A 72089-nucleotide genomic window follows, 5' to 3' on the forward strand; every position below is an offset into this window, starting at 1 on the left:
AGGCTCAGTCCAAATTCTCCTCTTGTGATTGAGGGATCTCATTTGGGTATCCATACTTTGGTGGCGGATCACGGTACCCCATCATGACCACGTCGTAGTGGTTCCATGGGTTTGGATATGGCGATGATGTCACGTCGGATGGGTAATTGAGGAGAGCTTCGGCAGCCTCATTCTGCTCACGGATTTCATTGGCTTGGTCTTCAATTGATGGAATCTTGCCTTGGTATGGTGGGAAGCTTGATGATGCTTTGTTCTTGAGTTCCTCAAGATATTGCACATAAGGATCGACAGAGCCATAACTTGGATTTTGGGGAAACGGTTCTTCTATCGGTGTTGTCACCTCGTTGGGGTTTTCTGGTTACTCTTCTTCAGGGTCCTCTTCAGATTCTTCTTCCAGATCCTCCTCTTCCTCAGGGTCCTCTTCTTCCATAAGTTGGGCAGTATCCTTCACTATCGAGGGCATGCGGAAACTTTCGTATGGCATCATGACTCTTATTTTAGGCTTGTGGGATGATCATTCACCCTTGTTGGCCCGGGAGTCAACAGAGTCAAAAGCAGAGGTTCTGGTGTGCCATCTTCGTTGGTTATAATGGCATTGCATCCAATCCGACGAGTCGGACATAGGTTCCTCCTTGATCGGTCGGTTGGAGAAGAAAGCGTATGAGGGGTGAGGATTTGGTGGTAGGTATGTCGGAACACCAGATGGGTAGTATGGCGGAATCTCAGATGGTTGATATGTTGGAATCTTGGAAGGATGATATGTTGGGACTTCGGATGGGTGGTACATGGGTATGCTTGACGGGTGGTAGCTTGAATGTCTTGGAGGATCACTTCTTGGCATTAGTAGACTATCGGGTAGGTTGATTGGACAATGCTCGGTTCCAGGGAAATATATTGGCTTGGTTCGCTCATTGTATTGGTCTTGGTTAAAGAAAGCCTAATAGTGGTCCTCGCTCATGTTATCCTTGGGTAAGGGTTCGGGTATTCCAGCCTTCTTTGCTTTACGTACATAGCTATCCATCATCTTCTTGAACGACATCTAATATGTTGGGTGGTTTAGAGTGAGGAGGGAAAGAAAAGGTTACCAGCCTATATTATCCCTATTTAAAATAGAACGAGTAATAAAATATTTTCCTATACTTGGATCGAAGCTTAGGTATTATCTTGAAATAGCTAATTCGCTAAGATCGATGGCTCTGATACCAACCAGTCACACCCCTTCTTAGGCCTGGGCGTATGACCAACAGTTGGTACCACATTTTACGTGTTAAAGCGGAAGTCTTTTGAAACATGTGGATATGATATTTACATTATAAAAGACGGAATTATAAAATACCCGTTTTAAGTTATAACAAAATTATTAATTGTTTAATTACAAGCCACCATTTTTATATTTAAGTTTATACAAAAAGATCCGAGCCATCGGATATCTTGAGCACTTCGTCTTCCCAAGCACTAACTATGGTCACCTGCAAAATGTTAAGAAAATACGTCAGCAACGAATGCTGGTGAATATGTTGATGCTAAAATATTTTCTTTACTTGATTACCCCTCGAGACATAACTTAGGTCCGGCCCATTGCGGCTTAGGAATAATCAAGCTTTGAAAATAAACACAATTTATAAACTCAAGTCTCTACTCAAAGCACCCCAACAAACACCGCAACGTTCGACATTACTTAGGTACCATACATATACACATGGTCATTACTCCCCGCAGGCGAGCGTGACTATAACCAAGTGTGGTGCGATGTGCCCACCGCATTTTACCACATATGTAAGGATTCAGACAAACGTATACTACAGCCTGAGGGCTAGGTTTATACTCTTTTTTATAAATGTTTTTAGAGACACGTAGTCTCATGTAAACCTTTTCAATTAACACATTTGACTTGTTTGAAACAAGTTTGTAAAGTTTGGGGCGTATTCACCTTTTTTATTTGGATCAGCTTCAATACACCGTCCGAGGGTCTTTCTCGTTGCTATCTCGCACCTATAGTACAAGTATAACCTTTTGTTAGTCGGATATACAATCTGGCTTAAGACCTTTAGTCTTTTATAATCTTTTCCTCAATAAACCTTTAGTTCAAATATCTTTTCTTTACTTTAAAACCTTTAGTTAAAAATTATTCTTTTCTTTTATAAATTAAAAGTCTTTCTATTAACTTATAATATAAACCTTTAGTTTATTTCTTTTAAACCCTACGTTTCTTCTTTTTTAAGAAACGTATTCTTTTCTTTATTATTTAATAATAGTTATTATTACTTAAATAATATTTTATAACAAAGAATTATATATATAATCACACATATATATATTTATATAGATATACATATCTCTTTCTTTTCTTTCTTTTCTTTTCTTTGTTTATATATTTATTTTATTTTATCGAGGTATCGAGTATAACCTCGACTTAGGGTTTTAAGCCTTTTCAATATTTTATTATTATTTATTCGGGCATCAACCTTTTTCGGCTTATAAACACCCTAAAAGCTTGAGCAAAACTTCAACGCCACTTCACCTTCTTTTTCTTCTTGATCAAAACACATTTCCTTCAATACTCTTCTTTGGCACGCAAAATGATGCACACCAACACTTCCCCACTCATCGGCACACTTCAGGAGGCGGTCGTCGGGATGGCAGCACCTTCGTTGTTGGATCATTGATGGAATGTGGCACGATTATCGAGGGAACGTCGGTATATTAGCACGATTTACAAGGAATCAAGGGCACAAACTTCGAGGTAATCGAGGGTATGTATCTTGGGGATTAGAGTGATGTTAGAGAAAGAGAGAGAGAGGAGAGCCGATTTTGGTGTGAAGAATGAATGAACCCGAGTTGTTATTTATAGGCAAAACTAGAGGGGGCATCGCGATACGCGATGGCCTTAAGCTAGCTCGTCGCGTATCGCGACGTAGCCATGGCCAGTCACCATATAGGTCTGCCACGTGGCAGACGTTGTGCCACATGTTGACAAGTGGCGGGCGATGTGCCACGTGTGGCGGGACACGTGGCGGACAGTGTGCCACGTGTGGCCACGTGGCACGCTACGTGCCTCGCTTTCAGACAACCCATCGCGATACGCGATGGGTTTCCCTTCTGATCCATCGCGTATCGCGATTGGTCAGGAAATCAGATTTTTCATTTTAAACCCTAAGGTTTAAATTTTGACATTTTTGGTCTCTTGACTTTGGAAACTTGGTATTTTTTATCCGATATTTTCACGGTGTTACATAAAGAAACTTAATTTTGGTGGTGGTTGGTTTCGAGTTCATGCGGTGTCCTACACTGACTTTTGTTTGCTTATTTTTCTAGTTTTCGCGATTCGAACCTTCTAAAATTAAGTTTATATACTATCTCTAGTATTCTAATATAACTTTAAATTTTTCGAGGCCATTTAGATACGTTTAGGATTTTATCTGTTTCTAAGTTGTCGCCCGAGGTCATTTTGCGCAGTGTTCGCTATGCAACAAAATTGTCTTTTTCAAACTTAATTAAATATATCTCAAATATTTTTGGAGTTTTTGAACTAAAATAATATCACTTATTTATTATATTATTTTATTTACGTAAGTAGAGTTATGTTAGTCACAAAATTAGGCTACTTTTTAGCAGGGTATCACAGAATTCATCCCGTCTTCCCCTTTTTCGCAATGTTTTATAAACCGGTACGTACCGACCGGTTGAACTGGTTATACCGGATCTCGGTACGGCTGTTAGTATTTATAGCCCAATATATTTGGCGGTTCCTATCGCCGGTTTTTAAAAAATTACCGGTTTAAACCTGCAACCCGGTTTTAAAACCAAAAGATTTTTGATATTTTTTGCGGCCCGTAATTTTTGATAATGACTCTTAACCTAACGGATAAAATTAAAATGAGTAAACACAGTAAACAGCGATTTGTTAATCAACCAATTTTGTATCCTGCGAATCCAAGGTCAGTTTCTTTACATCTTTTGTAATTGATTAATTTCATTTACAAAGTACAAACTTCCCATTGGACTCGATCATTTTTATGTGTAATGTTTGGTTCACGTGTGACGTTTATTAATGTACTTTAGGGTTATTCTTAGTTAGAGTTGTATTTATATGGAATTATAGGAAAAACTATTTAACCTGGTTGAACCTTCCAATAAATCCCAGCTCAACCAGTTGTACGATCTTTGAACCAAATCCGATATGACTAAAATATCGGTTTTAAAACATTGTTTTTTCGTACACTTATGCCCCCATATGTTAAGTGGTGCTCCAAATCTTTGCGTAGACAGTGAGGCGGGTTTGTGACGGTTAAAGGAAAACTCACTCTCAAACCCGATTAGTAGACCATGTCTCATGTTGGATCTAAGTATGTTTTAAAAACCGGTGTTTTACTAGTACTGGATTGGGCTAAAAATGGTACAACCGGTTGAACCGGGTTATACCGGGAGGTTCAACCGGTTGAATAATTTACCTCATAATTTCCTATAAATGCATCTTCAACTCTAAAAATAATCCAAAAGTAAATGATTCTATAACAAAAAAAAATAATCCAAAAGTTACTCTATATTTAAAAAATAATACAAAAGCACTCAATTTTTATAAAATAGTCCTAAAGTTTACATGTTTGAATGTTAATTGTCGGGTTAAGTTTGATTTGTGTGGTTTGAGCTTAGTTTGTGTTTAGTTTGATTTGTTTTGGGCTTGGGATGTGGGCTGTGATGTGAGCCGAGAACAACTTTGTGTTCTTGGCGGGCTTTTGGTTGTTTGGGCCGGTTAGCTGGTTGGTGTCCCTTTATATAGTTATGTCATGTATAGGGTTAAGGTTGTTCATTCCTAGCTACTGTGATCAAGTATTGTAAGTGCTTAAGCACTTGACGTATTCTTAATATACGTGTGTTTTGAAGCAATCATGTGTTATTCTTTATTGTTAACTAGTGTTCTTGAATCACCAAGTATTGGAATTTCGCACCTTTACTTGTTATATTGATATCATAATTGTAGTGATCCAGATTCGGGACTTACAACTGGTATCAGAGCCTTAGACCTTATTCAGGCTCGTTATTGTGATATCAAAGATTCAAGAATATCAATTTTTTATGGGTGTTTCCGGCGAGAGTTAGATCGGAGAAGAAGGATAGTTACTGGTTTGATCAAGATCCACTTTGTTTGGAATTAACTTGAATCCCATAAAACCAGGGATTAGATTGTTACCAATATTACTTGGTCAAATCTGTTTCTGGGTGTTTTCGGCGATTTTCAGAGTTTTCGGCCTATAAACTGAGTTTTTGGCTGAAATACTTAGCTGTTCTCGGCTTCAGGTGGTTCTCGGTAACCATCAATTCTCGGCTAACGGTTGTTCTCGGTCAAGAATTGGTCAACAACTTAGTTTTCAGTCAACACTAACTGTTCTCGGTCAGAATTGGTTAAAGCTTTAGTTTTCGGTCAACCGGTCCGATTTTATTTTCAGCCCAGTTAGTTGGTTTGGGCCTTGTTCTTCTTGGACTTGGATTACTGGACAAAATTTTAGTTGGACTCAAAATTCTCAATGGGACTTAATTTAATTGGACAAAATTGAAATATCCCAGTTAACCAACACTAGTAACTCAACCAACTTGTCACTTATCAGGAACTTAACTCCATCATGGGAACTGCCACTCGTATACCCCGTTTATTGTCCCATGAGGGGTTCAATGAATGGAAATTTCGATTTGAACAATACTCCAAGATGAAAGATTCAAAAATTTGGAAAAGTATTGTAAGAGGACCTCAAAGGATCACCTATCAAAGGGCTGGTTCTGACGAGGTTCTTGTGAAACCAGTTGCTCAATATGATGATGATGACTTTGCTAAAGTTGAAGAAGATGAGAAAGCTCCTTCCACTCTAACCATGGCACTCTCACCGAAGATTGCCCTTCAGTTTAGAGAACTCCAGTCTGCTAAAGAGTTGTGGGCTACACTGATAGAAGTTTATGAGGGAAATGAAGATATGAAGAGAAGTCGCCAAGATCTGCTGTGGCAAAAATTTAATATGTTTAATCACGTTTTGGGAGAGACATTGGAATCCCAACTTCAAAGGTTCATATCTCTTGTGACTGAAATGCGAACTGCAGGGATTTATCTGCTAACCTCAGAAATTAACAATAAGTTGGTGAACTCCTTGCTAAAAAGTTGGGACATGAATGTTTCGGTTATCAAAAAGACTAAGGATCTAAACAGAATGAGTATGACTGAAATGATAGCCACTATTAAAGATTGTGATATGGATGATAAACAGCGGGCGATAAATCATGCTAGTTCTTACAGTGCTGCTGGATACAACGTTGCTTCCAACAGTGCTCTTATGTCTCAAGATGGTTTTTCACTGTTCAAACCTACTCAACAACCACCTCAGGGAAACTTCCAGATGTTCTCATCTACTCTAGGTCAATCATCATCATCCAATTCGCCCAAACCAGCTCCAGCGTTTTTTACCAAGTCTGGTCAGTCTTCTCATGACTCTGGTAAAACCACCCCAAGTCAGAACTTCAGCCAGATTCCCACCATACCAAAAGAGACTCAAGATAATATAGCTCTAATGGCGGGATTTATGAACTGTTATCATGCTTTTCTGGCCGGAGACTTGGTTCAACCTGTGGTTACTGCTGAACTAGATCAGATTCATCCCGATGATGTTGAAGAAATGGACATATCGTGGCAGATTGCCATGGCAGTCTTCCGTGCAAAGAAGTTACTAAAAGGACGGGTAGAAATAATTGGAACATGCCTAATAACCAAAAGGTAGGTTTTAACAAAGAGACTCTCAAGTGCTACAATTGTCACGAGCCGGGTCACTTTGCTCGTGAATGGAAATACGGAAAGGGCATTAGTTCCAGTTGGGAATTCTCGGGGTGAGGCTGGAGGCAGTTCGGGTAATGGTGAAAGAGGTATGGTTGCTCAAACGTTCTCTTGGGAAGGTCAGATGGCTGAGCTTAACATTGGAAATCAAACTGCAAATTTTGCAACCGTTGAAGACTCTAAAGAAGAAAACATTGCCGAGGAGAAGGTCAAGGAGCTCCAGTTTGCATACATGGCGTTCACTTCTCCGGATTCATCTGAGGTACGTTTTCAACCATTTTCTTTAAATTGTGGTGAGAAAATAGAAATGTATAAGCTCCATAATGACAGTTTAAGTAGAGATATGGAAAGAATAAAATCAGAAAATTTTAAACTTAAAAAAATGAAAAGGGTTTTATAGACAAAATAGAAGCTCAGAACAAGGATATTAAAAAACTTAAGTCTGATTTTAGCATAAAAAGTTGTCATTATCTAGATGCCACACAAGAAATTGCTGAATTAACTGCTAAACTAGAAGCTTCCAAGTTAGAAATTCTAAATTTAACTAGGAAGTTTGAAAGGGCTGAACTTGATTTTAAGAAATTCAATGTTTCCAGTAATGTAGTTAAATCAATGATTGAGAACCAACTGTGGTGGAAAGAAAATGAAGGTGAGGGAATAGGATACAGTCAAGTTCCCCCACCTTACAACAATAATTATGTCCCTACTCCTGTCACCAAGGAATATGAGGAAAAGATAAAGGACATGAAGTATGGTAAACAAGACAAAGGTAATGGGACCAGCTCTGCGAGTGCTGGTCCGTCTACTTTAAATATGAACGATTTTGATATATCTACTTCATGTGTAGAAAAAGTAATTGTGAATGAGTGGGCTGATGAGGATGACGACCCCTGTTTTGATTTTGATAATAATGCTATTTCTGATGTTTCTTTAAAACTTCCTGTTTTGAATTATGTTACTCCGACTGTTTGTGTGGGCTCTGATTTAAAGAGCAAGGATTCTTGTGTGGTTGATTCAGTTGAAACTTTTAACTCTATTAATGTGGTTTCTAATAAAATTAAAAATTCAAAAATTTCAAAAACATCAAACAAAAAATATGTTGCACCTAAATTTGTCAAAGAGGAATGCTCTAATGACAAACAAGGTGATAAGTTCAAAAGTGAGAACAGGAGCTCTCGCAAACTTAAGCAGACTGGTCCACACAACCAGTCCAGACAAGGAGTTGCCAAAAAAGATTTTTTCATAAAACGTCAAACTTGTTTTAACTGTTGCACTCCTGGTCATATTGCCAGAAATTGTCCACATCGTCCGTATGTTCCTTACTACGGATTTTATCAAAGGAATATGCCATACATGCCCCATAACGCGTACAGGCAAGGATTCAGGCATTATCAAGCTAGTTCCTTTGACGATGATTGGAATCGAAACAAATCCGGCAGGTTTAGTCCTCATCAGACCAAATCTAACATGTCCAACAGAAAAGTCAGAAACGGTGTTCCAAGTTCAAATTCTCACATGAACACTAAGGCTAAACCAAAACAGGAAAAGAAGGCTGATTCGTCTCCATCTACATCTAAAACACCGGAGATTACGACAAACATTCGTACCTATAATTCCAAATCATACAGACATAAATGGTTGCCTAAGTCTCCGGTGAAAGTGTCTACTCATTCCATTTTTGATGATCAAAAGGATATGTCATGGAAATCTATGACAACTGTAGATGAGTCGGGGTCACCCAGTATAAGTAAGGACTGGGTACCAAAAACTAACTAATCCCGCGCTTCGTGGAGGGACATCTATGGAGGAATCTCATCAGATCTTGGTATGTTGATAGTGGTTGTTCCAGGCACATGACAGGGGACATTGCCCAGCTGCACAACATTCAAACATTTAATCGTGGGTATGTGTCTTTTGCGGGAGGAGAGAAAGGAAAGATCACTCAGAAGGGTACTATAAGTAATAGTATTTTAAAGTTTGAAAATGTTAATTTTGTTCCAGAATTGAAGCATAGTCTTTTGAGCGTATCACAAATTTGTGACAAAGATTTTTCAACTCATTTTACTAAAAAGGAGTGCTTAATTCTGAAACCTGGTATAATTATACTAGAAGACTGGATTCTTGTTCGATCACAACGAAAGGATAATGCTTATGTGATCGACATGAACAAAAATGTTCCTGATGAAATAACCTGTTTGTTTTCAAAAGTGACAGAACATAATGCAATGCTTTGGCATCGTCGGCTTGGTCACGTTAATACTAAAAATCTAAATCGTCTTGCTAAAAATAATTTAGTGAGTGGTTTACCAATCAAGGATTTTGTGACTGTTGAAACATATGTGGCTTGTGCTTTGGGTAAACATCATACTCACAAGCCAAAATTGATTAATACCATCTCGTCTGTTTTTCAACTACTTCATATTGACCTTTTCGGGCCAGTTCATGTTTTGAGCCTGTCTCGTAGCTCTTATTGTCTCGTTATTACTGATGATTACTCACGTTTTACATGGGTATTTTTCTTGTCAAATAAGAGTGAAACTGCAGATCTAATCAAGAAGTTCATTGTGCTCATGGAAAATCAACTGAATTTAAAGCTGAAGGGAATCCGTTGTGACAATGGGACAGAGTTCAAGAATGCAACTTTGAATCATTTCTGCTCAGAAAAGGGGGTGCTCCGTCAATACAGTGCCCCACAGACGCCTCAACAAAATGGTGTAGCTGAAAGAAGAAACAGAACTCTTATCGAAGCTGCAAGAACAATGTTGTGTGACTCCAAACTGCCACTGTTCTTTAGGGCGGAAGCTGTTAACACGGCTTGTTATGTTCAGAATCGAGTGATAATAAACAAATCCAAGATGAAGACACCATATGAGATTGTTTACGGTCATCAACCCACTGTTGCACATTTCAGAGCCTTTGGTTGTCCGTGCACTTTACTGAACCTCGAAACCACTCCAAAGTTTGGGGCTGCAGCCGATGAGTGTTACTTTGTTGGGTATGCGGGAAATACAGCTTACAGGGTCTACAACAAGTCCACCAAACAAATTTTAGAGTCTTATGAGGTTCGTTGGCTGGAAGAAAATGAGATCGATGCTCGTGTTGGTCCCGATTGGTTATTTGACTACAATGAATTTTTCAAACCATTCAATGATTTTCCAGTCATCAGCACCGAACCTCTACGTGGTCTCACAGTGGAAGCTGCAAAGAAAAATCCACAGACTTTATCTCATATTTCTCCACTGATTGATGATGATGTTACAGAATTTAATAATGCTTCACCTGCCACTGACAATCAGTCCAACAAAACTCCAGAACCAGAATGCTCGCCAATCATGACTGAAAATGCAACTGATGTTGAGGGGGAAAGTTCTATTCGTCAGATCTTCGGGAGCACTTTGTTTCCCGATGACATTCCAAATGAATATGTCGCCAGTACTTCGTACTCTCACAGCACGGCGACATCTGGATGGAAAAACCTTCTTGTTGATGATATTGAGAACTTGTCAAATCTACAATCTACTGGTGATGTCTCTGATCAATTAATTCCATCAAAAATTCAAAAAGATCATCCGATTGAAAATGTCATAGGTCCATTTGAAGCGGGAGTGTCCACCAGAAGCCAAACAGGACACATAAACAGTTGCATGTTTTCTTATTTCATCTCTCAAATTGAGCCTAAAAATGTAGAAATGGCTCTTCAAGAACCAAGTTAGGTTGATGCAATGCATGAAGAATTGAATCAGTTTGATAAGTTAAAGGTCTGGAGATTGGTTAAACTGCCAGAAAGAAAGAAAGCTCTTGATACTAGATGGGTTTTCAGAAACAAGCAAGATGACACCGGGGTTATCGTTCGTAATAAGGCACGATTGGTAGTTCGGGGTTTTCGTCAGGTTGAGGGGTTAGATTATACTGAAGTCTATGCCCCAGTGGCTAGACTTGAGGCTATTAGAATCTTTCTGGCATATGCTTCATTCATGGGATTTACAGTATATCAGATGGATGTTAAGACCGCGTTTTTGTACGGTGAAGTAAAGGAGGAGATTTATGTTGATCAGCCACCGGGCTTCGTTGATTCTAAAAAGCCAAATCACGTCTACAAGTTAGACAAGGCATTGTATGGGTTACATCAGGCTCCTAGAGTGTGGTTTGCTACATTGACCGCGCATCTTCTTGATTATGGCTACAAGCGTGGAACCATCGATCAAACCTTGTTCCGGAAAACCATTGGAAAAGATTTGATTCTCGTCCAGATTTAAGTTGATGATATCATTTTTGGATCCACCAGCGCTGAGTTGTGCACTGAATTTGAGGGTGTCATGAAGAAGAGGTTTGAGATGAGTTCGTTGGGTGAAATGACAACGTTTTTGGGGCGATAGGTTCGTCAAAGCTCAGATGGAATTCTACTACATCAAGGGAAGTACGTTGAGGATATGCTGGTAAAGTTAGAGTTTCAAGATTCAAAGAGTGCCAATACTCCCCTGGCGGAAAGACCACTATTGTCATCTGATCCTGATGGTTGTTCTGTAGATCAAACATACTACAGATCGATGATCGAGTCCCTGATGTATCTGACAGCAGGTCGTCCTGACATCTTGTTTGCAGTCTGCCAGTGTGCTCTGTTCCAGGCTAATCCTAAACTCTCTCATTTAATTGTTTTTAAACATATTTTATAGATATCTTAAGGGACAACCAAAGTTAGGCCTTTGGTATCCCAAACAATCAAAATTTGATCTTTATGCTTTTGCTGATAGCAATTATGGTGGAGATGACATTGACAGGAAATCCACGTCAGCTGGTTGCCAGTTCCTAGGAGACCCTCTCATTTCATGGCAGTGCAAGAAACAACAGAAGGTATCTACTTCGACTGCCGAAGCGGAGTATGTTGCTGCATCTGCTTGCTGCTCTCAGGTTATCTGGATGCAAAACCAACTGCTGGATTACGGTTTGGAATTTCTTGACACTCCTATTTTTTGTGATAATAATGTGGCCATTGCCATTGTGAAAAATCCCATTCAACCCTCCAAAACCAAGCAAATTGACATCAAAATTCATTTTATTCGTGATTGTTTCGATCGAAAATTAATTCACCTTGAACAAGTCCACACTAACAACAATGTGGCGGACTTATTCACAAAACTGGTCGAAACAGCAAAATTTAATGTGCTTGTGGGTTTTCTTAAAATGCTTCATTTTGAGGATTGAGTCTTTTTGGGTATAAATTTGTAAAAATTTGTTATTCCTTAACAAAATTAGGGGGAGAAAAATCAAAAAGTCAAAAATAGTGTATGTGCGTCTGTTTTAATATATATATATATATATATATATATACACAACAATTCAAGATTCATTCTCACTTAAAATTATGTCGGTTGCTCAAGTCTGAAGGACATATATTCGTATACGGTTGGTCCAGTGTTCTACTTGTAGTTTCACTGGATAGCCATTTACCCAACGACTGAAAGCACTCGGGGCGATTATGATGTGTTTTGTGTTCTTTTACTTAAAATTATGTCGGTAACTTTGAGCTAGAAGGACATGTATATTATACATGTTTGGTCCGGTTAACCACCTGTGATCATATAGGATAGCCATTTACCTAAAAGCTTAACAGTGACTGGGGTGACTGAATCCTTAACACGCGTGTTTTATGTAACTCCTTGGGAAGTGATATTACTATTCAGTTAACAGCTTCTTAGAAGCATCAAAATATGTTCGAATGAAAATTGATCCAACCTTTGGAATGTGATAGATAAATTGTTTTTGCGTGCCTAACAGGTGAAATTATTAAGCTTAAAAGTTTCTAGATCAGTCACTGATACTGTATGGTAGCTTTCCATGATGCGTAAAAGTTGAAGTGATAAAAACTAAATTTGCTAAACTTACTGTGAAGAGTCATGTTGAAGACAGGTGCATGTTTCCAGATACATCTCTCCGAATGATAGGCAGAAAAGCAATTACCCAGTCTTACACGAGCCCGTTAGTGTCTTGATCACCAAAAATATTGTACTATTACGTTATTATTATTATTATTAAAAAAAATCTGCAGAAGAGTTACTTGAGTATTATTTTATTCCTTAAAAGTATTTTTATAAAAATAAAAAGGTTTAAAGGGTTATCTAGAACTACAAAGATGGGGGCACAAAAGTAAGTCCTGTCGTGTCTCGAATGAAAGGCTTGTCAGTTTACTGGCACTAAGTCCAACGTTCAACCTTAAAGCCTAAAAAAATTTGCCTTTGTAAAAATCTTTTGATCAAGCACTAGGGGGTTGGGGTCAAATTGGGGTGATCTGGGGAAAGCCAAATACGCTTTTAGAATAGATGGAGGCACCACAGGTCCATGAGTGATGTCCATCTAAGCTTTAAGCCGAACTGAACCTTAATCATATCACTGATACAATGAAAAGCATGCTAAGTATGTTATACCTGCTATCAACCTGTTTCTTTATCCATAATAACGCTGAACATGAATCCTTGTGACAGCCTCTTAAACAATATGTTTCCATGTTCGGATCTTTTCATAAAAGGGTGGCGTTTTACTAAAACTGAAATTTGATCCCGAATTTTAAATTCAAAGGGAGTTGCTGTGTATATTAAAATGTGTATTTCTTTTGCTTTTATTCTTAGTTAATTTTATTTTGTTTTGTTATGTCTGTTTTATTTTGTTTCGTTTTTTCTCTAAATTACTCTCCTCGAAACGTTTGAGTAAACTGAGTTTATTTAAAGTTGGGCTTAAATTGTTTCTAATTACTTTGGGCTGCTTGATTTTTGTTGGGCCTTTCACGAGTCCAAGTTTTTTTTGGTTCTTGTAGGTTCCTGGACGGATCGTACACGGGATATTCTCTAACAACGCAGGTGCGGAATCCCTGCGTAGGTAGGTTACGAGTGTAGATATAGAAGAACACGAGCAATGAATCAAACACGTTATATTAATAACCAAACACGTGACTCGTAGTCACTAATACAGACTCTGGAACTAGCAAACACGTCTGCTTAAACTCGAACACTTGACTGAAACCCTAAACTAACAACTTCTTTACGTTTCGGCTGAAACAGTGAATATATACACGACAACTTCGCCACAGGCGAAGTTGTCTGTAACTTCGCATATTCAACAAGTTCGCCTGAGCGAACTTGTTGACAACTTCGCTTGTTCAACAAGTTCGCCTGAGCAAACTTGTTGACAACTTTGCTAGTTACACAATCTAAAACATAATCAAATACACAATTACAATACAGACTCGATTACAATTACAAGACTATGAACTACTGACAAACATGCACCAACAGACTCCCCCTTGGCAGTAGCTTCATATCTTGATCTTCAAATCTCGAATCTTGTAATCTGCATCTCTAAGCGTGCGCCCCTTCTCTCACACATACTGTCACTACACTTTGATATCTCCTAGCTTGATCCTTCCAAGCAGGAATGTAGAAGATCTTCTTGTTGTTGAGTACTTCCAGATCAGCTTGCGACAGGTTAACAAGATGCATCGGGTCGTAAACCCGAAGCAGTTCTTGTTCATCCTCGTCCTCCATTACTGCCTCTGCAGTCTCACAATCCACAAACCACCATTTCAAATCTTTCAGCACATCTCGAGGCATAGCTTTCATGGGTACCTCCTTGATACATCGGACTGGTTTGTACTTCATTACCATCCACGGTTTACCATCTGCTCTCATACCTCTCTCTGTATCCTTCACTAATTTTCCCTTTTGTGGCTTTAGCAACTCAAACTTCTTTTCTTTTACTCCTTCTTTCCACATTATCTTCTCAATCATTCTAGCCATATTGTCGTTGTTTCGGTTTATCAGGCCCAACCTGGCCAAATCTTTTACTTCGCATTCAGGCAATGTGTTGAACGATCTCAACATCTTCTTGAAATATTGAACGCCATCATAACGCTTCACCACAAACAACTTGAGCTGTGCATCATAGATCCAACAAATAATCCCCTTTTTCGCCTCTGCATACCCTTTAATATTGTAGCTCTTTCTGAACATGGTTGGAACAGCAGGCTTCTTGGTCTTGACAAACCAATGAGCATATTCTTCCTTCCATCTAGGCTGCTCTTCCCACATCGTCTCATCCAACACCGTTTCATCACCAACACCCGACTTTTCCACTTCGGGAATGTCATGCTCAACATCATCATCCATTATCTCACCTTCTTCTAACACATTTTCCACATTAATCTTTTCCCCAATCCTCTCTATCTCATCCACGGGCAACACGTCGTCATCATCCATAAACTCATCGTCTTCCTCATCATCCAACTCCTTTAAAGCATCGATAACGTCCTCAACATCAGCATCATCACCCATACCAACAACAACATCACCAGCTACATCTGTAGACTCCCCCTCAGTTGTGGAAGCCCCAAGAGCCTGAGAGGTTCTTGGCAGCTCACCACCTGCACCCGAAGGTGCATTGGGATCATCGTCATGATCTTCTCGACTTTTCGTTCTCAACTCATCGCCCCTACACGTCTTCTCCCCCTGAGATGCCAAGTAATCCTTGAAGGCATCAATTATTCGGCCATGTTCTACCAGGAGGGCAGCTTGTAGTCGATTGGATTCCACTAGGCGTTCAATAGTCTTAGTCTGTTCGGCAACAATACGCTCTAGTGATGTAATCCGTTCAGCATCTGAAGTAGGCAATGGAGTTGGTGGAACATCAGTAGCAGAAGTGACCGCAGGTGGTACACTTGGTAACCCTGCAGTTGTTGTGATAGTCGAATCAACGAAGCGTGCGACTACCACCGGTGGATCAAACGGTTGTGGTGGTAGAGACACCACTGCTGGAGCTGACGCTTCGACAGTCGTAACCTGTGCAGTAGTAGGAAGCAGTGACATACCTGACAAGACAGGCGGAGCAAAACGTACATGCCTTGAAGTCTCCCCCGCTCCAGTAGCCATACCTAGTTGTTCTCGTCGCGAACGTCTCATCACAAGTTGTACCGCTTCTTCCTCATCTCCTTCCTCTTCCTCAACTCTCGGCCTCTTACCCGAAATCCTTTCACGAGTCACCATTAGCCGTCTGGCCTCAGCAAACGTTTCATCTAACTCGGATTCAGCTACCGAAGTAGCTGCTGTTGAAGCATCCATAACTTGAGGACCCGAGATTTCCATATCAAACAAACCGTGTCCACTGAAAGCAGCATCCAGATCAACGTTTTCAGCCGTGGACATAGTCTGTGCAATAGTAGCTGGCACAGCAGCAGAAGATACAACAGGCGCAGCTGATACAGCATGAGGTGCTGCCGCCTGATGTGGTTGGGGATCCCTGAACTCGTCCCCTCCTGCAGGAACATACTCCGGGTTGATGAGATACCCGAAAAGTGGAGTATGCCTTGGACGGCGTTCAGGGTTGCTACGAGTGCTCGACGTCCTACATTGAGCAAAAATACGCTTTGTAACACACTCAACATATCGAATAGGACGCCGTTGCGGTAGAGACGGAGCGACATGATTAATAATCATTTGAAGAAATCGCGGATACATGATAAATCGTTCTCGCGCCGTCGCCCGTCTCTGACGATCAATCTCATAGAAAATCATCTGACTAAAAGAGTAACGACGATTGTAAGTCAGGGCCGTCATGGCAGATTGCATCGTCGCACCCATCCCGTCTGTTCCTGCTTTCCTGCCGGACATGCACACAATTAACACGTGCATCAGAAAACGCCATTGGTCCAGCAGAAAGCCTTTCCTCCTCTGCGAGTCCCCCAGCGGACCCGAATAACCCATTCTCAAGTATGCTCCGTCACGGAAAGGAGCTACGAACTCCGTTGGGTCGTCTCGTGTCTCATTGCCGAACTGCAGAGCCAACCGAATGTCTTCCGAAGAAAACTGTATGTTTTGACCATTGACGGTTGCTCGCATCACCGGAGGCTCAGGTCTGCAATCATAATACACCGTCTGCCAGAAATCTTGTATGTTAGGCAGAGATATGGGTAGTGTATTAGTGATCGCGTGAAACACCCTTGATCTCTGGAGAAAAGTGATAATCTCCCTGTAGTCGTCAACGCCTCGTGCGTCAGGATCCAAAGTAATGTATTGGTTATGAGCTGGAAAGAATTGTCGTTGCTCATCACCATCATCACCACCAGTTCCTCCAACTGCAGCCATATCTGCACAAAACAAATCAAGTTAGAGACGTTTTATGTAACTCACAAGTTCGCAGTGTAGCAAGTGCGAAGTTGTGATGTAAGATACACAGGCGAAATTAAAGTTGAGGCGAAGTTGGGAACAACTTCGCTTCATCAGTAAATTCGTCTACAAAACAGTTAAAATAAAAGGATATAGGCGAAGATAACAATTACAAGACTATGAACTACTGACAAACATGCACCAACAGATTTTTTTTTTTTTTTTTTTTTTTTTTTTTTTTTTTTTTTTTTTTTTTGAATCAAAAACAAAGACATGGTTACTCGGGATTGATCATCCCATTTAGCTCAATTAGGTTTTGAAATCTGGATTTATCAAACGCTTTTGTAAACAAGTCAGCAAAATTTTCAAGTGTATCAACTTTTTCGATCTTGATCAGTTTCTTCTCAGCACAATCCCGTATGAAGTGATGACGAATGTCAATATGCTTAGTTTTACTGTGCTTCACGGGATTGTTAATTACTGAGATGGCGGCAGTGTTATCAATTAAAATAGGAGTGAGTAAGAAATTCAGACCATAGTCGCGCATTTGTTGCTGAATCCATAAAACCTGAGAGCAGCAGTTGGATGCTGCCATGTATTCAGCTTCGCAAGTTGAAATTGCAACTGATGTCTGTTTCTTGCACTGCCAGGAAACTAATCTTCCTCCAAGAAACTGACAGCCTCCTGTTGTTGACTTCCGACTCTGATTACAACCTCCATAATCAGAATCAGTATATGCCACCAGTTCAACGTCTCCTCCCTTTGGGTACCACAATCCTAGTTTCGGCTTGCCCTTGAGATACCGCAAAATCCTCTTCACACCTTTCATGTGAGATTCCTTTGGGTTTGCCTGAAAGCGAGCACAAAGACAAACAGAAAACATTATATCAGGCCTAGAAGCAGTTAAATACATTAAAGAACCTATTATCGCCCGATACAGAGTAGGGTCCACATCTGCGTCACCATCTGATTCAGCTCCCAATTTGTGATTGACGCAGATTGGAGTGTCATATGGAGAACTGTCCTCCATCTTGAATCTTTTCAGCACATCATGAACATACTTTGTTTGATGAATGAACATCCCATCTTTCTTCTGATCAACCTGCAATCCTAGAAAGAAAGTTAGTTCACCCATAGCACTCATCTCGAAACGTTTCTTCATGACAGCCTCAAAATCTTGACACATGGATACTCTTGATGCAGCAAAAATGATGTCATCCACGTAGACTTGAACCAGTAAGAAGTCACATCCTTCTCTCTTCACAAACAGCGTACTGTCGATCAAACCCCTTTCAAAACCATTTTCCAGCAAGTAGTCCGATAACGTTGAATACCAGGCACGAGGTGCCTGATGTAAACCATATAACGCCTTGCTCAACCTGTATACATGATCAGGAAAGTCTGGGTCAGGAAAACCCTGTGGTTGCTCAACATACACAACCTCGTCAACTTTCCCGTTAAGAAACGCACTCTTTACATCCAACTGAAACACCTTCATCTTTTTGAAAGCAGCAAACGCCAAAAACAATCGAATCGCTTCTAACCGGGCAACAGGAGCGAAAACCTCATTGTAGTCAATACCCTCTTGCTGATTAAAACCTTTAACAACCAGCCTCGCCTTATTTCTTACAATAATCCCTTTTTCATCTCTCTTGCACTTGAACACCCATTTCGTGCCTATAGCATGCACATTCTTTGGTTTTTCGACCAAAGTCCAAACTTCCATTTTCTCGAACTGAGCCAACTCTTCTTGCATAGCTTCGACCCACGAGCTGTCCTTCAAAGCCATTTGATAATTCTTTGGTTCAATTTGGCTTATGAAGCAAGAGTACAAACATTCATTCATAATACCTGTATCTTTAATGCTTGTATAAACACAGGTGTGCTCATTCAAACTACTTCTGGTTTGTACACTAGAGGACACATCACCTATAACATTCTCCAAAGGGTGATCTTTGTGAATTCTCGTGGTCGGAACAGCACCGACATGTAAATTGTCTTCCAAGTTTGAAGAGATCTCATCTATGGTAGTTTCAGGCCGAGAGTGAAAAGGATTAATAAACTCATCTTCAGTTGAGGCCGCAGAGGTATCGATAGGGTTTGATGTGGAAGGTTGAGATTTTTCTATCATCTGATGTTGCACTAGCTCCTCTTCCTCATCAAATATCATCTTCGTCACAACTCTTTCGTCTTCTTCAGCAATTTCCAAATTAGGTACGTTAAACGACTTAAACAGTTTAACATAGTCAAAAAGCTCAGCAGGTCCATTGCTTGGTTTTGGCGGTTGATAACTAGTAATGTCGGTGTTACAAACCACCTCCACCTTGCAAGTTGTCGTATTGAAGACCCGTCTGTTGGGAGTCCCAACAACATAACCGACTAGGATTCCCTCATCGGCTACTTCACCAAATTTCGAGTTAGTCTTCAAAATCGAACAAGGAGACCCAAAAGGTTCAAGACCGCACAAGTTGGGCTTCCTTCCATGCATAAGCTCGTAACAAGTTTTTCCAAGTCTCTTAACTGTTAACACCCGATTCAGAACATAGCAGGCTGTAGCAACTGCTTCAGCCCAGAACATCACAGGAAGCTTTGAGTCGGCCAGCATAGTTCTGGCTCCTTCAATCAACGTTCGGTTCTTCCTTTCAGCTACTCCGTTCTGTTGTGGAGTATACGGAGCGCTATATTGATGCTCAATACCCTTCTGAAGACAAAAGATTTCCATCTCAAAGTTCTTGAACTCTGTCCCATTGTCGCTTCTGATGAATTTAACTGATTTACTCATGACGTTCTCGACTTTTGTAATGAGATTCTTTACCATCTGAGTCGTCTCGTCTTTCGTTTTCAGAAAATATACCCACGAGTATCGCGAGTAATCATCAGTTATCACCAAGCAGTAAGAAGTACCGCCTAAACTTTGTACATTCACCGGACCGAAGAGATCCATATGAAGTAGTTCTAGAGTACCATCAATTGAGTTGATCGTCTTGGTGAGATGGCTTTTCTTGTGTTGTTTTCCCTTCTTGCACGCTATGCATTTATCTTCAAAGTTAAAACTCTTTAAGGGAACGCCCATCACAAGCCCATTTTTGACAATGAAGTTCATCTTACGAAGATGAATATGTCCCATTCTCCTGTGCCATAACTCTGATTCTGATTCGCTTGCCTTTGTCATTAAACATGATTCTCTGGTGGCCATTTCAGTAGACCTCATATCCATCACGTATGTATTCGTTTCACGTGGAGCTTTCATTACTATCCATTCTTCTGGTATATGAAAACCAGGCTTCAATACAATCGCTTCATTCTTAGTGAAATGGACAGTGTATTCTTTATCACAGATCTGCGACACACTCAGCAGATTGTGCTTTAATTCCTCCACAAAGTTTACATTTTCAAGTGTCATTCTCCCATTTGACACAGTTCCTCTCCCAGTTATTCTTCCTCCGCTTTCACCAGCAAAACTAACTCTAGCTCCCTGAACAGGTTTTAAATCTTGCAACAAGTGTTTGTTGCCAGTCATGTGCCGGGAACAGCCGCTATCTACAATCCACAGATTGTTGGCAGCCCTGTTCAACTGTTCCTGCACAATAAAACAATGAGTTAGAATCTTGGGACCCAAGACCAATTGGTCTTGGATCGATACATCCCGTATCCTGGCTTTCTCAAGTTAGCATCAGGATAATTTCTGTACGTCCTGTTAGGGAATCTCCCTGCAGATTGAGTGTAATGCCTTCCAAACCTTTGAGAATAGAAAGTGTTATTTCTTGTGGTTTGGTTGTAAAAATGAGGTTGGTTTTTATGAAAACTTGAATTCGTTACATTTTGGCATTTTTTAAAGTTTTCATTTTTAGCAGGAACAAAATGACGCTTATCCTCATTTTTATTTGGCTTCACATCTCTAAATCTCGGTTTCAAAGGACAATCTGCAACAAGATGTCCTAACTTGTTACATCTAAAGCAACATCTACCCTCCATTTTCTTGTCAAATGTTGGTTTGGATGTAGAGGCAGTGTTACCAGCCGTTCGTCTCACATAAGGTGGGACGTACGGATTGAGTGGAGAACTCTTTTTAGAAACTTCATTTTTATCTCCATCGGTGGGTAAACCTACCTTCTCTTTTGTCTGACCAGATTCGGACAACATATCCGAATCTGATGAGACTGGACTTGATACAGAAATATTCACACTAGAAACAGGCGTACTTGTTTCGCCACAGCTAACATTTGGTTTTGTAATCTTGATTGGAGTTGTCTGAGGAACTTCGAAATCGACAGATTTCTGAACACTCGGATTATAAGTATAGTTGTGGTTAAAGGGTGGTGGAACTTCATTATATCCGATTCCTCCCCTCTTTGCAGAGGTACCTGGATCACTCACGAGGTGATCAAGGATGGCTGAGGAATTCCTGAACTGCTCAAGTTTGCGGTTCAGTTCCACCACCTTTACCTGGTGGTCAGCAATCTGTTTATCCCGATCAGCAATCACTTTAGTTTTTTCCTCCAAAACTTCATAACTAAGATCAATTATTTCAATTTTCTCAGCAAGTTTAATTTTTAAGCTTTGAACGTCTTTTTCACATGCTTTTATTTTAATTTTATAACTCGTTTCTCTTGCTTTCGTAAAATGGTGATCTTCTTTAACAGTTTTAAAGTCAGCATCTAAATGGACATACTGATCAGTTATTGTTTTAAGTTGCTCAGACAAATTCTCACAACTAGTACAAATAGTTTTAGGACTTACCTCGGAGCGATTATCTTTGTCATTTGCCATGAAGGCGGTTTCTTCTTCATTCGCTTTCTCTGTTTCTTCAACCTTCTCACATTCTTCAGCTTCAGTCTCAGCCATGTTAGCCTGTTCACCAGAACCACTTGGGCGTTGATTCCAGTTGTACTCTCCTGCCTCTCTGGTCAACATGGCATTTATCTCTCTGTTAACTCCTGAGTGTTGTGTAGGTCGACCTTGTCCACGTTCAACCCTCTCATTTCTGCATTCCTTGGCAAAGTGCCCGTACTGTTGACAATTGTAGCACCTTACCTTGGACTTGTCGAACCCGGGCCGACCACCAACGAACTTTCTCCCCGTTTTATTCATGAAACTCTTGACTCGCCTTACTATCATGGCCATTTGCCATTGCAAGTCCATCTCCTCCAGATCATCAGCATCGATCTGGTCATAATCCTCATCCAGAACAGCAGGGTCCACAATCTTCCCCTGGATGTAGTTTTCGTAGGAAGCAATAAATGAAGCATAGACTGCAAACTGCTCTTCAGCAGATTTTACACTCATAGGCATCTTGGTATAATTATTGCTTGATGCATTTACAGAAAAACTACTTGTGGATGCTTGAGGCTTTGAAGTACTAGATCCTCCAGCAACGAAACATACATCACCATTCGTGTTTACAGAAACGTTTCCATCATGAGGAGAGTCGGGACCTGACTCCCCTTTTGAGTAAAAAGCTGCAGATTCAGGTCTCGAGCTTGAGCCTGAGTTAATCTTTGCACCATACATACCAGGGTCTTGTATCTGGTCTGTTGGTGTTTCTTTTCGAACCATATTGAGCTCATAAGTTCTGAGCTTGTTTACTGCAGTTTCCAAATCACAGTTAGGAAAGTCTCTGTCTTCCCTCATAAGGACGGTGTACATTTCCCACTTCGGTGGGAGAGCATCGAGAAGCTTTTCGACGATCTCTTCTTCTCGGTAGGCAATCGAATAATTGCTAAGCTCTGTCATTAGATGATAGTATCTGGTGATAATATCATCCAAAGATTCATTCTTCAAATATTTGAAGACGGAGAACTGGGTCTTCAAGAGTTTAATCTTTGAGGCACGGATACCTACGTTCCCCTCGAATCTGTTTTCCAGAGCATCCCAAAGCTCTCTTGCAGAAGTGTACTTTCGGAACGTATGGAGAACTTCTTGAGGAAGTGCCATTGTTATCGCTGCATGGGCCTTGCTCTCGGCCTCATACATTTTCTTTTCTTCGTCCTCCATTTTACTGTACTTCTTCACCACGTCACGTCCTTCGTATTGCGCAGTTGGAGGGATATATCCATCCTGGATGCACACCCACATTTTGGCATCCTGATATTTGATGTATTGGATGAATCTGTCCTTCCATGCCACGAAGTCTGTTCCCTTCATCAACCTCGGAGCCTTAGTGGCTGACCCTGCCTCAACTTCCATCTTGACCAAATCGGAGATGTTGATAGACGACATCCTTGTAAAAACCTGAAAAACCTGAAAAAAAAAAGAAAATATTAAAACAGCTCAGTAGGCGAAGTTAAGGATAACTTCGCTTGAAGGTCAACTTCGCTGAATAGAGAACTTCGCTGAGGTCTTTAATTCGCTGAGGTCTTAACTTCGCTTCGCTCAGGCGAACTTATGAGTTGAGCGAACTTGGGTAGTAAGCGAAGTTGTGGATAACTTCGCTAAGGCGAACTTATGAAATCTGCGAACTTAAGTGTGAAGCGAAGTTGCGGATAACTTCGCTAAGGCGAACTTATGAGTTGAGCGAAGTTGTGGTTAACTTCGCCAAACCTTATATCTTCGCCAAAAACCCTAACTCCAGTGACGGCAACTTCGCCAGAATTTAACAACTTCGCCTGAATATCAGCAAGTTCGCCCGATGAACCTGGAAGTTTTTCCAGATCTGTTTTCGTCAAACCAGAAGCTCCCGATCAATGCTAAGGCTTGAAAATGACTGTCAAGCACTATTAGAACACAATCCCAACAAAAATACGTCTCGCGAAGAGGTCAAACGAGACGAAACTACACTCGCGTGAAATCCCGAACCTCACAATCGAGCCAATCGGCTCTGATACCAATTGTAGGTTCCTGGACGGATCGTACACGGGATATTCTCTAACAACGCAGGTGCGGAATCCCTGCGTAGGTAGGTTACGAGTGTAGATATAGAAGAACACGAGCAATGAATCAAACACGTTATATTAATAACCAAACACGTGACTCGTAGTCACTAATACAGACTCTGGAACTAGCAAACACGTCTGCTTAAACTCGAACACTTGACTGAAACCCTAAACTAACAACTTCTTTACGTTTCGGCTGAAACAGTGAATATATACACGACAACTTCGCCACAGGCGAAGTTGTCTGTAACTTCGCATATTCAACAAGTTCGCCTGAGCGAACTTGTTGACAACTTCGCTTGTTCAACAAGTTCGCCTGAGCAAACTTGTTGACAACTTTGCTAGTTACACAATCTAAAACATAATCAAATACACAATTACAATACAGACTCGATTACAATTACAAGACTATGAACTACTGACAAACATGCACCAACAGTTCTCGGCCCAGGTTGGGTTTAATTTAATGACAGTGAGTTATTTTTCACTATCATTATCAAAAATATCAAAAACTTTCTCTCTCTCAATCCTCTAAGCCGAAGTCTAAGCCATCTCTACTAATCATCCTCAGAGTGTCTTTCTTTGTTTGACAGGTATAGACCAAGGTGTTATTTCAATTCTGACAGGGGCTTAACTTAAGTTGCGAAACTGATTTCGTGGAGTCTATAAGCAATTAGGGTTTTTGAATGGACATCTTAGGGTTTAATGAGGGTCCATGTGTTCTCGGCTGTTTGGTTTTAATCAATTTGCAGGTTTAATGGAGGTTTTGGCTGAGTTTTCGGTGGGTTGAAGATGAATTGCATGACTTCCAAGAAGGAAGCCCAAGGGGTTCTCTGTCTCCAGCTGTCAAAGGGTTCTCAGTTGACTTTCGTTGACCGAGAACACCTTGCACTGACAGAAAACTCAAGTTCTCGGCTAAGTGACCTAGAACTCCAGTTCTCGGTTGTTTTCTTGACTTTCATTGACTGAAAACCATCCTTGTTGACCGAAATCTATCTAGTTGGGCCTCATTCTCTCCATCTGGGCCTAATTCTCACTGTTTGGCCCAAACCTATGCAGAGTTGTGAACTTGGGCCATCTTATGTTTCTTTCTTTGGGCCAGTTTCAATCTTATGGCCCAAAATCCCTTAATAAAACATGAACTTATTTTGATACTATCAAGTCATTCGATATATTGTCTAACTTGATATGTTTGGTGCAGAAATGGCTGATCAGAATTCGTTAAAGATTGCTGACTCGCACAACGTGGCTGGATACTTATATGATCCACCCCTAACTCACAAGGAATTCAACTCTATGATTGTCGGCCTCAACACGTGCAGGATCTCTCACGCACTACGAGAGAATCCTGTCATTTGCAAAAAGATGATCACGGATTTCTGGAACAATGCTTCAATCAACCCACACGGACAAGGTGGAGTCATATCCATAGATTCCAAAATTCAGAAGAAGCCAGTTAGTATCACTGAGACTGTTGTGAGAGAGGTGTTATTGTTTGGTGATCAACCCGATTACCCGACTGAGTACTCCACTGCTGCTGTTACAGAGGTTCTTACAAGAATGGGTTACGAGGGCACCTATACTCCGGCAATCAAGAAACTGTTTCACCCATACTGGAGATTCTTGATTCACACGTTTTTCACTTGCGTGTCCGGTAGGAAAGGGGACTCTGATAAGATTAGTCATACTCAGATGTCTGTTATCACTGCTTTGATCATGGATTGGAATTACAATTATTCCAAGTTCGTTTTCAATTAAATGATGAGCAATCTGAAAGGGAAGAAGAAGGAGATGTTCCTCATGTATCCAAGGTTCCTGCAGATGATTTTCGACTCTCACTTTCCAGACCTTGTAAAATCTGTCGACACTATGGATATGAAGTCGTTGGGACCCAATACGTTTGGGTTTATGAAACAAAACAGAAAAGGTGCCAAGCTCGTTTATCGGGGCCTTCATGCTCTGGTAAAATTTGGACAATTTGCTGAAACAGAAGCTGAGCCGGTCATAGCTCAGGTTGCTGATGAACACGTGGCACCAGTTCGACCACGTGTTGCAACTTACGAGATTTCTGATGATGAAGAAGATGAAACTGAACACCTTCAGTCAGATACCTCTCCAAGTACTGAGACTTTAGGTGATTTGGAAGCTGTGAAAGCTTTGTTACAGTCAACTGCTCTGAAGCCTCCTCAGACTGTTGCTGAAATCAATGAAGAAGACATAGCTGAAGATCCAGCCGCAGACCTCGGTCCACGCAAATGAAGAAAGAAAGACCCGAGGCCTGGCATGCTAATTAGTGAATCTGAAACAACCACCATACCATCCACTGTAAGTCCCCCCGGGGCGTCGCCGATCGATACGAGATCCGCACGAGGTCTAGGAGTGCGGAATCCTCCTAGACTCGTTTATTGGTGTAAAGATGAAGAACACAAACACGTACACGAACAAATACACAAACTAATACAAGAACGGGATAAACAAATCTGCAGATTCTTTATAATAATAATTAAACAAACACGTTACATACCGTAACATAAACAGAAACACGTCCGACCCGAGGTGAGCTCTACCTCGGGTCGTCCCTAACGACACTCTCTCTCTGTTTGTTCTCTCTCGACACTCAAACTGTAACACACAACTCTCTGAATTACTGGATTCTTAAAACTAAACAAGACACACGCATATATATATAAACTTCAGTAGGCGTCAGTAGGCGAAGTTGTTCATAACTTCGCCTATGGCGAAGTTGTGATAACTTCGCCTAAGGTGAAGTTGTCCTAACTTCGCCGTTGGCGAAGTTGTTCTAACTTCGCCTAAGGCGAAGTTGTTCTAACTTCACCTATGGCGTCTCCGCTAGTCTGAATTGCATAGCGACGGTCACAAAATGCACCAACAGTCTCCCCTTTGACCGTTGCTCTCAATTCTAACAAACACGAAAGATCATCTGTTACAAAACATGCACCAACAGACTCCCTCTTAACTGATGATCTTCTGTTTGCTCTTCTACCAGCCGTGTCTGAAACTGTCTTGTAGCTTCACAAATCTACCAATCACCCAGCGTCTTCCATATCAGATCTCCCCTTCAGTGTAAGCTTCTCCGACTATAAAGATTGAGGTCTTTGAAATGCATACATCCTCGTGCCAACAGATCATCTCAACCAATCACGTGAGTCCATCTGACTTCACCAACACGTGAAGTTGGGCGTCCTCCACAACTTCACCAATTCGTCGGCATACGATAAGGTTTAATCTTCAACTACTCAACATCAAGTGATCAATTTCATCACAAAACCACCTTGACAGAATCTAACACATGACCATTAATTAATCCGAAGCATCTTCAATCACCAGGGATAACGATCAAGAACATAAACACTTTAGTTCCCGATTAAATCCAACTTGTTCCAGAATTTTCACTCTAATAAATAAGCATCACGTTTCAGGATCCAATTCTCGAACGCCTTGAAAATAACATAAATAATATGCTCTGACCGCAATCCAGTAATGACAAAAACCTTCAGTTCAATTTGACTTTCTTCAGTTGGTCAACCTCGAACAACAACAATTTCATTGCCCAAAAACACCCAAATATGTGTCAATATCCAGTTTCAATCAATATCCCATTCACAAACTCAACTCCATATCCAGAGTTGACACGTATTTGTTCACACGTTAGACCAAGAGATAACAAGTTTCACTCGTTGATGGAACGTCTTCGGTCTCACAATAATCGTGTACACCTGGCCATACAGACGAAAACTCCAAAACACTCTTTTTTTTCTTTTTGGTTTTTTTTTTTTTTTTTAATCTCGTTAACTTCGCCTAAAGTCAACTTCGCCTGTTCATAACTTCGCCTGGCTATAACTTCGCCTGTCCATAACTTCGCTTAACCTTATATCTTCGCTGAAACCCTACGAACAGTGACGGCAACTTCGCCTGATGAACAATAACTTCGCCTGCGGCGCTGTTCGGCCAGAAACGCACAGAAACGTGCCAGAAACACCAAAACGCAGATCTCGAACCATAGCATAAGAGCCTAAGGCTCTGATACCACATGTAAGTCCCCCCGGGGCGTCGCCGATCGATACGAGATCCGCACGAGGTCTAGGAGTGCGGAATCCTCCTAGACTCGTTTATTGGTGTAAAGATGAAGAACACAAACACGTACGCGAACAAATACACAAACTAATACAAGAACGGGATAAACAAATCTGCAGATTCTTTATAATAATAATTAAACAAACACGTTACATACCGTAACATAAACAGAAACACGTCCGACCCGAGGTGAGCTCTACCTCGGGTCGTCCCTAACGACACTCTCTCTCTGTTTGTTCTCTCTCGACACTCAAACTGTAACACACAACTCTCTGAATTACTGGATTCTTAAAACTAAACAAGACACACGCATATATATATAAACTTCAGTAGGCGTCAGTAGGCGAAGTTGTTCATAACTTCGCCTATGGCGAAGTTGTGATAACTTCGCCTAAGGTGAAGTTGTCCTAACTTCGCCGTTGGCGAAGTTGTTCTAACTTCGCCTAAGGCGAAGTTGTTCTAACTTCACCTATGGCGTCTCCGCTGGTCTGAATTGCATAGCGACGGTCACAAAATGCACCAACATCCACTGATGCAACAACCAGCCCTCAACAATAAACTACTCAACCTGAGACATCTGCCCCAGAAGTACAAGCTGAACAAGATACATTTACTGCTGAGCCATCATTTCATGATTTGTTGACTAGTGATTTTGTCAGTGAATTTGATTATGAGACAGATATTCCACACACCGACACTACAGATATTCCCTCCGGTTCATCTGGCCCAGACACTCAGGGTCAGTCAAGCTCCGGTAAGTCAGACAAGGTTGCCCAGATTCTGGCTATGCAGGAAGCTTATCTTCGGAATATAGGTAAAGGTGTGGTTCTTGAAGATGCTCCTGTTGATGTTCATGCATTACAACGTCGGGTTTTTGAACTTGAACAAGATTCGGTAGTCAAAGATGTTCGTATTCAAGAGTTGGAAGCAGGTAATTCTGATAAAGATTCCAAGATAAAAGAACTACAGTCCAACATGGGAGAACTAACTTCCTTGTATCTTGACCTCCAACAAAAGTTGTTTCAAAAGTTTGGAGATGAGTTTAAGTGTAGTGATGATGTAGCCTCCAAAGTACCCAACGTGAGTCAAGGTGGCAGCTCTTCTGCTCATCCTGTGGACAACATTGATGAGTCAGAATCACTACAACAATACATGGATGCTCCCCCCGTTTCCAAGGAGAAATCAGATAGAATTAAGAAGAATCTACTTGAAAAGGGGAAGAAGAAACTGCTGGTGATGAAGAACTCGAATCAGAATGTGGAATCATTGGATCATCCAGGCAGGTTTGTTGTTACCTTTCAAAAGGGTTTCTCCGACAAATACGATGATCGATTTGGAGTTATATCGTGGGGTTTTGATGCGGATAAGAATATGTGGTGGGTTAAGAGGAAGTCAGGAACAACTGAGTATTACAAGAAGATGAAAAACTTTGGTTCATGGACCAAAGTAGATCTTAGTGACCTGATTAATGCTCCATTCACCAATCCAACGAATGATAAACGCGGTATAGATTTCTGTAACTTTCTGAGAAGACAAGTCGACAGAGGTTTCCCTAATATGAAGACGGCTGAGTCTTTTCTGAAGAAGGCAAAAGGAGTCCAAGATCCAAAGACAGGGAAAACAATGTTCAATGTCATGTGGCCTGCCACAGACAAGCCACTCATATTCCTATACCAGACGAGATTCCAGACGGCACATTGGACAACATGAGATTTTGGATGTATGACAGTGTAACTGCTACAGTTGTCATCAAGCTGGCAAAGGGAAAGGGTCAGTTAAGATTTGTTGATCCAAGAGACCTACTGAAGTTCAAAGAAAGAGATATCAAGACTTTAAGTACGATCCAGATAATTGCCGATCCGATCTTTGAAATGGCTGCGAAAGAATTCACCAGTATGGTAGCTTCAATTATCAGATGCAGATATTGGGCGGGTGCTTTGAAAGATGCTGATATAGACTACATGGAATATGACTAAAAGACAAAGCTACAAACCAAGGGGGAGATTGTTGGGCCTAGTTTGTGTGGATTGAGCTTAGTTTGTGTTTAGTTTGATTTGTTTTGGGCTTGGGATGTGGGCTGTGATGTGAGCCAAGAACAACTTTGTGTTCTCGGCGGGCTTTTGGTTGTTTGGGCCGGTTAGCTGGTTGGTGTCCCTATATATAGTTATGTCATGTATAGGGTTAAGGTTGTTCATTCCTAGCTATTGTGAACAATTATTGTAAGTGCTTAAGCAGCTGACGTATTCTTAATATACGTGTGTTTTGAAGCAATCCCGTGTTACTCTTTATTGTTAACTAGTGTTCTTGAATCACCAAGTATTGGTATTCTGCACCTTTACTTGTTATATTGATATCATAATTGTAGTGATCCAGATTCGGGACTTACAAAATGAATTTTGGAAAAATATGGGCCGCAAATATCAAAAATTTCTCGTACTTAAACTTGTATTTTAAAATTTGTTTATTTTAGATATGTTATATTTTAATCGTAGCTATACAAATGCCGATACTATTTTGGGATTTGTTTGTCTGTATCGTATATACAAGTGTTGTAACATCCTGCTTTTGAAAGAGTTAATAAAATAAATTTCGCTTATTTTATAGTGTGTCGTTTATCGGATTACATAAATAAACTAATAGAGAGCGGGCTTGGACTTTAGAAGATGGAATAAGAGATGGAATGGGCCTTAGGTCCACGGGCTTAAGGGAGTATAAATACCCCTTAAACCATAATCCTATCCATTTTTATCCATCTCTACACCATAGCCTACACCATCAAAAACACACACAAACACTATCCTATAACCCGAGCCAAGATCCAAAGGTGGAAACCCGAACCCGTTGGTGCTAGAACGTCGTGACGAACCAAAACAACATCAAGACTAGACCATGTTCGTAAACCGACTCATTTAAGGTACGTTTATATCGAGAACTTGTTCGTTTAGGTCCGGTTTACATCTAGAAATCTTAGATTATGTTTAAATGGTAAAAACAAACCCGATGCATAAAACCTTACTCGAATTCGTTAACAATAGATAGGTTAATTGTTAGCATGAACAACCGGGTTCGTGTATTGAGTTAACGCACCACATAAACACGAATATATGGATGAACGGATGGTTAGGGTTTGTTGGCGCTGGTATTATGAGTCCATAGATACCAAATTCGTGTCATTTGGTTGAGACTTGAGGTTAAATTGCTGAATCCGTCGATGTTGACTGTTTTGACGTTCTTGACGATTTTGACTTTAACCCTGAGTCAAAGTCTGGATAAGAACTGTTGACAGTTCGTTATGGTTGATCATTCGTTACGCAGTCATAACGAATGGGACTCATTCGTGTGACTTGATAACGAATGAACCTTTAAATTCGTTATCCATCCATTCGTTATATTAAGATAACGAATCAGGCCCTGTCAAGATAACGAATTGGGTGATTCGTTACTCACAATTCGCTGTGTTAAGATAACGAACCAGAATAAAGAATCAGCTAATGAACCAGATGGTGAAAGATAATGAATTAAGCTAACGAATCAGACCATGTAAGTTAACGAATCAGTTAACGAATCAAGCTTAATTTGTTATAGCAAATAAGTGGGCGAGGTAGGGGCTCCGCCCCTTGGACCCCGCTAGAGCCTGCCGCCCCTAGAACCCTGCTGCCAGGGGCGCTGCCCCCGGACCCCCGTTTGTTGAGGATTATAATTAGACTAGAAACGTGATATGGGTGGTGATAGTTAATTGATACATGTAATTGTTATACAGTTAGTCGCGCAAACTAAGGAAAGGAATAACCATCAACTGTGAACGTAACCGAGTTCATGTGAGTTTCTAGCCCCATTTCCTTGTTATATTTTCGGGGCTGTGTGCATACTCAATGTGAATGTTAATACACTTACCTTAAATGGTAAGTGTATGTCTTAATGATGACTGTGATAGTTATGTTTGTATTATGAATGAATGTTGACAGTACGTGAACGATCTTCGGATATTGCACGTATTGTTAAGGAAGGTATAGTGTAGTAAGTATGATATGAGTAAGTGAAAGAAAGTATGATATTATGAAAGGTATGTATGAATGTGATAATGATAATGATAATGAAAGGTAATGTATGGTTAAAGGGTTGCAGACCCTGATAATATCCGCAAAGGATGAAGTGTTGCATACCCTAATAATATATGCGAAGGTTAAAGGGTTGCATACCCTAATAATATATGCGAAGGTTAAAGCGTTGCATACCCTAATAATATATGTGAAGGTTAAAGGGTTGTATACCCTAATAATACATGCGAAGGTTATAGAGCGCAATGTTCTTTAAAACGTAATTTATGACTATGAAAGAAAAAAGTATGAAGGTAAGTAAGTATTATAAACGAAAGTATGAAAGTAAAAAAGCGTGTGCAAAAGTATGTAAAGTATGTAATTATGAATGTGTGATATGTTGTATGATTAACTAGAACTCACTCAGCGTAGCTGACTTTTAGTATGCACGCGAGTGAGTAGGATGCGACAGCTGGCTTGAGCGGGGGACACATGACAGAAGAATAAGAGTCTGACATCTGAAGACTCAAGACGTTTATTAATTAATGGTTTTGATTTTGAAAGACAAGATATTGTTTAAGACAAGTTATGAATTTAATGTGTAATGTTTTATTAAAGTTTTAATATTCCGCGAATGTTTTAATTAACTCTGATATTTAGAACTGTGTTTATAAGTAAATTCAACATCCAATGTAGGGCACCGAAATCGGAGCCTTACAAGTGCATATACTATTTTGGAATTTTGGGTGTGTATTCATTTATTTTTATTCCTTTAATGTTGTTACCTTAAAAAACTTAACTGTTTTAATATAGATTTATCATCGCAACACGCAAATTCTGTTAACTAGTTGGTAATGTAATGTACATATATCTTGTATTCCGTAACAATGAAATTAACTATCGTTTTAATTTATATTATCATGAAATTTACATGTTAAAAAATTAAAGCCTAAAATGGTATCGAGTAATCGGCATTGGCGGACCTAAAGCCCAAGGAAGGGCGGCAGCCGTCCATCTTAAGTTTTTGCTTTTTAGAGTTATATATACGTGAAATTTCCGAGCGCCCCCCCCCCCCCTGAAACTTTTCAATAGCCTCCCTTAAAATTTTGAAACCATTGAGAAAAATAAAACAGTGAGTTTTGATTGACTAGAATTTTTTTCTGATGAAGAGTATGAGTGTTGAGAACCTGCATCTTTCTTTGATAAACCCCTTCAAAATGAAGATGAGTCACCTTTTATGTAAAAGTAACTTCACAAAGTAAAAGCTGACGTGCGTCGGTAGTCAAATTTAAATAACTTATTTATTTTATTTTATTATTTCCCTTTACTTATTAATTTAATCTTATAAACTATCTGTATTAAAATATATTCCTCTGTATTTATCCCCTTGTTTGACTTATTAATTTTAATAATAATAAGTTTTATTATTTTATTGTAATAATATATAAGCACACTTTAAGAGATAAAACATAACATTATTTATCGCATCCGTTAAATACAAACTAAAATAATATTAAAATAGACCAATTCTATTATCTTGTTTCTTACATTTATTATTGAAAAAAGTTACCAACATACGATTGTAAAATTCGAAAGAGAATTTTTGTTCAAATCTCCGGTTAAAAGCGATTGATCTTGTCATTGGTTGGAGGCTGCGAAGAAGATGATGAGGCATTTTGGTGTGTTTTTTTGCTAGTGTGGGTGGTTTTCGTTTTTTAATCAAATCCATTCAAAGCAATGGTAAGAAGCACTGACATTAGCATGTGTCGTGACATACTTTTTTTTTTCTTTTGTCAAATCCCATGTCATATTTTTTTCCTTCTCAATGTGAAATATTTAATAATAATAACAACAAAAGTTTAAATAAACTCTTTTATTTTGCATTTCATTTATTTATTTGTATTTTCTTAGTGTATTTAGTTTTGTTTCTTTTATGTTATTACTTCATCTATCTATTTTGTATCGGTGAAATAGTTATTATTATGCTATTATCCTAAAAAATAACAAACACTACGACGATCCGGTTAAAGTTTTCTAGTTATGTCATTGACTATACATTTCTAATGATGTTTGACATACTTTTTGTTAATTATATGAAATTTAGTTTGATTATCTTTTTTAGTATGATCCGACCAGAAAAAAATATTATAAAATGATAATGACACTTAAAAATCCCCCCCCCCCCCCCCCACATGGAAAAACATTTCTGGGTCCGCCACTGGTAATCGGGTTGGGTGTCACCTAATCGGCTAATCCCATACTCGTCATGGTCTATACTCGCCCCTTATGTATCGTGTTTCAACTTTCAAGTATTCCCGTCGGGCTCAAGTTTTTGGCCCCTATAGCTCTCCTACATCCCCTCTAGTCGTATCTCGCTCTTGCCATCTTCTTTGTTGTTTCTACAACACACGATGGCTTGATGCGACTTTTGAATCCTATCAGTTATCAGTTAGGTATGGTAACATAACAAATATTGAATTACGGAGGCCGTAAAGCTAAACAAAATTTAAATTCGTCCTCTCTAAAAAAGCGCATGTGTCCCTTTCGTGGCACTGAGTCACTGACTTGCAGTATTATTTGTAACCAAAATAAATACGTTTTTGAAAAGAACAGAAAAGTTGTGTACAACTGTACACCAAGTTACCAACGATTAGATTGGGCCGTGTTTGTGGCCCATAAAATGTAATTCGTTAAGACAAAGTGTGTAATCCGCCTTCTTTCTTTCGTTGAGTGGATTGAATATTTTGAAAGTAATTGCAAGGCTTTTTGCTGATAAGACTTTGCTTTCTAACGAGTTGGATTAGGAGTTTTCTTTTCCAAGAGGTGAGAGTTTAAGTTCTATTCTATCATCATAAAAAATATGTAAATATGTAATTTTAAAATAGAGTAAAATTTAAATATTATCTGTATATGTTTTTAGAAGTGTTTTGATAAGATTATCGCTTATTGGCATGCTTGACGAGCTCGGAATAAAAGCATTTTTAACAAAGCGTCCTCATCTAGTTATAAATGTGTTAAATGAAAGAAATATTAAATAGTCAATAGTAAAAAATGTATGTTTTATTAAAAAAAAATACTTTGAAATATGGTAACAAAAAAAAATACTGAAGAATTACTGTAATTAATCTATTATGTTTTATTACTGTTATTTTTTTAACTGACTTTTTGGAATTAAGAAATAGAATACGATTGAGTGAAATAAGAGAATCTAGGAAAATAATCTTAGGCTCACATAGTGGTAACATGTGAGCAAGCAAGTTAGCCTTGGCTTGGCGCACCCCTCCATATCATAGTTAAAATTTTGTTGCTAGTGTATAGCAATGAGTTCTATTTTTTAAGAATCATCAATAAAATAATTAAGTAACAGATGTTATGTACAAAACATATACAATGCAAACTAGTTAACACCATTATTGTTTCATTAAAATTGTAGGTTAAGGGTATGACGATGAGGCTTGAGTTTTGATGAAACGCCGGAGATCATACAAAAAGACGTGTTTGCATCCCTTACCATCTCATTTCTCACCTCTGCTGCTAGCTGTCTAGCTCAATATATAAACTCCAATGATGGTTAGCTTGCAATGTAAAGTCATAGAGATTTATTCATAAAGTCAACCACACAAGGGAAAGAAAAAGTAATCTTGAAATATGAAATCTTTTGCTTGAAACAGTGTATAACAATAACCAAATTTACAACCATTCAACTCATTTTCCAGGCACAAAGTTGGTGGCATAAGCCCAAGCATTGTTAGCCACAGGGTCACTAACATGGTCAAACAAGTTCTCAATTGGGCCCTTTCCGGTAACAATGGCCTGAACAAAGAAACCGAACATCGAAAACATAGCCAGCCGACCATTCTTAAGCTCCTTAACCTTCAACTCAGCAAAAGCTTCCGGGTCATCAGCCAACCCAAGTGGGTCAAAAGACCCACCCGGGTAGACCTTGTCGAGCCCTTCACCGAGTGGCCCCCCACCAACACGGTACCCTTCAATAAGGCCCATGAGAACAACTTGAGAAGCCTAGATGGCTAAAATGCTCTGGGCATGGATCAAGTTCGGGTTCCCAAGATAGTCAAGCCCACCTTCAGAGAAAATCTGGGAACCCGCCTTGAACCAGACGGCTTCACCGAATTTCACACCGTTCTTTGAAAGAATCTCGGGGAAAACGCACCCGAGTGCACCAAGCATGGCCCACCTAGAGTGGATCACCTCGAGCTCACGGTTCTTGGCAAATGTCTCGGGGTCAGCTGATAATCCAGCGGTGTCCCACCCATAGTCACCAGGGAATTCACCAGTTAGGTATGATGGGGTTTGCTCAGAGAATGGAACCAAGTATTTGGGGCGGTCCGGTCCATACCTATTAAACCAATTAAAATATTGACATAAATTTGGAAAATAAAAAAAAATGAGAATATATGAGTGTGTGAGCTTTGTTTTACCAAATGCTTTGTGGTGCACTTTTGACAGTTCGGCGCATGGTGAAGCGTCCACCATTGAAGCTGCCGGTCTTCTGAAGAAGCTCGTTCTGTGGCTTTAATGCGGCCTGGCCGACAAAGGCTGACTGTTGGATTGAAGAGGTTGCCATTTGTGTATAAGAAGATTGAATGGTAATAAGTAATACTTAATTACTTCTGTTTTATGAGATGGTGAAGAATTGGAGTGTTATATATAGGAAATATAAGAGTTTGATGGATTAGGATGTGTACAAGTCAGCATGATCTGATTGGCCAATTGGATATAGGCTGTGATTTGAGGTGTTAAATGGAGATCCTGGCTAGCATATTTCATCCTATAATTATTTAGATCAAACAAAAATACAAAAAAGAAAAATAAAAAATGAGTTGTTGAATAGACAGCATTATCTTATTAGTCTAGAGCTCAGGACCGCTTCTAACTGTCATGATTGTACCCTAATTCCAAGCGCGAAGACGAGTTATGCCCAGTTTTATTAGGCTCCTGGTTTAAGGATAGTGAGGCCCATGTGTTTTGGCCCAACCTCACCTCTCAAGGTCGGAGGCCTCGACTCGAGTAGGCATTTAACCCTTTCTAAACGTGTATTTTCCTTGAACAATATACGCCTAGAGACATATATCGGTCTTAATTCGAATTTACTAAATAAGTAAATATGGATATCCTCATACTTTCATGTTTGAATCTTTATCTTTACCTTGTGTTTGAACTTATGATGACAGATTCTATGTTTTATGACTTGCTTGTCTTATTTTAAAAACTTTTGGCCTGGATTTGAGCACAGACTGATTTATTTTCCCATTATAGAAAGCATTAACATTGTAATCAAATGTCACTCATTATAGTAAGTGACAAAAGCCCGTCTAGCTCAGTTGGTAGAGCGCAAGGCTCTTAACCTTGTGGTCGTGGGTTCGAGCCCCACGGTGGGCGTTTAAAATGATTTATTTTTATTTTTTATTTTTATAATGTTTTTCTTTAAAGCTTATCGCATAAAGTAACTGAAATTGTTCAGATTAATAAAGAAAGCATATTTCTTAAACGAGTAGACTAAAGTTTATTGAGCAAATTGTGCAAAATTATAATTAGCTTATTTCCAATCTTACCTTTGCAAGTCGGTATCTTATCTTGACTCATTCAATGAGTTGCCGGAGATGGAGACCGAGGGGATTCCTATAGAAGCGGAGATAAATGATTGATGGCGGCTATGACAAATGATTGATGGCGGCTATGACGTGGGTGTTATTTAAGGAAATTGATGAACGGGAAAATGGTAGTTAGATTAACAACTCGCACACTATTTAATTCTACTCATAAAATGTGCATTTTTGTTTACTACAACACTTGGACTCTTACATTACAAACACAAAGTCTTATTCGTTAGCTTAGTACCATCAGGTCAAAGGCTCTTTAATAAGAAAAATTGTTTTTTAATTGATCTTTAAGGGTGGATGAGGGCACCTTCGGGAAAGTAATCAGGTAAAATCGGGAACACTGCCACAACTGTTTTTGGTACTTTTGGTTAAGATGAGGCTGCACTACATGTCTACATGGTTGGTTAAGATGAGGAGTGTCTCTTTCACCCTAATTAGGTTGAACGAAGTTGTCATCGAGGTGGTGGAAGGATGCCATCGGGGCCACCAAGAACACCACCTCGGCCCTTCAGTACTGACAAAAAATCATCCAAATTGGGATGGCCACCCCGATTCCATGAAAGAACAAAACACAAATTAGCATCGGTGGGAGGAAGGTGAAAGATGTGCAGGAACACCGTCTTCTCCCCTTCGATACAAATTGAATTTCCATCCCAATTTCAACTACCCCGAGACAACTCCCTTCACCCTTATATTAATATGATAATTATTAAACAATATGTATAAACTATAAAATAACCGGTTAAAATAATCGGTTCCAATAAATGTTATGAAGCTTAAAGTTGCTACATCATAGGACCGGATGACAGACAAAATCTCTTAAACACTTAAAAATATAGAGTTCAAGTCCTAAAAGTAAAAGAAATTTGTCTGATAACTTTTGAAATTCATTACAATTGTAATTAAAAAACACTTTAACGTTTTTCATACAAATTATTAAATTTGTTGTACTACATTTTTATTTCATTTTAATCAACTTATCAGGATATATATAATATAATGTTAAATTCCATTTATCAAATTGTTTCTCTAAATTGGCAATCCATGAAATTGTATTTGATTAATCTTATAAGCCATCACGTTGCAAATAAAATTTTTGGAAAAAAAAAACAAGTAAGAATATAACTAAAACAGCCATAAACTTGTAATATAACTTCATAACCATTCTTAAATTTACAATCATTTAACTCACTTTCCGGGCACAAAGTTAGTAGCATAAGCCCAAGCATTGTTAGCTACCGGGTCACTAAGATGGTCAGACAAGTTCTCGATCGGGCCCTTTCCGGTAACAATGGCCTGAACGAAGAACCCGAACATTGAAAACATAGCCAACCGACCGTTCTTAAGCTCCTTAACCTTCAACTCAGCAAAAGCTTCCGGGTCATCAGCCAACCCAAGTGGGTCAAAAGACCCACCCGGGTAAACCTTGTCAAGCCCTTCACCGAGTGGGCCCCCACCAACACGGTACCCTTCAATAAGGCCCATGAGAACAACTTGAGAAGCCCATATAGCTAAAATGCTTTGGGCATGGATCAAGTTCGGGTTCCCAAGGTAGTCGAGCCCGCCTTCAGAGAAAATCTGGGAACCCGCCTTGAACCAGACGGCTTCACCGAATTTCACACCGTTCTTTGAAAGAATCTCGGGGAAAACGCACCCAAGTGCGCCGAGCATGGCCCACCGAGAGTGGATCACCTCGAGCTCACGGTTCTTGGCGAATGTCTCGGGGTCAGCGGATAATCCAGCGGTGTCCCACCCGTAGTCACCGGGGAATTCACCAGTTAGGTATGATGGGGTTTGCTCAGAGAATGGGCCCAAGTATTTGGGGCGATCAGGACCGTACCTATTAAACCGATAATAGTTTCAGTTAGTTAACTAATAAAAAAACTCAAAAACAAAAACACTTAATTGAATTTTTATAATTAAAATTTTATTAAGAAACAATATTTTTATATTTGGTGTACTGCGAGAGGATTAAACAATTTTATTAAGAAGCGGTACATATTTTTTTAATTACAAATGTTACTTTTACTCTACTTTATACAGTATTAATAAAATATTATACCAAATGCTTTTTGGTGCGCTTTTGACGGTACGGCGCATAGTGTAGCGTCCGCCATTAAAGCTGCCAGTTTTCCTGACGAGCTCGTTTTGTGGCTTCAACGAGGCCTGACCGGCGAAAGCTGACTGTTGGATTGCAGAGGTTGCCATTGGTGTAATGTAATGGGGTTGTGATTGGATATTAGATTGTTGATGGTTGAGAAGTGGAGTTGAAGGGTTATTTATGGAAACTTAACAGGATTGAAGGATTAGATTGTGTACATGTCAGCATTATGTGATTGGTTTATTGGATTTGGTTGCTGATTCTTTGTGGGTGAGAATTGAGATTGTGGTTTTTCTTATGCCACGTGGATCTTAGATTTTTTGGTACGTTTGAGCCTGGCCCACCAGAAAAAGAATAAATAAATTATAAAAAATAATAGGCAATTTTGTGGCTTGTAAATTGTTTATATCAAAGGTTGTTCTTTTTTTAAACTTATGCTTGAAATAATTGAAATCAGGAACATTCGTTTTCAAATTTGATATAAAGGGATAATATGAAATAATGAAAGCAAATCATCCACTTAATAATAAGACTTAGATCTTCGTACACCGTTTTAGATCCTCATACATCATCTTTTGCTTATACGGCTTGTATAGGGCTATACGGGCTGTATAGCACCTGAGTTGTGTTAGTATGTGTCGGTCATTGTTTGTACCTATACAAGTTTATACTGGTTGTATAGGCTTATACGGGTTATATAGGCCTATACAGGCCGTATAGACAATTTTTTGTACACAAAATTTTTATGACCATATATTTATGTGATTTATGACTTTAAAATCGTATATTTATGAAGCCATCATCCGGACTTGTACTATAACTTTCTAGCAATTTTAGCCGCTCACCTTTTCGAACATTTCATGTTTTGTTTCACTTATATAGAATTATAATTATACTGAAAGGTCGAACAATATAATTGAATAAATTGTCTATTAAAATTACATAACATACTTGGCTAAGTAATTTGTAGTTGTACCCCGAGAACCTCCGTTTAAGATTATATTATGTTACACCTTATAATAATCCATACACAATAATCAATCAATGATTAAGCAAACAACAAAACATTTGACCAAAACAACATACTGGATAAACATTCGGTCTCCATACATAAAAATAAGTTTTCTACGGCCGTATAGCCCTAAACGGCCCGTATAGAGGTTTTTATGGTGTACCAGGTGATATACAGGCAATTAAATGTCTATACGGCCGTATAGGCTGTAAAAACTTGTTTTTTTTCCCTCCATACAGTCATGCGAGCCGTATATGCATGTACAGTCAGCCTATGGATGATGTATAAGAATCACATTCCAATACTAATTTACATAAAATGTATAATTAAGAAAATAATATTAACTTGTTATGATGTTTTTATAACTATTAACTCACACAACCTTTAAATATACTTCAAAGTCTACACTGATTGGAACCTTCAAGAAACATTGATAGTTGATACCATATCATGCTAAGAGCCTTTAAGGTCTAGCTTGTTTCTTGGTGTATATATTTTGCTGTTTAAATTTTCTCATGAGATGCAATAATACATTTATTAAGACCCATAGAAAACTTACAATTCTACAAAACAATGATCAACGTGTAGGAAAAATTGAATGTTACAACTGGTGAAGACCAATGAAAGTTAAAACAAAAGAAAATAAGTCTCATTGCCTGATTGAAACATAATAAGGTGGTACCATATAAAGGTGTTGCGGGCTGACGGTTCAGTTTAAAACCTAAGAACAGTCATGAAAACCGTCAAACATGAGGATGCCCGGGTTTTACCAACAGTCGCCTTCGAGCGGGTGGGTTTTTCCCGGAATTGAAGATAACTTAAGAGGCGCTTAAAGGCTCTATATGGCTGGGTTGGGCCAACCAACGGTAGTCTTTTGCCATTGAGTCATCCTGTACGGGGTACCTAGACATTCTATGTTTATTGGACGTTAAAAAAAACGTATGTGTATAACTTCAATCGTACACTATAAAATTTGAAAAAATATAATATAAAAAAAGTAGCTTCAAACTTCAAACAGTAAAAACTGACCTTTAAACCATCAGCCAGTTGATCTGGCCAGTTCACCCAACCTGGCCTTTTCGGTTTTCCGGATTCTGAAACCGTAATTGGCGACTTGTTTTAGAATTTTCAACAGCCAGAACAAGGACAGCCCATATACTGATTCAGCCTTTTCAAACTTAGAAATCCACATCGTTTTAGTTTGTATTTATTTAGATATTAAAGGTCTAAGTTCAGAGCCGGGTCGTGTTATCCAGCTTTAACCACACCAGAACCGGTATGAAACTAATTCAACTTGATCCAAACGAGTTAAATTTTCAAAGCGTTGTAGATACTTTTGTGCAACGATAACTTGTTCTAATACAATACATCTTGTAAATCAACAAAGTCACAAAACCCATCAAGACATTAGGGACCAAAAGCTGATTCATCAATCAGATATTACAAGTCATCACCACCATCATTACAAAAATCCCAACAGGCTGCTAAACAGTCACCCAATCACTCCATCGGTGCAGGGCCATCATCCAACGTGGCATCAGTTGCAACACTTCCTAACATGATCGCAGTCACCATCAACTTATCAGCATCAGGAAAACTTCTATGCTGCATCAGAATCCCTTCCACCGAAGACCCGCCCGTTGAACTCTCCAAACTTTCCTGCCTCAACGGAAGCACCTGTTCAAACCCACCTTCGTAAGTCTCAGCTTCAGGTCCATAGCACCTGCATGAAGCTTGAAACAGAGCCGTTTCTTTAATAACCTCCAAGGTTTCCTCATCACTCAAACCCTTAGCCACGGATGTCTGGCTTATAGCTTCCCAGTCATCTTGATTAGCCGCATTCTTCCAGCATTCTTCTAGAAGACTTGTGTTGCACCTCAGGAACGAGAGACTGGTCCATGCAAGCACATCAAATGCATACAGAGCCAGTTGTTTATTTTGACTACTGAAACATAGTTGAATCAGGTCAGCTGGTGGAAGAAGCTTCTGTGCTAGCTCGTGGGTCTCTTCATCTTCAGGAATCAGTTTCAAAATCTCTTGCTGTAAAGTAACAAGTTTATAAATATTAGGAGCGAATATATACCCCTAGAAACGTGGAACATATCGTGCATGCGGTATGCCAATGCAAAACAAAAAATATCATATATGCCCTTACAAAGCAGTTAAATATCAAAAATACCATACTAATTTAAAACAAATTAAAAAATGACCATTTACCATTATTTTTCTAAACTTTAAAATTTATATATCCCCATCTTCATCTTCAATTCTTTTTTACTTACCCATTTTTAGATCAACTTTTTTGACCCAATTTTATCTTAAAGTTTTTGTTATGCAACTAACTGGTTCAAGTAAGATTGCTTATCGTTCAACTATCATGTAGTTATACCTATTTTATTATATATTTCGAACATGCAGGTATGATTGTTCGATTATCTGCCATCGAGAAAACAAAAGAGAAGAGATCACAGTTCAATTCAGTTGCTTTTACCATCGATGTCAATAGAAGTCCAAACAAAAATAGAATTTAAACAAATATAATGAAAAAGAGTACAACGGTCATTAAGTAAAAGTTCATTAATTTGGGTATATATGGTATTTAATTTTGATTGGATAAATATGAAAATTTTCAAGTTTGCAAGGGTATATATCAAAGTAATAAGTTTGGCATAAATGTCAATGCAAGTACTGAAGTAGCAAACCTGCAACTTCAGAATTCTTAAGTCAGCTTCAATACGCTTCAATTTTGTATCACAATCAGCACCTTTTCCTACAAACACCAAAAAGAAAAAGAATCATGTATGGTAAAAGCAAACATGGCAGTGTTATTTAGGTTACAATTGCACAATTCAAACCTGCAACAGCAGCAATCTTTGAGAGGTTTAAAAGCCGTCTTCTATCAGCTAATGTTGGTTCAAATTTAGCCTCGTAAGAGGTGGGGTCCACAACTTCAGAGATCAAACTGTCACCATCAGAAAGTGCCAAACCGTGAAGTGTTTCAGAAGCCAATGAAGACTGATGTAGAAATATTTCATGAAGCCAGAGGAGATCCGGATGGTCCTTTAAGAATATAGCCAGCTCTTCTGGAAACTCCTCCCCGAGTCTCATAAGTTTAGAGTTTTGTTTGTTGTTGTACATTTGTCTAAACACAAAGTTGCTAAATCCTCCTTTTGGACCCATGCTGTCATGCTGCATGAATAAATATTTAGTTATAATAATAACAATAATAATAGCAAAATTCATGAATAAATTGTTTGCATCAATACCATTAGGCTTCTGAGTAGTTCCAAATCATTATGATCAAAGCACAAATTCCAAAGAGTTTGGTATCCTTCGTGTCGTTTTGCAATAGCCAGCAAATTAGATGAAAGTTTTTGAACTATATCTTTGTTATGCTCTTTCGCTACTTCACTTGAAGCCTGAAAATACCATTAGTATCAGTAAACGAAGGCTTGTAAATGAACCAAACAAACACAAACAAAGCATGTGCGTTCATTAACTTTAACCAAACAAACGATCAAACACAAGCAATTAAACAAACAAGGTTTACTTGTTCGTTAAGAAAATAAACATGTTCAGTTGTTAACAGTATAAACAAATGGTTCACGAACATAAACAGACAAACATAACTGAACATGAATGAACCAACATAACCGAGCTAAAAACACTTAAAAGTAATGTAAAACACAATGAGTCGAACTGTTGGGCCTAAAAAGATAATAAAACTAAACTAAGTTGTAACGAGCATGAGCCAAAATGTTTTAAATAAATATTTTAACAAGCATAAATGCACCACAGGTAAAGGAATGAACATAAAAAAATTGAACAAACAAACGTTCATGTACATAAATGAAGAACGTGACATGTGTTCATGTTCGTCCGTTTAACCAAATGAACAAATATAAACAATAAACAAACTTTCACCAAATGGTTCACGGACTATTCACTAAACGTTCGGTTTGTTTACAGGTTAAAGTAAAAGTGACAGTCAAGCTTCAATTATTTAATCTTCAGATTGTCAATAATATAAATCTTAAAAAAAAATTACCTCGTTAACACTCTTCACTTGCTTATAAAGTGAATCTAAAAGTGTATCTCTCCTATTCCAATATTCTTCTAACAAACCACTGTGCTCTTCTTCGCGTTCAACTTTAGCTCTAACCGCATCTGAGTATGCTTCAAGTAAAACTTTAACCAAAACTTCTAACTGAGAATGAAACTCTAGTTTTGAAGATGCATCAAGATGATCCATTTCAGTTAACAAATGAAGCATGAAAGATGCAAGAGTCCACATCCCACTTCTTACCACAGTCTGACAATACCATGGTGTTAATCCTTCAGGTGAGGGGTACCACATGTGATTCTCATCCTTATAGTTCATTAATGTATTTAATATTGTCACACACATGCTTGACAACTCACATGCTCTTTGGATCTGAAACTTTAATGGCATCTCTTCACTAATTATGAGAGTTAACTTTCTCTCCAAGCAATGAAATACTTCTTCAAGTTCAGAAACTTTACTGTAGAACACTTCTGCATTATCTCTGTCCATTAAGAAAACTGTATTTTGGCGGGCTTTTTCACCAACTAACTGAATAAGGTCCCAAATAGAACCCGAAAGGTCGTTTTGTGAGATGGAGTTGTTAAAGGCAGCACCAGTTGAGGTCTGCTGTCTAATAAGGTTTTGAAGCTCCCTGAGTTGAATCATGGCAGCAAGCTTTTCACCATGCTCCATTATAATCTGCAAGGATTTTCCTGATAAAAAAAAGTAAAAACCTACTGATAATAAGAATATACACAAAAATCTAAATCGGTGAATGCTCATAGATAGTAATCAAAAAAGCCAGAGGAAAAGGATGGGTCAAGTTTCATAATGGGTCAAAAAAGTCAATTTCAAAACTGATCAAATGGATAATTGGTAAAAATGGTTCAGGCTGGGACTAAGTGGACTCATTTAGTTTTCAAACTTTCAAATTTCACAAATAACCAATATATTAGAAATAACAAACAAAATAATATTAAACCACAAAAGTAAAAAAAAAATTAAAAATGATTTACGAACAACTTTGTACATTATAGTTGTGATTTAGTTGTAATACATTATAGTTATTTAATTGTAAAGCCTATAATATGATTCTGTGCTTGAAATACATACTAAAGATTTTTATACTAACAAAATGTTTATAACTTTTATGTGTATCATGTAAGAGACAACATCACTTCATGCATTGATTTACGTGGTGCCCATTTAGAACCGTAAAGCATTATCTTTTTATCCAAATAGACTAAAGTAATTACGAAAAATTGGTTATTTGAGCTAATTTTAATGTGTATGGTAGGTATTAGCATGTCTAACAAACTATCAAACAGAGTAACATGAAAGCAAATATTTAAAGGTGAATCCCTGAACTTTAAACTATCCACCAAAAATAGTCATTTTAGTTTCAAAGACATTTTGTGGCATAATTCACATATGAAAACAGAAAAATAGTGATAAATGTACTTCTTAACCCAGTAACCCACTCACTAGCAAAAAAAACACAGTTAAAAAGGAAGACTAATTTAGTTCTTTCTAAAATCATATAAAGTACTAATAAGTAATAAGATGTAACAGCTTGCACATAAGTAGAATGCAGATAAAATAAAAATAAAAAAGATCAGTAATCATACTCTGTCGAGCAGACAATTCTTCATGGCATTTAGACAGAGCAAGAAACTGTAAAAACTTTTTATGTTTCTGTTGTTTATCTAAAATCTGTGTAGACACAACAGATAAAGCCAAAATCTCTGCACCCCTCGTAGTCGTCCAATGTTTAGCTAGCGTGTCAACAATCGATTTGCTAACCCTAGCAAACACATTTGTCTCTCCATCTCTTTCAAACGCCCCTGAATTCTGAAGTTTATTCAGTGTACCACTAACATCACCAGATTGTAAATACTCATGAAAAAACTGAGACAGTAAAGCTTCAGATTCTTCATCTTGTGCGGTCCGATGTGCAATACCAGTAAAAGCAGTTCTTTGTCTATTACCTGAATCCCATGCTTCTGAACTAGCCCTTCTTGGAGCAACGTTTGTAACAAAAGAAACATTTGTGGATTCTTCTTTAGAGCTTCCTTTCCGTGACAAACTTCTTTCTGGCGGTTCAACACTGCCAAGCAAAACCGCCTTCTCAGGTATGGCCCACACTCCAGCTTTCTCGGTTAGAACCGCCCACGCGCCATCTTCTCCATCCTCAGAAGGAATAACAGAAGCATCTAGAACTTTCCCAGCGTCATAAGGCAAGTCAAACTTATAAAGCCGACTTGTGTTTCTCCAGTAATGTGTAACCATTGCAGTTCCATCACCAGAAAGTACAATTGAAGATCCAGAAGGTTTTCCACCTACTTTTAACCTCATCGAGAATAAAAAGTCTTCATCTTCAACTCTAGCTTTTGGGATTATTACTTCGATTGGAGATGGTTTCTCCAAGATTTTATCATGTGAACGGTAACTAGATTCTGATGACATGTCAATCCCAGATTTGTATTGCATTGTTAGAAGAGAATATTCTATGTAGCTTGAACTAGTAGCCCTATCTTTGCAAAAAGTGGCAACAAGAACAGTTATTACTTTTCTGTTACTATCCATTTGCATATCAAGTGGCCATATTTTCTTTTCTCCAGCTAGACCCTTCTGTATACCAACATCACCATCATTCCCTACTATTTCATGAGACCAAATCATTGAAATACTAGTATCTAAATAATAGTCAACAGAGTAACACTGAATTTCATGATCAGTCAACAACAAAAACCGTCTTTTTGATTCTTTCACAGAATTATACGGTGCATGCCAAACTATTGACCTTAAGTACCCTTTAGAGTTAGAAAGTTGACTTCCTTGAGTAGATACATTTACGGTCTCTTGACATTGAATGCCAGTAGGCGAGCAAATGAATTTATATATCTGGCCATTGAAACTACATGCAAGAGCAATGCAGGAATACTTCTTATCAGGAATGGCAGAAGCAATCAAAGAGTTATAAGAAACCCGTTGTTGCTTGTTTAAGGTGGTTATAGAATCTGACTGATCAATGAAAGTGAATGAAGACATGGAAGAATATATATCAGGCCAGTATACAAGGGCTCGGGTTTTCTTATTGCATAAGAGAACACCAACAGAAGTTCTTTGTTGATGACTCTTGCTTGTACCCGATGTATTGTTGTCCCAATCAAGAACACAAAGTAACCAAGAACTAGTTTTGTTAATATCTCCATCTTCAAGTATGTTGGAAGGAAGTTTAAGAACGGTACATTTTCTAGAAGCTGCTGGTGATAGGTAGTTCCAGATGAAAAGTTTGCTTCCGCATATAATCCATGCCAGTGAGGTCCCCTTCTCCATCCCACCAGATATGCTTGTGTCACCTGTAGTAATGAGGTCAGCATGATATCACAAGAAACAAGTTGACAGTATTTCAAGAAACTGAAATCATGTGTGCTAAGTACGAACCAGAAAGATGTCTTTGCAACATGCTAGCTTGCTCATCACGAACTACTTGTGGGACTTCTCCAACATATACAGGTTGAATAGGGTCTACATCATCCGCTTTGTCAATTTTCTTCAAGGTTGGGATTCTAAAAAATAAAAACAAAAGGTTAAAAAATGCATACCAGCTTCAAGAGCATCCATCAAAATAACATGTGTGTCATTCCCTACATATGAAATCTACGTGATGTAAAAACCAGTCCACGTTGAAGTCAGTAAAACACCTATTGCTTCATCAGAAATGTTTAAATTAAGATGATCATTTTGCATAATAGACAAAATGTTTCTAGAAGTTTAGAACATTCAGCCAATTTCTCATTTCATATGGCTAGATACTGAACTCGTATGCATCCACCCTAACAGACACCATGTCTAATGACTCTAATTCTAACCAAAAACTAAAAGTTTCTGAAACTAGTGCAAGCCTTTCTACACAAGACACTGCAATTGTTCCAATAAACTTAATATTGAACTTCGTCTACACAACGAAAAAAAATAAAAAAATACAACTATGTAACCTCGAAAGAGCATAACTATGCTATGATATCATAAAATACTTCACGTAACAGAAACAGCATATAAGATATGTCCAGAGCAAAGACTAGTAACTACATGTAGATCACAAAAATCCAAAACTAACAGGAATTAAACACACAGAAAGGACATCAACATAATCACATTCTGTAAATTAACTACATACGCATAACACTTATGTTTAAATAATAACTAGACAAACATTCTGACAAGTACTTGCACTTTAAACCCTAGATAAACTTATTATTAAACTTCATCTAAACATAACATAAAATATTTAAAAGTAAATAAATAGAACTATGCAATCTCCAAAGAGCATAAATAAGCTATAGTATCATGAAATACTTCAATAATCATAAAAGATATGTCCAAAACACAAAGTAGTACTTCCACGCAGAGCAGAAAATCCAAAACTAACGAGAACTAAACACAAAATGGATATAAACATAAACACATGCTGTAACTTAACTACATGCTCAGAACAATTATGTTAAAACAACACGTAGACAAAAACTCTAACAGGTACTTGAACTTTAAATCCCTAGATAATTGCACTTTATGCTAAACCTAAATCTCCCAAATGTTAATATCAGCATCATTTACTATGCCATATTCACATCAAAATTGCATTCCATGTGCATACCTAGGGTTTATATACTAAATCAGTACACGGTCAAAATCCGATAATCTAATTTGATTGGAAACCTAACGTAAATGTTCATTTCGCGTCACTACATGTAGATCTGGTCTACATTTAACAACTTACAGAAAGTACAGAATTACTGATAACAATTGAAATGATATTATGTAATCAACTGAGAGCCGTAACTTACCGAGCACGCACAGACAACAAATAGCATTATTCTTCTGTCCTGTAATAAGCATCTCAACTTGACCTAAATAAATTAAACCTAAACCTCTCCAATATTAATATTAATATTAAATCATCATCTACCACGCCTTATTCACATAAAAAATTGCATTCCATGTGCAAACCCTAGGGTTTCATAAAACCGGCAATCTAACTTAATCGAAAACCTAACACAAATGCTCATTTCGTGCAATTACATGTCGATCTGGTCTACATTTAACAACTTATAATAATAATAATAATAATAATAATAAGAATAATGGAAATGATATTACGTAATCAACTTACCGAGCACGCACAGATAAGCGTGGAGCCCAGGGAGCAGGTGTGCCGGTATTAGGTCTGTCCGGAACTAGATTCTCCGGCGCCGGCTTTCTAAACTCGGTGAGAGGAGTCGCCGGAGAACCGTTGCCGGCTGGAGAATGCGTTGGAAGCTTTCTGGTGGATTTTTTGGTGCCTGGAGAGAACATTGCTTTGCTTGACGAGAATGGTGAATGTGAGTATTTGAATGAAATGAAGAGAGGTTTAGGGCTTTAGACTTCTCAGTGTCTACTACCGTATGTAACTGTAGATGATTGTGTATAATTGTAATTGTAAATTTGTAAATTTGGTTTTTGTAACATCTTTTATACCAACACAAGCAATAACACTTTTGTAACATCCTACTCTTCTCTCATTTTTTTAAATTACATTTATCATATTTTTTATCAAATACATTTAGTTGTTGATAACTTGATATTTAATAAATCAAACTAGGGATGAGATCGGTACCAACCTGTCCAGGTCTCGAAAATCGTAATTTTTTTATACCGGTACCCGGTATTGAAGGTATAAATATCGGGAAATATCGGTACCGATACCGAAACTCAAAATACTGACGGTACCAAATCGGTACCGGTTTACCGGTTCCGATACCAGTACCAAATTTGCTCATCATCCCTGATTCAAACAACAAATAATATGGTTTATATGTAACATGTTATCTTCACGATGTATTAATAGTTTGATATAACTAGAAAATAAAGACAACGGGTCTAACCATTTTTTAAAATATTTACTCACAATAAGAAAGAAATCATAATAAAAGTTCCTTCCAAGTTTCGAGCGTTTGAGATGAAATGATTATGCGTCAATCCCCTTCCAATAAAACCCTATACTACTTTCCATAGTTTATTGCACGACCGAATTGATCCAGACTGCAGATGTCTAAACAACCCAAATTCAAAATTATTTCGGCTCAGTTTGTGTTAAAAATTGAAAAACCAAATTCAAATCAACCTTAAAACTTTTTTTTTGCCTCATTTTGCTTTTTGCCTTTATTCATACATTAATTTGATTAGATTGTGTATCAAATGTGTAATAAGGCCCTTGACCATTCGACTTAGCTAGGTGTGACAACCGACATTTTCAGGTCACTGTTTGTACGAACCCTTAACGCTTACAAAGTAGTTCCATGCCATCTCTTTCACATATTATATTTAAAACATATAATTAGGTTAAATATCTTAATCAAATTACAATATCAAAATTAACACATAATTAAATTAAAATATCATAACTAAAACATTATATTTAGATGATCTAAAAACATATAGAGTTATTTTTATCTTTTAAAAAAAATATTATTATTTTCATTTTCCTATTATTTTTTGACATAATAAAAGGCAACATAATATATATTTTTCAAAAAAAAATTGTTGGTTGGGTTGTACAAATTTGAGTTTGGTTGGGTTGTATAGATGGAAGAGAGAGGAAAATTAATATTTTTGATAAATAAAAAGTTGGGTTGAATTGGGTTGTGAAACAGAGGAAGCAAGTTTTTATTTTGAAGATTGACTTCGAGAAGGCTTACGATAACGTTAGTTGGAAGTTTCTTTTATCTATTTTATCCCAAATGGGTTTTCCTCCCAAATGGTGTATATGGGTAAAAGGTATTATTAGCTCGGCTCGGTCTTCAATTTTGGTGAATGGGTCTCCAATGTATGAGTTCCAATGTCAAAAGGGGCTTAGACAAGGAGATCCTCTCTCACCGTTCCTATTTCTCATTCTTATGGAAGCTTTGGCATGTATGGTGGATAAAGCAAGCGAGTTGGGTGTCTTGGAAGGTTTGAAGCTTCCTAATGATGGTCCGGTTCTTACCCATATGTTATATGCGGATGATGCTTTGATATTGGGTAAATGGAATGATAGAAACATTAATGTTACTAACCGGTTGCTTCGGATTTTTTACTTGTGTTATGGTCTTCAAATAAATATTCATAAGTCGGTTCTTTTCGGTTTAGGGGTGAGGGATTCGGAGGTGAGCTCCATGGCGAGCTTGTTGGGGTGCAAGGTTGGGAATTTGCCTTTTGTTTATTTAGGCATTAAGGTGGGTGCTAACATGAATCGGGTTTGTAATTGGGACCTGGTTTTGGATACTATTCGAAATCGTTTGAGCTCTTGGAAGTCGAAGTTATTGTCTATGGGGGGGCGGCTTACTTTATTAAAATCGGTGTTAGCTAGTCTCCCGGTGTACTATTTTTCGATATTCAAGGCTCCGGTTAAGGTGGTTGATGAAATTGAAAAAATGATGAGGAGATTTCTTTGGTGTGGTTGTAAGGAGGGGAGAGGGATGCACTGGGTGGCTTGGGAGGTTGTCACTAAGCCGAAAAAGGAGGGAGGGCTGGGGGTTACTAGTTTATCGGTTGTAAATACGGCTTTGTTAGCTAAATGGGCGTATAGATTTAAAACCGATATTGAAGGGCTGTGGAGGAATTCCATTATTAGCATTCATGGGGGTAGGAATAGGTGGTTATTCTTGCCTTTGAAACGCAATATACCGGGCTGCTGGAAGAATCTGGTCCGGCACTTGGAAGGGGTGGTCAAAGATGGGGTTAGCCTCATGTCTTGCTTCAGGGGCATTATTGGTAATGGGGAGTCTTTGAGGTTTTGGAAAGACGCTTGGATAGGGACCGGTGTTTTGCAGGACCGTTGCAGCCCTGTATGGTTCGGATACAAATAAATTTGGGTCTGTTCGAGACCGGTTTAAGGTGGAGGGTGATAAAGTTTCGATTGATGATTCATGGGTCATGGAGACTAATTCTGTGTCCGCGATTTCTGAAGCCCAGGATGCGAGATTTTTGCTATCACATGTGCGTTTTTCTGAGGCTAAAGATAAGTGGGTCTGGACCCTGGATAAACAAGGGCTGTTTTCTGTGGCGACGGTGAAATGTTGGCTGCGTAATGATGGTTCGAGTCAGCACGGGGCAGTCATGATCTAGTATACTTGGATCCCAATTAAAGTTAATCTATTTGTATGGAGATTGGGTATTGATCGTCTTCCGACCCGTTTGGCGCTGAGTAGAAGACATATTAGCTTATCGTGCACTTTATGTCCATTGTGTGAGGTTGTGGATGAATCGGCGAAGCATTTATTCTTGGAATGTGGTTTTGTTTTCGGAGTTTGGAGTAGCATTTGGTCGTGGTGTAGGATTTCCAGGTATGAATTTCTATCTATCGCTGATTTATTCCAGTTGAAGGATATCGCTTTTAGTTCCAAGTGGGAGAAGAAGGTGGTTAGAGGCATTTTTATGGTGACGTGTTGGGCTATTTGGACGGAGCGCAACAAGAAAATTTTTAATGGGGCAAAGCCGAGAGTGATAGATATTGTGGCTTTGGTGAAGGCTTTGACATGTTTTTGGTTTAATCATAGAACTAGATGTAAAAAAACGGATTTGAACGTTTGGGTGAAATACCCCTTGTATTGTTTGTAAGGTGTTTTTGGCGGTCCTCGGTTTGAGGCCTTGCCTTTGTTAGTAATGAAGTTTTAGTTTCAAAAAAAAAGTCTTATCAACCAGAAACAAATGATAATACACACGAAAAAGTGAAGCTTAGATGCTAGGAGGCGCTGCCCAAAACCGAAGATAGTCACCATTGTCGTAATATTTCTTATAAAAAAAACTTGTGTAAAATTTATTGTAAATTTGGTTTTGTAAGAAATATTATACAAAAAAATATTGTACTTTTTAACTTTATTTTTAAAAGGATTAATCTATAAAATAGTAACAAAGTTTTGAAATTGTTTCACTCATAAAATATTTTGTTCAAATCAGGTCACTAAAGTTTTATTTTTGTTCCAATCCTATATATTTTACCTGGATAAGAGCATTCACATCCTATTCCATATATTTTCCTTATAATTTAGCTAAAAAACATCATTCCATAAATTTATCTATCATTTTTCAAAATTCTTTCACATTCTATTCCTTATTCATATCCGTAAATTAATTCTTTATTATTTTTTTCTCTTTTGTCTTATTATATAGTAAATGGTGATTGGGAGATATGTGATATATTATATGGTATGGATCAAAAATGAGTCCCTATATTTAGGGATTTACTTTAGTTGCCATATAACTCATCCATATAATAGGGAATGGATTGGAGATGTGATTTTGATGGTTTTCTTAAAATTTACCATAAATTATATGGGTTTGACAACTTTAGAGAATGAGTTGAATAAAAATGAATCATAATATGTCAGGATTTGAGTATTCCCAACGAGTTTTAGTTCACTTCCACCACCAATGTGAATGATGCAACAACCCATGCTTAGTACTCTAGTCCCATGACTAATTCTCTTTAGCCAGACTATAGTGAAGTTCAATACATTAATTAAACTTTTAGTTTCTAACTCCTTTAAACTTGATTTATTATATAAGTTATCATAAAGTATTCACTTTATAAACTTACACATAGTTAATTTCCATTTTTTTTCTTTGATTTTCAATTTTTTCCTTTGAACTTTTGTGCCTTTATATCTTCTTGCTTGTTGTTATCTTTTTGTTACTTCGTGAGAATGAAATCCATTTGTCTCATATAAATGTTATTATGTGTTTTAACATTATTTGGTTTTTACTTTATATGACGTAGTAATTTTAATAAACCCAGTAAAATTAATTAAAATATATCACAATCAAATCCTCAAATTGACATCCAATTAGGGTTCATAGTTACTTGATTAATATTTATTAAAAAAACTTTGATCTAGTGATTACGATTTAAGCAAGATCTAAATCAGCATATAGACAACAAATCGGGTTACCAACAAACATTCAAGATAAGGTTACACTCGAGCTGAGCTGAGTCGAGCCAGAGTGAGCTCGGACTCAAGCTTGTCTCGCTAAATTTATCGACATGAAAAGAATAAGCTCGAGCTCGTTAAGTTTTTTTATTTTAGTTTTATATATTAGTTTGTTTTGTAAATATTAATATATAAAGGACAAAAACTTCAAAAAATGATGTCAGATGTTTTCTTGTTGATTTTTTTTACTTTGAATACACTATATTAACAAAAAAAGGATCAAATTACAATAGAGATGTGGATGAGCGGGCAACAAGCTGCGCCGCCACCCCCCTTTTGAATGACAAACCCGATCCCACTAAAAATGAAGTTATCGTTCTTTGGCGTCGATAAGTTACTGTGCACGACCCGTTGAACTCTTTTAAGAAACGTAATAGCTTCGGGGGCAAATGACCCAAATGTATTAAAACAAAAGGAATGAAGACGTGTTGATTCTCGACACATGTTTTCTCATGCTTAGCAACTTTTCCTAATTCCGCCTCAATACAGCCTACCTAACAACAAACCCGGTATCCCTAAGCCCAATAAGGGGGATACTCCAGTAAGGTCAATGCAAGCGTGCTTCCCCCTGCCCATCCAAACACAAGAACGTATGCTGGCCGAAGAGTAGACCTCCCTTCAAGGGGATCTGACAGGAAATTCACAGGATCTTTTTTTTGCCGAGATCCCCGCTCGTTTCAACACATCGCAAAGGACATCTCTAACCAAATCATGTCTATATTTAAAACCCGGAAGCTCCTTGCAATGAACTGCGTGCTCACCAAAATTATCCAAACAAACTTTACGGCACACCGGGCATGACTCATCAACTGGGAATAGTGGGATTATTAAACGATATTTAAGAATGGACCGGTATTCCACTGCCGACATGTGTTGCCCTAACCCTTCGATGGGGATGACGTTCAATAAATCTTGAACATGTGGAGCCTGAAGACATTCTAACACCGCTCTCTGGCGAGTTGATAAGTTAAACTCCTCTCCCAAACTTTGGACGCTTTTACTATAAAGGGCACTCGCCAAAGCATGTTGGGATTTTGGGGGGGGGGGGGGTGTCATTAGCGAACCCACCAAGATCAAGATCGGGAAGAAAACTATGCAAACAATTTAACGCACGCCCATAATCCGAATCCAAACCATCAATACCACAATCCCGCAAAATATGGCCCTGTAACTTCCAAGATTTTTAACAATATTTTATATAAAATTTATAACTAGAGAACTCATAACATTATATGTTTTATATTTTGTCCCTTTTTATAATATTTTAAAGCTCGAGTGACATAATATATGTATTAAGATTCTAGTTTTTTCTTTTTTTGGTAAACTATTATTATTACAATATATTAAAAATTTATGGTTTAATCTAAACGAGCTAACGAGTCAAATCAAGACTGAGCCACAAGCTGAGCCAACCCTAGCTCAAGCTCAGCTCGTTTAAATTTGAGCTTCTTTCAAGCAAAGCTATTTTCAAACAATTTGAAAGCCACAAACTTTTCGAACATTCCGGGTTATCCAATAAAGGTATGCCCCGACCCATATCCCTAAAATACCCGATATATTAACAAACGGATATCCACCACGTCCAAGAAAAACCCAACAAACAAACACGTCCTCTCCCTCTCTCTCTCTTTCGCTTTGTCGATCGATCACATAAATTTCAATCATTGCATATCTGTATCTATAGATTTCGACCCACATGACAATATAATCGGATAGACCCAATTCGATTCAAAGAAGAAGAAGAAGAAGAAGAAGATGTACCAATGGCGGAAATTCGAGTTCTTCGAGGAGAAGTACGCCGGAAAAGGTCTGGTTCCGGACGAAGTGGCCGGACGAATCGAGTGTTGTTCGAGCGGCAGGGGTAAAATCGCCATTGGATGCGAAGACGGAACAGTTAGCTTACTGGATCGAGGGTTTAAGTTCAGCTATGGCTTTCAAGCTCATACTTCCTCTGTTCTCTTTCTTCAACAGTTAAAGGTTTCATTTTTTTATAAATATTTTGGATACCCTTTATGGAATTATTATGTTCTGGAAATCTCTTGTTTCTTGATTATTTTGACTATTATATTTTGACTCTTCAACAATCAAAGGTTTAACTTTTTATTCATAATTTATGAAAAATGGATACCCTTTAAGGAATTATTATGATTTGGGTAGTTTTTAAAGTTTCTAATGTCTTGATTGTTTGAGTGTACTTCGATTCAGTTTATGATTTCAAGATCATGAAAGTAGGTATGAATATGTTCGTTTGTTAGGCTTTTGTTGGACAAGTGAACGGGCAACGAACACTTGACCGGAATTTTCTGTTCGTGTTTGTTTGTTAAGAAAATGAAGTTCTAATGAACTAACACAAATAATATTTTATATTATTGATTTGGCTAACCGGGAATGGTCTGTGTGGACGGTTCGGTTATTTAGTTAAATGACCCCCCCCCACCGGAACAGTTCACGTACAAATTACGGAACGTTCGGTTAGTTTGCAGTCCTAGGTATGAAATTGTAATCTGTAGAGTAATTAGAGAAAACATTAGATTGAATACAGGAATTTCATAAAACCGAAAACCTTTTAAGAAATTCTGTTCTGTGTAGGTTATGAAGTTTTCTATTTTCCGAGAGTTTTGAGTATGATTTGATTCAGTTTTTGTTTTATGTATAAACAGCAAAGAAACTTTCTACTAACAGTTGGAGAAGATGAACAAATATCTCCACAGTTATCATCTGTGTGCCTCAAGGTTTTTGACCTTGATAAAACCCAACCCGAGGGTCCAAGCACATCAATTCCAGATTGTATCCAGATATTACGAATATTCACGAACCAGTTCCCAGAAGCAACGGTTTCTGTTCTGAACTTTCATCCTTTTCTTGTAAATGCTGTTATATATGTTTTAACACTTATAATTCTGCAGATAACATCATTTCTAGTTCTTGAAGAAGCTCCACCAATATTACTAATAGCTATTGGACTAGACAACGGTTGCATTTATTGCATTCAAGGGGATATTGCACGTGAACGCATCAAACGTTTCATGCTTCAAGTGGAAAATCGTCAAGATAAGACACAATGTTCGATAACAGGAATGGGTTTTCGTGTTGATGGCAAAGCTTTCCAGTTATTTGCAGTTACTCCATCTTCTGTAACCTTGTTTAACTTGCAAACTCAGCCAGCTAGCCGACAAACACTGGATCAAATAGGATCTGATGTCAATAGTGTTGCAATGAATGACCGCTTGGTATCACCATCTTACCCTAATTCTTTATTTTCTATTTTTTATTCACATTTTTTATTTACTGTGTTTTGTAATCAGGAACTTATTGTTGGTCGACCCGAGGCGGTTTATTTCTATGAAGTTGATGGTAGGGGTCCATGTTGGGCTTTTGAAGGAGAAAAGAGGTTTCTTGGTTGGTTTCGTGGATACTTATTATGTGTGATCGCAGACCAAAGAAATGGAAACAACACATTCAATATCTATGACTTGAAAAACCGTTTAATAGCACATTCAATAGTGGTTAAAGAGGTTTCTCACATGTTATGTGAATGGGGAAGCATACTGCTCATAATGAAGGATAAATCAGCTATATGTATTGGTGAGAAAGATATGGAAAGCAAATTGGATATGCTTTTTAAGAAGAATCTTTATACAGTAGCCATTAATCTTGTTCAAAGTCAACAAGCTGATGTAGCTGCAACTGCTGAAGTTTTAAGAAAATATGGTGATCATTTATACAGCAAGCAAGATTTTGATGAGGCTATGGCTCAATACATTCACACAATTGGTCATCTAGAACCTTCATATGTGATCCAGAAGTTTCTAGATGCACAGAGAATCTACAATCTTACGAATTACTTGGAGAATCTACACGAGAAAGGTCTCGGTTCAAAAGACCATACTACCCTTCTGTTAAACTGTTATACCAAACTGAAAGATGTAGATAAGTTGAATGTTTTTATCAAAAGTGAAGATGGTGTCGGTGAGCATAAGTTTGATGTGGAAACCGCAATTAGGGTTTGTCGAGCTGCTAATTATCATGAACATGCAATGTATGTTGCTAAAAAAGCCGGTAGACACGAGTGGTATTTAAAGATTTTGCTTGAAGATTTGGGAAATTATGACGAAGCTTTGCAGTATATTTCTAGCCTTGACCAAGGTCAAGCTGGTGTGACGGTCAAAGAGTATGGTAAATTGTTAATTGAGCATAAACCGACTGAAACAATTGAAATTTTAATGAAACTTTGCACCGAGGAAGGTACACACGCATATATGTTACCATCTCCTGTTGACTTTCTCAATATTTTCATTCATCATCCGAGATCGCTTATGATTTTTCTTGAAAAGTATATTAATAAAGTCAAAGACTCACCCGCTCAGGTGGAAATTCATAACACGTTACTGGAGCTTTATTTGTCAACTGACTTGACCTTCCCGTTAATGTCACAATCAGCAGCTAATACTGGTACTTCTAATGGCACTTCTAATGGGAAATTGCCTCAAGAACATAAAGATACAAAAACTGAAAATGATCATAAAGAAAGACTCGAGAAAGGGCTGGAGTTGCTGAAACGTGCGTGGCCGTCGGATCAAGAGCAACCGCTGTATGACGTTGATCTGGCTATAATCTTATGTGAGATGAATGCATTTAAAGGAGGGCTTTTATATCTTTACGAAAAGTTGAAACTTTTTAAAGAAGTGATTGCTTGTTACATGCGTGCACATGATCATGTCGGGCTGATTGCCTGTTGTAAGAGGTTAGGGGACTCGGGGACTGGTGGCGACCCAACTCTTTGGGCAGATTTGTTGAAGTATTTTGGTGAGCTTGGTGAAGATTGCTCTAAAGAAGTGAGGGAAGTTTTGACGTTTATCGAGAGAGATGATATTTTGCCACCTATTATGGTGTTACAAACACTTTCCTCAAATCCATTTTTAAGTCTTTCTGTTATTAAAGATTATATATCTAGAAAACTGGAACATGAGTCAAAGCTTATTGAAGAGGATCGCCGGATGATTGATAAGTACCAGGTTAGCTTTTAAGTTCTCTGAACATTTCAATATGCCACCTAATTTTATTTTGGTTTTATTGTTTGCTTATTTTGTTTTTGTGAAATGAGGCTTTCTTAAAAAGTTTATATTGACATTTGCTGGGTTTGAAAATGAGTTGTCAAGTTTAGGAGGCCATCCTACTTGCAAAAGTAAGTACAAACTTGATATGGTAGATTCTAGAAGTGGCAACATGAGTGGCTCAGGCGGTTATGGTTAATGGGTCAAAATAGATTTTTGTTAAAAAGGTCAAAATAGTTTCTTGTTAAAATGGGCCGTTTTCTACTACGGACGAATCTGGTTAACCTGCAAACACTTTTTGTAAGTTTTCTAATTTATTATAAATCTTTAATGCTTTAATTATGCTTACAAATACAATATTATTACAATTATTATCTGCAGTTTTGAATAAAAACAATATAGGGATTTGCATGCATTTAGAAATAGACTTTGGCCTACTTTCAACTGTTTGACATGTTATTTTAGCTTAATTCTAGATTTGACCCATTTGAGATAAAATATATGCGAATCATGAATGCGCTGAAATTTAGCAATTGGTGGAATCAAGTTACCAGGTCAAAGTGCTGATATGGCAGATGACGTGTCAGTACATTTGAAAATGTTGACTTTTTATGTGATTATGATTGACTTTACCTGCTGTAAAATTTCAGAATAATTGCCTTTTTATTTGGTGCTGACTAGACATCATATCTTTTTTCTGAAAAATATCAAAACATGAGTTTGCTTATGATATGAAACGTTTCATATAGATAAAATATCTTTCAAATTTTTCAGGAAGAAACATCGACAATGAGAAAAGAAATCCAGGATTTGAGGACGAATGCCAGAATCTTCCAACTAAGCAAGTGTACCGCCTGCACTTTCACACTTGACCTGCCAGCTGTCCACTTTATGTGTATGCACTCCTTCCATCAACGTTGTCTCGGTGACAATGAAAAAGAATGCCCCGAATGTGCCCCTGAGTACAGATCTGTTCTAGAAATGAAAAGAACCCTGGAACAAAACTCGAAGAATCAAGATCAGTTTTTCAATCAAGTCAAAAGTTCAAAAGATGGATTTTCAGTAATTGCTGAATATTTTGGAAAGGGGATTATTAGCAAAACTAGTAAAGGACCAGCTGGATCACCGGATTCAACTACTACTGGTTTCTGAGCTTTCATTTGTTTGTTTTATATCTTTTTTTATAAACAACAAGAGTGGCCAAAAAGGAGTAGTTCCATGAGGTGATGCACTGCTTTTGTTTTTATTTTATTTTTTTACTTTTGCAGATTCTGAAGAGTTTGTGTGTTGTGGTATTTGAAAAGCTTTTTGAGTTGTTTTTATATAAATTTTATGAGGCTATATTACATGCTGTGTTTGGTAACCTTAGTAGGATGGTTATTAATGTGCTAGAAACAGTCAATTAAATATTAACTAAACTAACAAGTAATAAAAACTAGACTTAAGACTCAACTACACAAAACACCGGCAAGTGAATCGGTCAATTGTACTAAAGCCAAGTAAGTCCGGAATATCGAACCCACAGGACTATAAATTACGTTAATTAACTAATTAGACTCGACTTACGACACGACTATTTATTATTAATGTTTAAAGGGGGTTTTAAACTAATATTTTAAACTAAGAAATTAAATAAACAAGTAAACTAGAGAACAAGCAATCAAACACAAGATCGAAACCAATTAGAGAAGGAATCTAACTAGGTAAGAATCCCATGTATCAACAATCATTAAGCAATGGACAAATAAAATGATATGGAAACGATTTCTAAAAATATTCATCTAACAAACTCTAAGGACCCTTGACTGAATCAACGAAATCCCAAAGAACAATTATTAGATTATTAAGCAATCAGTATTATTGATTTCCGCAAAGTCGTCAATTAGGGTTAATTAATAGTATTTAAAGCAAGCAATCTCACGAAATGCTAAACCCTAAATAACTTGATAAACTAACATGACATAATGAACATGGATCAACACAATAAGCAAGAATATTGTCACTATCTATCCGAGCATGTGATTGACCAAGACACACGAACAACTCCTCACCTTACAGCTATTGGAATTTAGCAGAACATTCAAAACCCTAACCAACTATCAACAAGCTTCTATGATCTAATGGGCCCATTCAATCACAATAATCAAAACACCAAGTAATGATTAAACATAAACCATAAATCTAAAGAACACAACCAAGAGATAAAAGATCTATGTGAAGCAATGATTAATAATCAATCAAGATAACAAACATTCATATGCATCATGAAAGCAAAATCAAGTCTTTACTATTAATTTAACGAAACCATAATCAAATCAAATGTTCAAAGCAAGAATCAAGTCAACACATGTTCATCAAACCTAGGTAGACATGAAGTCTAGCCTAGAATCATTATCAAATGACTAGAATAAATAAAACAAAAGAGAATCATGATAAATAATGAACAAGGATAATGAAAAAGAACGAAAGAACCCTTCTTAATCGATCCTCGAACACTTGTATGAAAGCTCTATGATCTCTAATGTATTCAACCTCCAAAATCCTTCAAAACCTTGCTTTTTCCTCTTGAAATCGGCTGGAAATAAGCTTCAAATCGGATTGGTTATAAAGATGTATATATAGAACGCATAATGGGCTTGGCTTGCAAAATTTGGCAGCCCAGAAGGCCTAGGCGCCCGGTGGCCGCCTTGGCCCCTAGCCTTAGCAGCGCGGTGCCCTCCATGGGTGGATTTCGGATTTTTTTATTATTTTTTGTTAAATCTTTGCCCAGTCTTTGATTGATCTTTCTTGAACTCCAAGTAACACTTAGAATCTTCTAGAACTTGTTTCCCTTGCTTCTCCAAGCCATCATCTACATGACAACAAATAAAAACTCTAAGTGAAACAATCACGTAACCAATGATGAAGAAAACGAACATAAACTTCGCATGAAAAGATAGAAAGAATTAAGTTTAACATGCAAGACACCAAAAGATATTAAAACACGATAAATATATAAAACTTGACTCAAAACCTAAATAATAAAAGATAAACAAAACACGAACTAAAACAAACTCAAACATTAAATAAACATAACTTTACAAGGGATTCGAGATGCATAAATAAATGTATATCAGTTATGCATGGTCTGGTTCTCGGTCCAGCCTGAATTTTATTTTTAACGAAACTATGTAGTTTTGGGCGAGAGTAGGATTAAATTACCAGCCTACAAGTCTGAATAAAATATTGGGACAACTGGTTCTGAAGGGTATGGCACTGACATCGAATTGGTTTGTTTGTTAGTCCAATATTTTCAGTTAGCTAGTTTTGGTTTGGTCCGGTTTAGTCCAGGTTTGGGAGAAGTTTTAGACTTATATGCTACTTTTCATGGATGAGGGTGGCAAGGGCAACGATGATTTTGGCAGCACGTTAGTGACGAAGACAATGGGAGCAGTGGTGGCGGCAGCGTGGCCGGGGATTCCCTTTGGTTGAATTTTTAATAATTTGGAATGAATGGTTATTGGTTATTTTCTTTATAGACAGAATTACAAATTTTGTCATTTAAAAAAAGCCAAATTACGGGTCGTGTCTTTTTTTTAGTTTCTTTGCAGGCGGTGTACTTTAAACTTTTTTTTTTCTACACGTTATGTCCTTTATGCTAACTGGGTTAGAAAAACTCAGTTAAATGCCCTCACGTGAGGCGCATGTGAGGGCATATTAGTCTTTTCGTCTACACCTGAAAAAAGTTTATATAACACTCTCTTCTTCCAGAACTCATCCACCACCACCAAACCTACCACCAACACCCACCTTCAACACCCACCATCAACACCCACCTTCAACCTCCAGCAACCACCACCAAACCCACCAAACTCCCCTCCAAAACCCAATTCCATCTTCCAGACCAAACCAAAAACCCCAATTCCATCACCTCCGCCGTCAACCGGATCTCCGCCTGCTCCTCCGCCATCAGATATGACAAATTCAAAATCACCAAACGAACATTCGCCTTCTCCGGCGCCGTCTATGATTAGTGATGTATCAGCAGAAGTGAAGAGTTAAGAACCGAAGAAGTCGTCGGCGGGAGGTATGAGCGCCGGGAAGAAGGTAGGCGTTGTGTTTGGATTGATCGACGCCGTGAGTTGTGTGATGTTCGCCGGAGTTTTGTATCGGAAACGGCAGCGTTTCACTTCAGTTGAAGCTGGCTGATTACAAGATGGTTTTGCAACAAGAACCCTAGTTTGCCGGACAAAATTATTGACGAGGAGTTCAGACAACAATGGAATGTACTTGACCGACCTTTTGGTTTTCACAGGACCACGATGGTTGCCCAATTTGAACCCAGATCTAGTTCGAATGCTACTGGTGGTTATCGGTAACTTACCTTCAGCGCCACAAGGCGGAGACTCCTTACAGGAGTCAATTTCAGAAGCAATTGAGGAGGTAATCGAGCTCTCAGCCATGTTAGTGTCATCTCGTGTCTCCGATTGGGGTTTAATTTCATGATATTGGACAGAATCGGTGGTTTTGGTGGGGTATTTGGTGGGTTTAACCCACCACTTGAAGATATCATGACCGAAAAGCAGAGAACGACTAGAGAGAAGGGTGTTGATGGTGGGTTTGGTGTCGGTTGCTGAAGGTTGAAGGTGGGTGTTGTTGGTGGTTGAGTTCTGGAAGAAAGAGAGTGTTATATAAACTTTTTGCAGGTGTAGACGAAAAGACTAATATGCCCTCACATGTGCCTCACGTGAGGGTATTTAACTGAGTTTTTCTAACCCAGTTAGCGTAAAGGACATAGCGTGTAGAAAAAGGAAGTTTAAAGTACACCGCCTGCAAAGAAACTAAAAAAAGGACACGAACTGTAATTTATTTTTTTTAAAGGACAAAATTTATAATTCTGTCTTCTTTATATGAAGGAATATGAGTGAATCAATTCCAATTTATTTGTTAATCAAACATGAATTTAGAATTTTCAGTAAATTTTATTAACCAAAACGCATCAAGAAATATAATTTTGATTCCCATTCTATTGAATACCACTAATGGCCTGGAGGATTTTAAGGAATTTGACCTGTTTTGGTTGGTAAGAGAAGGAAATGAATTGGATTAAATTTCAAATCAAATTCATCATTTAATGGAATTGAGATTCCTTCCGTATTTTTAAGGGATTTCAAAGGATTGTTGGTGATTTACGCAAATAACCTTAGCAACAAACGTCACCAACATTTTAACTGGCCACTAACATCACCACCAGTGAGATTTGAACCAATTCCGCCACACTCTCATTTTTTCCCGGCCAGATTTAAACCATCACTGTCATCAATTTTGATTGCTAGTGGTGGTCGGAGATGGTAGTGACCGGCGGTGGTGAGTAAGAGAGGACAGTGGTGGTCTACGACTTCAAATAGATACAGAAATCCTGATCATTTTTCAAGGGGGGGGGGGGGGTATATTTGCATTCCAATTCTTTCCAAATGTATAACCAAATACCATATGAGTTTTCAATGGAATTCATTAATTCCATTTCCCATGCAAATTTCAATTCCAATACAATCCACGAACCAAACGCACCCTAAATTCTATGAACTAAGCTACCTCTCATGCTTATACGTTTGGGCCTGAAGAGTCTCTATAAAGTTGAAAGAAATCAAGGAGCAACCCAACATGGTACACTTGTCTATGATCATCTTTATGAAGCATTTTGTTTGCTTACACAAAGATTAGAGTTCTTGCACCTTTATCCAAACTATATCAACATATTTTATCATTATAAGAAACCTAATAAGGATGGATTATTAAAATTTTAACTAAAAAGTGGAGTTTCTTTCTCATTGGTGAAAGATAACTGATAAACAAGACATGTTGGCGATTAGCTGAAGACGCTTTTCTTCATTGGTTTAGTTTTGTTTTACAACACAATCATATTTAAATAATCTTCATATAAGGTTGAGTGTTGTGGGTGGGAGGCGCCATGGGCCCCCTCACCACTCACCAACTTGTTAAACCCCGGCAGTCGGCACTACCCCTCCTCCCAACGCCATCAGGGTAACGCCCATGAGGGTTCAAAAGTTGGGGTCCACCCGCACTAACAACCAATCACAACTAAGAAGGTCATTGTCTAGTTGTCAGTGACATGACGTTGAAGTGATGCTATAAGCCTATAACATGCCTCTGCTAGTTAAATCATAACACACAAGTTAAGAAAGATTTTTTTTTCTCTTTCTCTCGATAAAATCTAAAGTTTTCAATTGTCTATTTAGTATATAAAATCAAACTTGTGTTGGTATGCGTATAACTTAAAAGTAAGTTTTATCATTGAAAAGTCATGATACATTTTGTTGATTGATCTTGAATGTTTAAGGATGATCATTCTTGATGTAAACTTGAAAAAAAACAAAGTCACGTTCGGCTTTATATACAAGACAATCTCAAATTGTGCATCGACATGCACATGTTATGCACCCAGTGGCGGATCCAGAAATTTTTTCGGGTGGTGCACTACTTTTAGATGTTTCAATTTCACCGTGTCGGGTATAAAAAATTCCAGGTCAGTTTGAGGTTCCGGTCGGTTCGATGGTTCGGGAAAAGTTCATTACATAATAAATATACGATAAATTAATAAAAGAGACGCCGTCATTAGAAATTAAAAAACACATAATATCTATACAGTAGTCTTTACGAATTAAAAATAAAATGCTTATGATCCAAGGTTCGATGGTTCACTTTGATAATATATCTTCACATTCAACATACCTACAAATCAACAATTACAAACTAACAAATTTAAAACTAAGAAAGTAACAAATTAAAACCAATAATCTAACAAACTAAAACTAAATTTAACAAATAACTTAAACAATTAAGTAGTTAACACTTAACAATTAAGAACAATTAACATTTAACAAGAAGTCAAGAACAATTAACATTTAACAATGAATTATAAATGTTAAATTACCTTCAAAGTGGGAGATTAAGAGGATTCGAGTAAGGACTGTAAGGAGACGGCTGACAGAGGACGGGGATGGCCGACGGCGATGGTCGGAGTGACGATGCCGGAGTGCGGGAATGACTGAGTGAGGCTGCCGGAGTGCGGGAGTGACCGAGTCAGGGGCTGAAATCAGGTAAGGGGTGGAGAGGCGCTGTGTTGTTTGTGCTGGTTATGTGTTTGTGTTTGTTTAAAACCCTAACTGATGTTAGGTAAGTTAGTAAAAAAAAGAAAAAAAATTAAAAAAACGAGATTCGATCCCGCGACCTCCGGGTTACAAAACCGGCGTGTTACCAGACAGACAAACATTTCAAATGGTTATATGGTGGTTCCTTTCTAATTTATAGGGTGGTTCCTTTATTATTTTCTATATATAATTACACTATTATTTCAAAACTCGGGTGGCTCCGAGGAACCACCTGATATCACTGTAGATCCGCCCCTGTATGCACCGTTCTTACTCCTTTTTGACCTGTGATCTTTTAGCATTGGTCTTGGTTTATTTACTTGTCTAAAGCTAGCATGGTTAGCTATTCATCGAACGCCCTCTCTATGTTTATATGTTCAAGGATGAATGGACGATCTGTTAGGAATATCTGGCGCACACACAAACACGAATAATACTGCAAGAGAAAAATAAACAAAGATGAACACACGAGATTTACGTGGTTCGGTCTAGACTGACCTACGTCCACGAGCTGCAACCAGTGTATTTTATTATTGCTACTGCATCACTCGTGAGGAATTACAAGTACAACGTTTACATTATATAGAGATTAGTTAGGGTTTCTAGCTTAGGGAACAAAATAACATAAATGGACCCTAATAAAGAGATATAGAGCCGACCCAAAACCTCTCATGTCCTCCATCTTTATAAGCCCATTAAATCCATCTTCAAGTAAACCGAACCTAAACCGAGCCCAAGCCTCCACAAACCCAACACGATCATTCTCAGGGGCGGACTTAGTTGAGACGGAGGGGTAGCACCCGTTACCCCTCAACTTTTCCGACGAAGTGCAAAAAATTAATTTTTTTTACGTTTTATGTATTTCGTTACCCCTGAAATTATATTATTTTACCCTTAAAAAAATCTAAAACCTTTCAAAGTAAAAAAAATCCTGCACTTAACTTGAAATCCATGATGTGTGGATATCTTGGAAGAGAGAAATGAGAGTGGGGAAGAAAAGAACGTGAGTTTAATAAAAGAAAGTAAATTATAAGCAAATTTATTATTAACCCCTTTTAGTTGAACACAATTATAAATAATACCCTTTAGTTTGATTTGCATTTTAAATCACGTTATAGTTAAGCATTTCACATTACTTGTTAATCAAATATTCTAGTTAAAATGAACAGATAAATATAATATATTTAAATGATATGCTTTGTTGTTAGATTAGTTAATTGATTTATAATTTTTTGTTGGGCCTAGATTAGAGTGGTTTGTACTTAGTCTACTTGTGTTTGGGTTTAGCATGTAATATGGGCTGGGCTACGGGCTATGTATGTGAACCAAGATCACTTGGGATCTCGGTGGGCTTTTGGTTAGTTTGGGCTTGTTTAGTTGGTCCCCTATATATAGCATGCATTGTATAGGGTTTAAGGTTGTTCGTTTGATTGTTTTGTTATCCGTCTACGTGTTTCACTAGACGAGGTTGTAATCGTGCTTAAGCATCCGACGTATAATACAATACGTGTGTTTTGAAGCATTGCTCGTCTCTCGTGTTTGTGTTTGCTCGTGTTCTTGAGTCATCGGGTATTAGGATTCCGTACTAATACTTGGTTGGTTGATATCATAGTTGTAGTGATCCAGATTCAGGACTTACAATTGGTATCAGCGCCTTAGACCTTATTCAGGCTCGTTACTGTGATATCAAATATTCAAGATTTGTGTTCCTTGGTGGTTTGGTTGTTTTTCCGGCGTGTCACTGTTCGGAGAAGAAGATAGGAGAAATTTTTGGTAAAGATTGGTTTTGGTTTGGAAAGGAAATCAAATCCCAATTTTTTCTTGGAAGTTTGTTACATTTAGGTTGACTGTTGGTGAAAACAGGGTTCTCGGCTAAGACTAGTTCTCGGCTTCAATTAGTTCTCGGCCAAGTTCAGTTCTCGGCCATAGTTAGTTCTCGGCTAAGGCAGCTCTCATTTGACTTGGTTTTCGGTTTTCACCTGTTCTCGGTCACCAAGCTTAGTTCTTGGTCAACATTCCTAGTTCTTGGTCAACATTCCTTAGTTCTCGGTAAACGCCTTCAGTTCTCGGTCAACACCTGCTGTTCTCTGTCAACATTGATTAGACCGATCAAAGTTTGGTCAAAATACTCGAGTTCTCGGTCAACTTGGTAATTTGTGATCGCTGTTTGGGCCTGATCAATATGATTTGTGCTTGATATTTGGACTTTAATAATTTTTGAACGTTTAAAACTCAATTAACTAATCTAGTCAGAATGGAACAGTTAACCAATAGTAACAATTCAGCTAACTCATCACTTCATCAAGAACTGGATTCCATCATGGGAAAAACCACTCGCATACCCCGTCTCTTGTCTCATGAGGTGTTTAGTGAATGGAAATTTCATTTCGAAAAATATGTTAAGATGAAAGATGCCAAAGTTTGGAGAAGCATTGTTAGGGGGCCTCAAAGAATCACTTGTCAAAGGGAAAACTCAACTGAGGTTATTGTGAAGCCTGTTGCACAGTATGACGATGATGATTTTGCCAAAGTTGAGGAAGATGAAAAGACTCTTTCTACTCTAACCATGGCACTCTCACCCGAGACTGCCCTTCAATTTAGAGATATTTAATATGCTAAAGAGTTGTGGGAGGCACTGATCGAGGTGTATGAGGGAAATGAAGATATAAAAAGAAGTCGCCAAAACTTGCTGCGACAAAATTTTAACATGTTTAATCATCGTCCGGGGGAAACGTTGGAAACTCAACTTCAAAGGTTCATATCATTGGTGACTGAAATGAGATCTACGAGTATTTATCTGCAAACTTTTGAAATAAACAACAAACTGGTGAACTCATTGCCAAAGAGTTGGGATTGCTGTTATCAAGAAGACTAAAGATCTCAACAGAATGTCTATCTCTGAGATGATAGCTACTATCAAGGCATGTGATATGGATGATAAGCAACATGCAATAAATCATGCCAACCCCTACAGTGCAGTTGGGTACAACGTTGCCTCCAACAGTGCTCTCATCTCTCAAGACAGTTTCTCAATGTTCAAGGCTACTCAACAACCACCTCAGGGAAACTTCCAAATGTTCACATCTACTCAAGGCCAATCATCCTCCATCCCACCCCAACCAGCTCCAGTATTCTTCACTAAGTCTGGTCAATCTTCAAATGATACTGGAAAAACCACACACCCAGAGGCCACTCCCAGTCAGAACTTCAGTCAGATTCCTTCCATACCAAAAGAGACACGGGAAAATATAGCTCTAATGGCAGGTTTCATGAACTGTTATAATGCATTTTTAGCTGGAGACTTGGTTCAACCTGCGGTTGCTGCTGAACTTGATCAGATCCATCCTGATGATGTTGAAGAAATGGATATCTCTTGGAAAATCGCCATGGCAGTGTTTCGGGCGAAGAAGTTCACTAAGAGGACGAGTAGAAATAATTGAAACATGCCTAACAATCACAAAGTGGGTTTTAACAAAGACACTCTTAGGTGCTACAACTGTCACGAGCCGGGTCTCTTTGCTCGTGAATGCACTAACCCAGCTAAGGATGGAAACACGGAAATGGCATTGGTTCCAGAGGTGAGGCTGGAGGTAGCTCAGGAAATGGTGAAAGAGGAATGGTTGCTCAACAATTTTCTTGGGAGGGTCAGATGGCTGCACTCAACATTGGAAACCAGACCGCAAACTTTGCCAATATTGAAGACACAAGAGAAGAAAATGCTACTGAGGAGAAGATCAAGGAACTTCAATTTGCATATATGGCGTTCACTTCTCCAAACTCATATGAGGTAAGTTTTCAACCATTCTCTTTAGATTGTGTTGAGAAAATAGAACGTATAAGCTTCATAATGACAACTTAATTAAAGATACGGAAAGAATAAAATCTGAGAATTTTAAACTTAAGAAAAATGAAAAAGCTTTCCAAGATAAAATAGAAGCTCAACAAAAGGATATCTCTAAGCTTAAATCCGATTTTAGTATAAAGTCTTGTCATTATCTTGATGCCAAATAAGAAATCGATGAGTTGACTGCTACTGGAAGCCTCCAAGTTAGAAATTTTGAATCTAACTCGTAAATTTGAAAGGGCTAAACTAGACTTTAAAAAATTCGATGGTTCCAGTAAAGTAGTCAACTCAATAATTGAAAATCAATTGTGGTGGAAAGAAAATGAAGGTGATGGAATATGATTCAGTCAAGTTCCCCCACCCTACAACCACAATTGTCCCTACCCCTGTTACCAAAGAATAGGAGGAAAAGGTAAAGGACATGAAGTACGGTAAACAAGACAAAGGTGATGTAACCAGTTCTGTGAATGCTGGTCCGTCCACTTCAGATATGAACGATTCCAATGTGTCTACTTCATGTGCAGAAAAAGTAATTGTGAAGGAATGGACTGATTAGGATGACGACCCTTGTCTTGAATTTGATAATGACATTGTTTCTGATGTTTCTTTAAGACTTCCTGTTTTAAATTTTGTTATTCCGACTGTGTGTGTGGGCTCTGTTTTAAAGAGCAAGGATTTTTGTGTGGATGATTCTGTTGAAACTTTCAATTAGAATAATGTGGTTTCTAATAAGACAAAAAGTTCAAAAATTTCAAAAAAATACGTAGTACCTAAATTTGTCAAAGAGGGATGATCTAATGACAAACAAGGTGATAAACTCAAGGATGTTAAAAATGGTTCTCGCAATTTTAAGCAAACTGGTCCACACAACCAGTCCAAGCGAGGAGTCGTCCAAAATGATTTTTACATAAAACGTCAAACCTGTTTTAATTGTGGCACTCTTGGTCATATTTCCAGAAATTGTCCACATCGTCCATATGTTCCTTATTATGGATTTTATCAGAGGAATATGCCCCATATGCCTCATACCTCGTACAAACATAGATTCAGGCATAACCAGGCTAGTCCCTCTGACGATGATTGGAATCGAAACAAATCTGGCAGGTTTAGTCCTCATCAGACCAAACCTAACATGTTTCACGAAAGGGTTAGAAAAGGTGTTTCAAATTCAAATATAAACACTAAGTCTAAACCAAAACAGGAGGAAAAGACAAATTCGTCTTCTTCCAAACCCAAAACACCGGAGGTTACGACAACCATTCGTACTTATAATGCCAAGTCATAC

The 72089-nt window shown here is 38.2% G+C and overlaps 3 protein-coding genes, 1 non-coding gene and 1 pseudogene across 7 annotated transcripts; 2 read left to right on the plus strand and 3 right to left on the minus strand.

The window, feature by feature from the left end:
- Window positions 1-35607: 35607 nt before the first annotated feature.
- LOC143573264 (chlorophyll a-b binding protein 36, chloroplastic-like) lies at window positions 35608-36896 on the minus strand (annotated as a pseudogene). Its single transcript, XR_013142396.1, has 2 exons — window positions 36406-36896; window positions 35608-36323 (listed from the first exon to the last, which is right to left on the minus strand). The product of XR_013142396.1 is annotated as a chlorophyll a-b binding protein 36, chloroplastic-like (transcript).
- A 397-nt stretch (window positions 36897-37293) lies between these two features.
- TRNAK-CUU (transfer RNA lysine (anticodon CUU)) lies at window positions 37294-37366 on the plus strand. The gene has a single exon. It is a non-coding gene; the product is annotated as a tRNA-Lys (tRNA).
- A 1242-nt stretch (window positions 37367-38608) lies between these two features.
- On the minus strand, window positions 38609-39821 carry LOC143573265 (chlorophyll a-b binding protein 5, chloroplastic-like). The gene is made up of 2 exons (XM_077058192.1): window positions 39650-39821; window positions 38609-39427 (listed from the first exon to the last, which is right to left on the minus strand). Exons 1-2 carry the CDS (start codon window positions 39793-39795, stop codon window positions 38776-38778), a joined length of 798 nt encoding a protein of 265 aa, XP_076914307.1. The 5' UTR covers window positions 39796-39821; the 3' UTR covers window positions 38609-38775.
- Window positions 39822-42014: 2193 nt separating this feature from the next.
- LOC143573266 (nuclear pore complex protein NUP133-like) lies at window positions 42015-50200 on the minus strand. 3 transcript variants are annotated; one of them, XM_077058193.1, is made up of 8 exons: window positions 49922-50200; window positions 48193-48317; window positions 46374-48107; window positions 44749-45458; window positions 43967-44119; window positions 43556-43889; window positions 43403-43470; window positions 42015-42740 (listed from the first exon to the last, which is right to left on the minus strand). In XM_077058193.1, exons 1-8 carry the CDS (start codon window positions 50101-50103, stop codon window positions 42201-42203), a joined length of 3846 nt encoding a protein of 1281 aa, XP_076914308.1. In that variant the 5' UTR covers window positions 50104-50200; the 3' UTR covers window positions 42015-42200. The 3 variants fall into 3 exon arrangements, with proteins under 3 accessions (XP_076914308.1, XP_076914310.1, XP_076914309.1); XM_077058195.1 differs by lacking the exon at window positions 49922-50200 and adding an exon at window positions 49596-49607; XM_077058194.1 differs by lacking the exon at window positions 49922-50200 and adding an exon at window positions 48979-49555 and having other exon boundaries at window positions 48193-48936.
- A 6121-nt stretch (window positions 50201-56321) lies between these two features.
- LOC143573269 (vacuolar protein-sorting-associated protein 11 homolog) lies at window positions 56322-61118 on the plus strand. Its single transcript, XM_077058196.1, has 5 exons — window positions 56322-56732; window positions 57416-57589; window positions 57662-57985; window positions 58061-59770; window positions 60584-61118. The coding sequence occupies exons 1-5, from the start codon at window positions 56511-56513 to the stop codon at window positions 60959-60961; spliced, it is 2808 nt and encodes a 935-aa protein (XP_076914311.1). The 5' UTR covers window positions 56322-56510; the 3' UTR covers window positions 60962-61118.
- The last annotated feature ends 10971 nt before the right edge of the window (window positions 61119-72089 follow it).

Source organism: Bidens hawaiensis, unplaced genomic scaffold, assembly GCF_021521415.1.
Source record: "Bidens hawaiensis isolate Kalapana, Puna unplaced genomic scaffold, B.hawaiensis_p1.1 tig00026265_1, whole genome shotgun sequence".
Classification (NCBI taxonomy): domain Eukaryota; kingdom Viridiplantae; phylum Streptophyta; class Magnoliopsida; order Asterales; family Asteraceae; genus Bidens; species Bidens hawaiensis.

Excerpts from the sequence above, each read along its gene's own strand:
- LOC143573265 (XM_077058192.1), bottom strand. The coding sequence starts at position 39,795 with ATGGCAACCTCTGCAATCCAACAGTCAGCTTTCGCCGGTCAGGCCTCG. Across the intron at positions 39,428-39,649 it reads AGCGCACCAAAAAGCATTTG|GTACGGTCCTGATCGCCCCA; the intron begins GTATAATATTTT and ends TCGGTTTAATAG.
- LOC143573266 (XM_077058193.1), bottom strand. The coding sequence starts at position 50,103 with ATGTTCTCTCCAGGCACCAAAAAATCCACCAGAAAGCTTCCAACGCAT. Across the intron at positions 48,108-48,192 it reads GTTGCAAAGACATCTTTCTG|GTGACACAAGCATATCTGGT; the intron begins GTTCGTACTTAG and ends TCATTACTACAG. Across the intron at positions 43,471-43,555 it reads AAAGATTGCTGCTGTTGCAG|GAAAAGGTGCTGATTGTGAT; the intron begins GTTTGAATTGTG and ends TGGTGTTTGTAG.
- LOC143573269 (XM_077058196.1), top strand. The coding sequence starts at position 56,511 with ATGTACCAATGGCGGAAATTCGAGTTCTTCGAGGAGAAGTACGCCGGA. Across the intron at positions 57,590-57,661 it reads ACCAGTTCCCAGAAGCAACG|ATAACATCATTTCTAGTTCT; the intron begins GTTTCTGTTCTG and ends ATAATTCTGCAG. Across the intron at positions 59,771-60,583 it reads GGATGATTGATAAGTACCAG|GAAGAAACATCGACAATGAG; the intron begins GTTAGCTTTTAA and ends CAAATTTTTCAG.